This window comes from Oryza brachyantha, chromosome 8, assembly GCF_000231095.2.
Source record: "Oryza brachyantha chromosome 8, ObraRS2, whole genome shotgun sequence".
Taxonomy (NCBI): domain Eukaryota; kingdom Viridiplantae; phylum Streptophyta; class Magnoliopsida; order Poales; family Poaceae; genus Oryza; species Oryza brachyantha.
The window spans coordinates 8,877,473-8,949,561 of NC_023170.2; the positions used below are offsets into that span (position 1 = coordinate 8,877,473).

General features: G+C 42.6%; 3 protein-coding genes across 3 annotated transcripts; all 3 read left to right on the top strand.

The window, feature by feature from the left end:
• Window positions 1-4,195: 4,195 nt before the first annotated feature.
• Window positions 4,196-7,700, top strand: LOC121055202. Its single transcript, XM_040527146.1, has 6 exons — window positions 4,196-4,306; window positions 4,391-4,784; window positions 4,929-5,197; window positions 5,291-5,929; window positions 6,430-6,573; window positions 7,290-7,700. Exons 1-6 carry the CDS (start codon window positions 4,196-4,198, stop codon window positions 7,698-7,700), a joined length of 1,968 nt encoding a protein of 655 aa, XP_040383080.1.
• Window positions 7,701-12,448: 4,748 nt separating this feature from the next.
• LOC102701847 (pre-mRNA-splicing factor ATP-dependent RNA helicase DEAH1-like) lies at window positions 12,449-24,193 on the top strand. Its single transcript, XM_006659249.3, has 27 exons — window positions 12,449-12,756; window positions 12,845-12,975; window positions 13,077-13,280; window positions 13,363-13,446; window positions 13,553-13,639; window positions 15,033-15,066; window positions 15,147-15,201; window positions 15,815-15,874; window positions 16,004-16,075; window positions 16,253-16,316; window positions 17,060-17,139; window positions 17,225-17,292; window positions 17,418-17,475; window positions 18,063-18,120; window positions 18,197-18,259; window positions 18,430-18,498; window positions 19,067-19,156; window positions 19,395-19,481; window positions 19,620-19,735; window positions 19,821-19,887; window positions 19,974-21,014; window positions 21,105-21,167; window positions 23,034-23,157; window positions 23,234-23,334; window positions 23,443-23,505; window positions 23,588-23,660; window positions 23,751-24,193. The coding sequence occupies exons 1-27, from the start codon at window positions 12,657-12,659 to the stop codon at window positions 23,795-23,797; spliced, it is 3,159 nt and encodes a 1,052-aa protein (XP_006659312.2). The 5' UTR covers window positions 12,449-12,656; the 3' UTR covers window positions 23,798-24,193.
• Window positions 24,194-35,495: 11,302 nt separating this feature from the next.
• On the top strand, window positions 35,496-36,418 carry LOC102702121 (cytochrome b561 and DOMON domain-containing protein At5g47530-like). The gene has a single exon (XM_006659250.2). It carries the CDS (start codon window positions 35,559-35,561, stop codon window positions 36,171-36,173), a length of 615 nt encoding a protein of 204 aa, XP_006659313.1. The 5' UTR covers window positions 35,496-35,558; the 3' UTR covers window positions 36,174-36,418.
• Window positions 36,419-72,089: the final 35,671 nt, after the last annotated feature.

Sequence of the window (72,089 nt, forward strand, 5' to 3'; positions counted from 1 at the left end):
AAAATTCGTCTCGTGGATTAGCTCTCATTTATGAAATTAGTTTTTTTATTAGTCTATATTTAATACTTCAAATTACTGTCTAAACATCCGATGTGACATAGGGCTAAGTTTAGCCCCATCTAAACAACACCTAATTCAGTCATAGCTACCAGTCATCAAAATACCTATATAATTTTTTATTTATAAATTATTTTTTATTATAAATATATCGATTAAAATTTTATATTAAAAAAATGACCCAAGAATGTGACGTGACAACGTTGGTACGCAATAGGACGACAGCATGGTTAGATCAGGTACACTAGCAAACTATAAGTCAGTTATGAATATATACTTGCAAATGTAAATAATACATGGGTGCATTGGACACGAGTTTAGGCATGGGACTTGGCGCATCGGGCACAGTCGTGGGCTCGCCAAGCCCCGTGCACCTCGCCACCGTGCCCAGTGAGCCTGTCGTCGAGCCCCCCAGCAATTGTTGTGGCTCGGGGGTGAGCACCATCGCTGATGCCTAAGGCCTACGGCAAGGAGAGAACGAGTAGATACCAGATGAGGGAGCATGAGGGTTTCAACTTTTGGTCTTCTATTCTATGATAGGCTATTTTACCGTAACTAGGGATAGTGTCACGCCCAGAAATTTCTCACACGAATTTCTGAACTTAATTGTGTATTAAAATCGTTGTCCAGGAACAGCCAGGGTACAAAAAAGACAATGTAGATTACATAACCATCGTTCTTAGAAACAACTGAAAATAACATTTATTCTAACAAAAATGCAGCGGAAAGATAACGTAGACTAGCTCCAGCGGGTACGGCTCCAGTCCACAGGCAAAGTTTCGACGACGGAACAGCTCTCTACTGAGAGTCATCTCCATTGGACTCAACTTCTAACTTTGAAGGGGGAAAATTGAGCAAGGCTGAGTACAGACCACCGTGTTCAACAAGCAGCACGAAAAAGAGGGTAATAAATGATGCATAGGATTATCAAGGACAGGCTAGGGTTAATTGCAATAAAGCAGTATCTAAATAAATAACAGAGATTTAACTAAATAAAGATAATTATATAAATTAAAGAATAAGGAAATAAATAACATTTGTAAAATACCAAAACACTATCCAACGTTACACCTTGTTACGACAGGCTCGACCACTACTCAACGTTACACCACGTTGCAGAAGTCCCAAGTGAAAGCCAGTTTACCCAGGTCATTAAAAGGTTTAACTAATCACAGTAAAGCTGGTAGCTTGCCCTTGACCATGGGCACGACTATTCGAATAGATTTACTCTTATCAGAGGTGTACTACTGTACCCACAAGACAAAGTCCTACTACACTTGAACGTTCGTCGACATACCACCATGGCATACTGGAAAGGGAACTATGATAGGACCCGTCGCATAACCCTCCCTATTCAATCGCACCACACTTTAGGTTTCGCCCCTCCTTTACACCATGTCGGGCAGCCCCCTCTTGTGCCTAGGTGAATCCGGAACCAGCATAGGCCATCGTTACACCATGACTCCCATCCATACTCCATCACGCTAATCCTTGCCTGGGTACGTTGAATAGTTCGTAATTACACTCCAAATCACACCGTTGCCCATTCTAGCTTGTGGTTAGCACGAAAATAACTTTCAGGGTTTCCTGCGAACCGGTCCTTAATTGTCATGGGTGCGACACTCAATATTAAGCACCCACAACCCACCATAAGCAATATTTTTGTTGGCATTAACCCGAACCAGGTAATGAATCATAATTAACAGCTATTCACAACTAATCATGATTAATGAGTGATCTCATGAGCTACTTGTTCTAAGCATGGTTAAGCATTAACCTAGGCCTAACTCTACTCAAGTTACCCCTGGTAATCATGAAATAAAGCTGGATAAACAACGGCATAATAATAGATTACCCGTAAAATAAATACAATAAATACTTTAAGTAAAACGATGCATGTTTGAATAAATAATGTAGATAATTTGCAATAATGGGTTCAATATGATCAAAGATGAGTGCCACATGCCTTGCTCTGGTCCCTGGGGTACTTCGGCGACGATCTCGAAATAAACCGGCGGTTCAGCGCGATTCGAATCTAAGCGACAAAGCATAAAAATAGATAAAACAGGCACAAACACTACTAAAACAGTAAAAGAAAGTATTTTTAATGGATTCTTGACAATTTTATGAATTTAATGAAATTTGAATGGACTTAAATGGAGACCGGATGAATTAGTTATGAATTTTAGAAGTTTAACTGTGTTTTTAGCCAAATAGAAAAATCCTAAATCAATTATTGCGCAATTACTGGGGCTGCTGACGTTAGCGGAGGAGAGAGGAGGGCACTGACGGGTGGGATCCGCCTGTCGGTGGGAGAGAGGGGAATGAGAGAGGTTGACCCGCGGGGGCCACGGGTAGAATAGAGGAGAGGGAACCGACGGGTGGGTCCCGCCGGTTAGAGAGGGGAAATAGGGGAGCGGAGGAGGGAGACGCTCGGCCAGTGGTGAAAATGCATCTAGCCCCTAAAGCGGGTTTTGGATGATTAATGACAATCCTAGTCAAAGCATGTGTGCGCTAACCGCTTGGGATTGCAGAGAAGTAAAGCGAAGCTTGACTTGCACTCTATTGCGCAAGGTTCAAGTTAAACTAGAAGTGACCCGTAAGACGAAGAGCGAACGGATTTGAAGCTTTAGAAAGAAGTTTTTCTTTTTCGCCTTGAGCCTTAGGACACTCCATACTATTAAGAGGGGTCACCTAGTCAACACATGCATCCGTGAGTGATCTAGTGAGTGCTAGAGGCTAGGAAAGAAAATTTCCAAAGAGCCTGAACCGGAAAGTCCGGTCAGGACCGGACAGTCCGGCCCAGGCAGCTACCAGAACCCAAGTGTGGGCTGGACGGTCTGGTCCCTAGACCCGGACAGTCCGGCGCATGCAACTTTATCCCACGGATATGTGACGTTTGACAGCCCTATATAATCCACCTCGGGATTCTAGCCGTTGGAGAGGCTTCCAGTTCAAATCATAGGGTTTCTAGGCTGGTTCTAGCCCTCTCCAAGCCTCCCCCACCAATCCCAACACCTCCTAGAGTGATTAAAGAAAGAATCTAGCCTAGGTTGTGTTGAAAGGGATTAGTGAGTGACATTGAGAGTTCTTGAGACTTCAAGAAAGTGTTCAAGTGATCTTGAGCGACCAAATGGATGCGTGTGGAGACGTGGAGGCCTATTACTCTTGGAGCTTAAGCTCCTAGACGGATAGGCGTCGCCTGCGAGCCTCCAAGCTTTGTGGATTGCCCGGAATCAAGTTTATGAAGGTTGGCGCCTAACCTCCGCAAGATAAAAAGGCAAGTTCTCTAGTGGATTCTTGTGCTTCTTCTTAGAAGGTTGCAGGGTAGAGCGAATTGCATCCAAGTACTAGGCTAGAGGTTGATCTTGACCTTGGTGGTCGATCAAGGACTTGCTAGTGCCTAGGAGTGAATTCGGAGACCCGTGTCAATCTTGTGTGAAGAAGCCAAGAGAGGAAAAGGATTGAGAGAGATCTCGCTCATTGGATTGCCTCAACGGAGAGTAGGATCGAAGGATCCAAACTTCGGGTAAAAATCTCTCGTGTTCTCATTTGTGTCTTCACTTCGTTTCTAGATGTTCCTGTGTTGTTTCTGAGTTCATTTTCAACACACATACACTACACGTTCGCAGGAACTTCACCAAGAAAAAAGGACTAAAAAGCCTTCTCTTTCACTGACTGGACGGTCCGTTGTTCATACCGGACAGTCCGGCCAGAGCTCTCGGTGCAACCCGAGAGCGCCGATGGGACGGCCCGGTCCTACTAACCGCTACATTTCGAAAGATTTTTAGGCCGCTTATTCACCCCCCCTCTAGGCTATCTCCCTGGGATTTCAATTGGTATCAGAGCTGATTCTTCTTAAAAGACTTAAATGCTTGAAGTGATCCAAGACGAAAGACAAGACTAGCAACGTTTCCAACAACCATAAAGATGAAGATGGTGGAGAAGGATCTACTAAAAAGAGAGCTTCTATTGAGTTTGACTACTCTAAACTCAATACTTCTAACATTTCTATCTCTTTCGGCCGTGCACCTTACTTTGATAGTACTCACTATGGGCATGGAAACACAAAATGAGACTTTATCTAATCTCCTTGCATCCAAGTGTTTGGAAAGTTGTGCGCATAGGTGTGAAGGATATGCCGGAAGATGAAGAAGATCTCACTCTGACACAAGAGCTTCTCATCCACCGCAATGCTCAAGAGGCAAGCGTGATTCTCAACTCTTTGAACCCGAAGGAATTCAACAAGGTTGATCAACTTGACGAAGCCAAGGAGATTTGGGACACACTCCGCATTGCTCATGAAGGATCATGAGGGGTTCGAGAATCCAAGATCGAACTTCTTGAAGGGAAGCTTGGGAGGTTCATGATGGAGGATGACGAAACACCTCAAGAGATGTATGACCAGATGATGGTTATTGTAAACAAGTTCCGTGGCCTTAGAAGTGAAGATATGACGGATCATGTGGTGGTGAAGCGCTTGCTCCGGGCCATCTCACCAAGGAACCCTATCTTGGTGACTTTGATCTGTGAGTCAAACGGTTTCAAGAGAATGACTCCAAGTGACGTGCTCTCAAGGATCATCTCGCATGAACTCTTGGAGGAAGAAGCCAAGGAAGTCAAAAAGTACGCCACAAATGCCGTCCAAGCCAAGGACAAGGAGGTTGCATTCAAGGCAAAGAAGACTAGCCTCAAGCTTCAAGAAAAGAGATCAAGTGGCTCGGACAGTGAGGACGAAGAACTCGCTCTATTGGTCCATGAATTCAAGAAATTACTCCGCAAGAAGAGCTATGGGAGAAAGGATGAGGATTGATACAAGAGACAATCCAAGAAAGCATGCTATGAGTGCAAGGAGATTGGGCACTTTATAGCGGATTGCCCCAAGCTCGCTAAGAACAAGGAGGGCAAGGGCAAGACCAAGTACTTCAAGAGAAGGCTCGGGAGAGCTCGCATTGGTGAAGAGTGGTTCTCAAGCGACAATGAGAGCGACAAAGAAGAGAAGCCCAAGTCAAGCGACTCCAAAAGCAAAGGCGTCGCTACCGTGGCTATATCTTCATCAAGCATGGAGCGACTCTTCTCCAACTTGAGCGACGACGACAACGATCATATACCGTTGTGCCTCATGGCGCAAGGGCGCAAGGTATATCTTGACCCTAAGCATCATGTTGACTCTAGTGATGATGATGATATAGACCATGATGATGATAATGCTATGCTTAGAAATTTTAGCAAGCCCGCTCTCATTCATATTGCTAAACTCATGAAAGTTCTAGAAGAGAAGGAATGCTCTCTTGAGAGGCAAGAGGATCTCCTTATTCAAGAGAGGATGGAAAATGACTCTCTTGAAAAGGTCCTTGCCGAAAAAGATGAGAAGTTGATTGAGTTGTCTAAGGAACTCATGCTAGCAAATCAAACCGTAACCAATCTTAAGGATGTCAATGAAATTCTTGAGAAAACCATTTTGTCCATGAATGTGAGGCAAAATGGTCTTGAAAATGAAATTGACAATCTTAAGCGCAACCTCTCCAACTCTAAAGACAACACAATAGTCAATACCATACTTGAATGTGAGAAATGCAAAACTATTGACTTAAGTGTTGTTGAGACTAACGATGCAGCTCTCGAGGAGTTGAAGAAGGAGAATGAGAGGTTGGAGACATTGGTAAAGTTCGGATGCATTCGAACTTATCAATCCAAAGAAGCCCTCTTCAAGACCATCACCACACATCACAATAAGGATAAGCGTGGTCTTGGATATTCCCCCAACATAAATACTAGCTCAAAAAGGGTCATGATCAATGGTAAATCATGCCTAGTGTTTGTGAAGGAAGGGGAGTCCAAGGTTGAAGAGGAAGGTAAAATGAGCACTGAGGTTAGGCAGGCCGGACAGGGCCGGACAGTCCTGCCTTGGCTCTGTCTAGCAGAAAGGCCAGGCCAGACGGTCCGGTCCTAGGGGCCGGACGGTCCGGTCCCAGGGGCCGGACGGTCCGGCTCAAGCCATGACCGCTAGAGAGGCCAGGCCAGACAGTCCGACTAGGGCCGGCCAGTGCGACCAGACCCCTCTGTCTGGCAGAGAGGTCCGGCCGGACGATTCGGGCCCCAAGGCCGGACAGTCCAACCCCAGCAGGGCAGGAGAGATAAGCAAAAGCCGACTTCAATACATGAGGATCCGGCCAAGCTTAGACTCTTGTATGGCTCATGTGAGATCATGAAGGACAACCGTGGAAATGTGGTTGCTCTCTTCATTGGATCAAGACATGAGAAGCAAAGGGCAAACTTATGGATTCCAAAAGAATTGATTGACATTGTGAAGGGACCCAAACTTAAAAAGGTTTGGGTACCTAAATTGCATGTTTAACCTGACTCTTGTAGGCATACTCCTCCGGTGGTTCAAGTTGGGTGATCGATAGCGGATGCACTAATCATATGACTGGAGAAAGGAATATGTTTACTTTACTCGACAAGGACAGCAGAGATTGCGACGACATAATCTTCGGAGATGATAGCAAAGGAAAGGTAATGGGCTTAGGTAAAATTGCCATCTCCAAGGACCAATCCCTATCCAATGTTCTACTTGTCGAGTCGCTTATCTATAATCTACTTTCGGTTTCTCAATTGTGTAAACTTGGATTCAATTGCCTTTTCACGTATATAGATGTCACTGTCTTTAGGAGAGATGACAAATCGGAGGTGTTCAAGGGTAGATTAAAGAGAGATCTCTATCTTGTTGACTTCGACAACGATAGAGTGAATCCCGAATCTTGCTTAATCGCCAAATCGACTCTTGGATGGCTTTGGCATCGTCCCCTTGGTCATTCCGGAATACGAAATTTGTCAACTCTTCTAAAGGGAGAGCACATTCTTGGCATACCTAATGTTTCCTTTGAGAAAGATCAAGTTTGTAGTGCTTGCCAAGCGAGGAAACAAGTCGGGATTCATCCTTCAAAGAACATCATGATAACTACAAGACCGTTGGAACTATTGCACATGGACCTCTCGGGCCAATAGCTTATCTAAGCTTGGGAGGTAAGAAACACGGTCTAGTAATTGTTGATGATTTTTCTCGCTTCAATTGGGTTTTCTTTCTCTATGACAAGAGCGAAACTCAAGAAATCTTCAAGAAATTTGCCAAGAGGGCACAAAATGAATTTGAAGTTAAGATTAAAAGAGTTCGGAGTGATAATGGAGGAGAATTCAAGAACACCCAAATTGAAGACTTTCTTGAAGAATAGGGAATCAAGCACGAGTTCTCCGCTCCCTATGATCCCCCTCAAAATAGGATTGTGGAGAGGAAGAACCGAACACTCATTGAGATGGCCCGGACAATGCTTGATGAATACAAGACACCGGATGTCTTTTGGGCCAAAGCCGTCAACACCGCTTGCCACTCCCTCAACCGTTTATACCTCCACAAGCTTCTCAAGAAAACTGCATATGAACTTCTAATCAGTAAAAAGCCAAACGTATCCTACTTTCGTGTCTTTGGTTGCAAATGCTTCATTCTTAGCAAAAGACCTAGATCTTCTAAGTTTCCTTCCAAAGTAGATGAAGGGTTCTTATTAGGATACGAAGCAAACGCACGTGCCTACCGAGTCTTCAACAAAACCATCGATATTGTTGAGGTCTCAAGGGATGTGAAGTGAATGATGCAGGAATTGGAATTTAACGGGAGGATATAGACAACAAGGCCGTTGGAGATGTATGACCCCGGGAGGTTGAGGGGAAGCAAGAGCAAGAACATGACATTCAACAAGAACCCTCGACCCAAGATGATCCCGTACAAGTTGATGATGATGGTGGCAATAAAGACCTTGGGGATGAGATTGATGCCAAGGGCGCATGTGAGCAAGAATCGGCTCTGGCCCCCATAGTGCACTATCCTCGAATTCATCAAACCGTAGAAAGGGATCACCCGGTGGACAACATCCTTGGTGCTATGCGAAAAGGGGTAATGACTCGATCCCGAATAGCAAATTTCTGTGAAAATTACTCGTTTGTCTCATCTTTGGAACCAGTGGAAGACGCGTTTGGAGACCCGGATTGGGTAATGGCCATGCAAGAAGAGCTCAACAAATTCAAGAGAAATGAAGTGTGGTCTCTCGTGAAAGGCCCAAGCAAAATGTCATCGGGACCAAGTGGGTCTTTCGGAACAAGCAAGATGAGCATGGGGTCGTCACAAGAAATAAAGCACGGTTAGTGGCCCAAGGTTTCACTCAAGTCGAAGGACTTGACTTCGGTGAAACCTTTGCGCCGGTTGCCCGCCTTGAGTCCATTCGTATTCTATTAGCTTATGCCGCTAAGCATGATTTTAAGTTATACCAAATGGACTTCAAGAGCGCCTTTCTAAATGGACCAATCTCTAAATTGGTATACGTGGAGCAGCCGCCGGGTTTCGAGGATCCAAAGCATCCCTATCACGTCTACAAGCTACACAAGGCTATATATGGGCTCAAGCAAGCACCAAGGGCATGGTATGAGTGTCTTCGCGATTTCCTAACTAAGAACGGTTTCGAAATCGGGAAGGTTGACACTACTCTCTTCACCAAAAAATTTAAAAATGATTTGTTTGTATGCCAAATTTATGTCGACGACATAATATTTGGCTCAACTAATGTTTCATTTAGTGAATAGTTTAGTAGGATCATGACCAAGAGGTTTGAGATGTCCATGATGAGAGAATTGAAGTACTTCCTCGGCTTGCAAGTAAGGCAACTCAAGGATGGCACGTTCATTTCACAAACAAGGTACTTGAAAGATGTCCTTAAGAAGTTTGACATGGACGGCGCCAAACCCATCAAAACACCAATGCCGATAAACAGACACCTCTACCTCGATGTTAATGGTAAGAAGATAGACATCAAGGTATATCGCTCAATCATCGGCTCCGTCATTTACCTTTGCGCATCTAGGCCCGACATAATGCTTAGTGTATGCATGTGTGCTCGCTTTCAAGCTGCTCCTAAAAGTGGTGACAAATCAGCTTTCACTATTAGGCATGCTGCCTTACTCCTACGCATGCGCTCATCAGCTCAGCCTTTTAGCATCATGAAATACATTTGGAATGAGATACATGCTATTGTTCTTGATCCCTCCAAAGGAATGTCCTATGCTCTCTTTCTTCACTTGATGATTCAAAGAGCCACAGGTTTCTTCATTAAGGGGGAGTGCGAGCATTATCCATACCGTCCTTAGATCCCTCAAGCTCCCAAGGTTACTGGTTCAAAAGGACGCCCCGTTGGATCCTCCTCCCAGCCGCCTCGTGCCTCCTCTCCATCCTCACCCATCAAGAGGGCGCTTTCAGTGATATTCGACATTTGCAAGAAAAATGCCGTGAAGATCAAGTCAAATGAGCGTAAGCTCAATCAAATTCTGAGAGCCAGCGGGAATGAGATTCCACCGGAGTCTGAGGATGAAGAGTACACTGATCCTTTGTAGCGTATGCAGCAGAGCAAGCCGCTAGAGCAGCCGGTGCTTCTTCCTCTCGCGCTCCTCAAGATAGTGACGAAGAAACCGAGGAGGAAGAAAATGAGGAATCCGAAGGAGAAGATGAAGAAACTGATGAGGACAACAACGAGGATGATGATGATGAGGAGTGATCCCCTCATTCCACCCTACAATGCTTCCTTTTTGGTGCCTTGATGCCAAAGGGGGAGAAGTTGTGGGGAATTGATGACTGTATATTGTTGCTACAGTACAACTAATACATGTGAGAGAGCTAAAATATTGTATTTTCAATCTTTAGAGAGCAATATCTCATGTGTTTTATATTATTTTTCAAAACCGTTTTCACCACATTGGTTAAAAAATGTGATTTAAAAAACTAGATCCATCATGACTATATTTTGACGTTGTTACTGCATTTTATAAGTCATGTTACTGTATTTTTGCCGTCGTGTTACTGCACTTTTCAGATAGACGGGAGTTGACAAAAGGTGGGATGTGGAGGAATGTGAAATGACGGGTTTGACCAGGCTAGAAGGGGTTTTGGGTGGTGGGAGAGGGTTTGAACCTTATAAGGGGGGATGGGTACATAGAATAGCTTATTCTACGGGGGTGCACATATTAGTTTTGCACCCCTTTATTCTATGTCCCCCTCCTCTTATAAGGCTCAAACCCTCTCCCACCCCCTTCCAAGGGCCCAAAACCCTCATCCTAGCCTGGTCAACGCTCCTTCCCGCCGGTCAAACTCATTCTTTGACCTTCCCCTACACCCCACCTTCGTCCACTCTCGTCTAGCCGAAAAGTGTAGTAACACGAAGGTAAAAATACAGTAACACGACTTATAAAATACAGTAACAACATCAAAATATAGTCATGACGGATCTAGTTTTCTAAATCACATTTTTTTAACCATCGTGGTAAAAATGGTTTTTAAAAATAACTTAAGACACGCGAGATATTGCTCTTTAAAGATTGAGAATACAATCTTTTAACTCTCCTACATGTATTAGATGTACTATACCAACAGTATACAATCACATGTCGTGTTACTGCATTTTTATTATAATGTTACTGCAAGATTGTAACCCACATGTTACTGTAATTCTATTATGTTACTGTACTTCTATCATAACGTTACTGCAATTGTGCAGTAACGACACACATGTTATTACACTTGTATCACGATGTTACTGGAACGCACATGTTACTGCACTTGTATCACGATGTTACTGCACTCCTATCTCGATGTTACTGTAATTGTATAGTAACACTATAGATTTTATAGCAACATAGCATTATTACTACATAGGTGCAGCTTACTACCGCTATTGCGATAGCATTATTTACATCTAAAAAAGGGAAATCCTTTTAGGCTTTGGCAAAAGAAAAGGAAGTGATAGACAAATGAATTGAAAAAAGCTCAAAACCCTTCCGGCAGGGCGCGTGGTCGCTCGACAGCAACATGTTGCTTTTATCCTTGAAATTTAGAGTGTGATTGTTTGTGTTTTTCACAAATGATATATTTTAAAAAATAATTTATAAATAAGACTTTTATACATGTATTAGTAATCTAAAAGTTAAAATTAAAAAAGAAACTTCAATTAATAAATTTAAAATCAGCTCCAAACTTAGATTGAAAATTAAAAAATTAGTTTATAGGAAGCGAAACGGTAGAGAAGTTAACCAGCTTACTCTGTCTCCCATCAACCCACTGCATGCAATTGATCGTCCAGTGTACAGCTAGCTAACGCGTGTGCGTGACAGCATGCAATTGATCATCCATTGTACAGCTAGCTAACGCGTGGCGCACGCACGGCACATGCATGACCCACAGCGAGCTGCCACGCGGCTCCTTCCGCCCGGTTGATCGATCTCAACGGAGGCGCGCGCCGGCGCGCGTGAGGTCCATCATGCATCGCTACTTACCTGTGACGCGAGCGCCACGCGAGGCGGACAAGATAGAGGCGCCCGGTGACGTAGAAGGGAGAGGGTGTAGAATAGTTTATTTTAAGAGAGTATGCTTTAGACATACTATGTTATATATATATATCATCTATTATATATATATATAGATTAACAAATAGATAATAATAGTAACTTTTTTACGTGGTGATATTTATATATATTCCCTCCGATGAGAGATGGGTGTGAGGTGGCCATGGGCCGGTAGCCCATGAGACGGTGGAGAGGAATTGAGGATGATCTAGACCTTTGATTTGATATAATAGATGGGAAACCCTAGAAAATGGACTTCCGTATGGACGGTAGTTGACTTATGCACGTCGGCTCCTCACTCGTCAGCGCCACGCGTTGCTCACCGGTATCTTCTCCTCCACACTGCTCATGGGTGCCACCTCTCCGTGTCGCTTGCCGTTGTCACGTCCCCGCTACTCTATCTCCACGCTAAGTGCTGCTTTGGGCGTCAAAGTCGACTTCCGTTACCGATTGGTATCATCTAGTTCATAATTTATCCTGATTGGATTGAATCTATCCTCTAGTCAGATTGTAGCTATGTTCGGCAGTTGGTGGAGGGTGGGTTAGTTATCCCACCCTCTATTAATTAATTAGTACATGATTAATTAATTATGATTAAATAATTATAATTATTATTAATTATTAAAAAAATATAAAATAATTATTATGATTTTTTAAAACAACTTTTTCATAGAAAGTTTTTATAAATAGTTCGTAAAGCGTGTTTATGGAAAACAAGAGGTTTAAATAACTTAGCCCCGGGTGCCGAACGTGGCTGTAGATAGATACTAATGGTTGGATCTGAGTGGGCAAGACAGTAGAAATGAGTAGATAAAGGAAAATAGCAAAAGTCCAAGGTTCAAGGTCCAAGGCCGAAAGCCCAAAGCCCAAACCCTATTTCTGAATTTGGATTGTTCAGAAGTCTTTACAAACTTGGGCCAATAGAGACAAGGCAACACCACATTTTTCTTTCTTCTCCTGGAAAATTACTTCGCCGCCGCCGCCCCTCTCCGCTCCGGTGGTGCGCCCGCTGCGCCGCCAGTACATCCCTCATCGCCGGCGGATTTAGGACCCCCTCCTTTTTCCCTTCGCTCGTTGGCGGCTCGCGGAAGGCCGCATCCTCACGTCGCCGAACCCTAAGCCGAGCGCCCCCCCCCTTCCACGCGCTACCGCGAGCGCCAGGCATGGCGAGCGACGGGCAGCTCAGGGACTGGGTCTCCGACAAGCTCATGTCCCTCCTCGGCTACTCCAAGAGCGTCGTCGTGCAGTACGTCATCAGGCTGGGTAGGCGGCGGCTGGCTAGCTCTCTTCACCCCTTTTGTCGTGCCGGATTCGTATGCCCTAAGTTTGGGGTTTGATGCTGTGTGCGCAGCGAAGGAGTGCTCTTCCACCGGCGACCTCGTGGGGAAGCTCGTCGAATTTGGGTTCTCCTCTTCCGCGGAGACCCGGAGTTTCGCCGCGGACATCTACGGCAAGGTTCCCCGGAAGGCCAGCGGTATCAGCGTATGCTCAGATTGCTCCTCTTTTCTTGCTCGTTCTGGTGGATTAGCAACCACTGTTTCTTTGCTGATAGAATGCGTTGTGTTTTTTCCTCCCTCTCTCAGAATTACCAGAAACAGGAAAGAGAGGCAGCAAAGCTTGTGAAGAAACAGAGCACTTACAAACTGTTGGCCGATGAGGAGGACAACGATGCTGAAACCCTCACATCAACGAGCCGAAAGAGCTCCGCGAATACTTCCTCTAAGAGTAGAAAACATTTTAGGAGGAAAGCGGAAGACCAGGATGATGGGAATGATGATGATGCAAATGTAAGGCAGGCGCAGTAGCATGCTTTGGTTATTCTCCTTTCACATATTGTGATCCTGCGACTCAACTCTTGTTGTGTTTTAGGATACAACAACACAGGATGCGGGGAGGAATGTGAGAAGACGAACAGAAGAGGTGGATGATGAAGATGGTGATAATGACACTGATGTATGTTCTTCCAGGAACCACATTTTCCTTTTCATAAAAGATTCAGAGTATGGTTGTTCAATCAGCATTTGTTATTGAATCTGATTCAATGTTTGATGGTTTTCAGGAAGAGCAAGAAAGGATAAGAGATCAGCAGGAAAGGGCTCAGCTCGAAAAGAACATGAGAGAAAGAGATGCAGCCAACACTCGAAAGGTAGCTTTCCAGAAAGCGGATATTTCTTGTATTTTCCAACTGTCTAACAATGTGAAATTTTTCTCTCTCTTGAAATGGTGATGTTATGCCTTCCTTTTTGATGAAATAAGTATCCTAAAAGTTGTCCGAGTAAACCTGATAAATGGCCAATGCACTAGGCTTCATCTCTGTTCCAATTATTTTGCACAACAGTAATAGAAAAGATCTAGCTTATTAAACCAGTTGGTTCTGTGCATGTTACAACTTAAGTCCGGTTAATCATTTTGTGTTTGTAAGAGAGCACTCCGGGACTTCATCTAGATTAGAGGTATCTTTTTATTCCGCAAATGATTTGGTTTTTGTAATTCTACCATTCACCCCCTCTGGTAGGCTTGATTCTTGTGTTACGAATCAATCTTTTGTGGTAATTGCAAATTCTGCAATGCCTCTTAGCTCTGCTTTATTTTGTATTCACGTAGATTGGCATCCTTCCCATGTATGAGCAAGACTTTACTTCTAACCTGACTAGACAATCTAGTTAAGTGTATCAGCAAAAAACTAAGATGTGAGCAATGCCATCTTGGCACAGAGGTATAGCTCTGACTTCAGTAAGTAATGATATTTAGATTGGTAGTGATGTAAATGTTGAAGTAAAATTCCTGAATAATTTTTCTATTTGGATACAGAGATGTCCAATTAGGAACACCGATTGATACCTAATGGTCATGTCTCCTGGATGTTTCGGAAAACACGTATCCATCTGAACCTGTAGTTGATCTTATTTAAGCTAGCGCATATCAAATTGTTTTCTGAACTAATGGTCAATCAGATGTTTTCTTGTGTTACACTTCCTTAGTGTTGCAAAATGTATGTTCATCGATAATGAAACCCCAGGAGAAATTAACTAGAGCAATAACAAGGCTTACTTGATCAGAGAGCTGGCTTGTCACATGTGGAGTTTAATTTTTAAAGTGAGAACTGTCAGTTTGGTGTCAGTGACTTGCTAATATATTTGTTTTTGGATCATTATGGATGGCCCACTATCCTGCTACATCAATATTCTAAAGGTTCAACACAAAATTCTAAATGTCATATACATAGGAGGGAGCAAGGTGTAGCCTTGTTCCTTCAGTTGGTTTGGCCTGCATCGCCTAGGAAGCCGCATAGCTAAATTAACTTGCAACCAGCACCTCTTCAGGCATCTTTGTTATATCTTGGTTTTATTGAATTGTATTACCTTAGCTATCTGCTCAGGGAGATTATTATGTTCAATTGTTCATTAAACTCAATTCAACAATCTAAATGTGAGAGCACATAATTAGTAGTCAAATATAGATCTTCAGTAACAAAGGGACAACCTTGAGTTGATCTGGTTCCTTTAGCTAATACTTTTTTCATGCTTTATTTTCTATAGTTAATGGAGCGACAATTATCTAAGGAGGAACAAGGTATGGCTAGTTGGTCATGCAAAGATTAGCTGCTTCGTTGTTATCACTGTGAAATGTATTGATTTGGTATCTTTTGACAGAGGAGATCACCAGGAGATCTCAGGCAATGGACAACAATGACACTTCAGATTTGAGGTTTTATTCCCATTGCAATCTTTGTTGTCTTTTTCCTCGTATTTTTGTATGTTCTCACCATGTGTCACAAATCAGTTTGAAACTTGAATTCATAATAAGTCAGTTACACTAATGAAAACCCTGGCAATCCAAAATAGTTGATCCTATCAGTGATTCATGAGAAGATTTGTGCGCATTTCTGAAAGAGCTTCAGTTTTGGGTGAACATGCTGAATTTGTTGGTTCATGAAATTGAGCTGAGAAGGTTGTTGCTATTCCATTTTTTTAGTTTTTCCATGTGATAAATTATCGATCCTCACATGTAAATATCTAGAAAAGGTAGTATACAGATAAATCACAATTTTGATTCTTGACTACAGGAGTTTCATCTGTCATTATAGCCAGATCAGAGAGATCAAACAGCATTGAATTGTCCTCTAAATACATGTGGTTGTTTATTATAGATGGTCATATATTAATTACCGGAGACTGATTGTAATTGCCCGCTTCTCACCCCTGTGTTGATTTGAAGCACTTTCTAGAATCTACCTTCCTTATGCAATTGATAAAAAAGCCACATTATAATACTGAACAATTCTTTGACAATTGACTCTTCTTTTCAAACCAATTTGCAGAAAATTTTCAAGGCAAGCTTACTTACAGAAGAGAAGGGACAAAAAAATTGATGAAATCAGGTCAGTGTTCAGTACAAGATCATTGCAGGGATGAAATCCTGTTAGAGGTTCATTTTTGCTAACTTCATTCCTTCATGTTTTCGAACTGGTAGAGATATTAACTTATGATATCTTGGGTGTTCATTGCAGGGATGAAATTCTAGATCACGAGTACATTTTTCAGGATGTCAAACTAACTGAGGCCGAAGAAAAAGAGTTCAGGTGACAATTCTAAGTCCTATGCAAACTATTCTCTGCTACTATTTTTTTACCAACAATATTCCAATATGGTGGTTGACATATGTTCCTATGAACTTATTTATTTATTAGATGCATGCATATAGATTTTAGAATGTGCATGTCCAAATAACCTTGGCATCTGATGCTTCCTGTGTTTAGATACAAAAAGAAGATTTATGATCTTGTCAAGGAGCATGTTGAGAGTGCAGATGATGTTGCTGAGGTGCGTTTCTTTTTCTGTCTAGATTAAGTTAAGTACAACAATGGCTACATGGTAAGTAGACTGCTACTATCACTCCTTGCCAAGTATATTTGTTTCTTTTAAGGGTTCTATTAGGAATGTAGTAACTGGTAGCTTATCCGCTTTGCTACTTTTGCAGAATACTCCCTCTGCTTTTTTTATTTGATGTTGTTGACTTTTCGATGTACGTTTGACCGTTTGTCTTATTCAATTCTCTTTTGCAAATATGAAAAATTAAGTTATTCTTAAAGTTCCTTTAGTAATAGATCAAATCAGAACAAAATAATTAATAATTATAGAAATTGTTTGAATAATATGAATGATCAAACGTAGACCCAAGACTCAATAGCGTCAAATAAAAAAAGCGGAGGGAGAGAATCAAAAAAATGTATCCATCAAGGAATCTGGAATCTTTGGTTACTATTGAACATTAAGTGTTCATTGGTTGTACAAAAATTGTAATATGTTCCCGTTTCCTATAATTGATGAAATATTTATATGCAGCGTGAGTTGTTCTGACTGCAACGGCAATCAGATGCCATGCAATCATGCTCGTTTGTCAATCACAAACAACCTATATCCATATCATGTTTAGGAACAATTCCTGTACGGAACTCTTCCAACAATCTTTTTTATAATTCAGGCTAATAAGACTATAAAATTACTGCAATATTTTCTCAACATTATATATCTAATACCATGAAATCATAATCATATTATTTCAGTACAAAATGCCTGAAGCTTATGATATGGGTGATAGTGTCAATCAAGAAAAGAGATTCTCTGTAGCAATGCAGCGTTACAAGTAAGTTATAGTTTCTTGGGATTTATGGATGAAAGTGTAATCTGCACTGGCTTTGCACATCTTGATTTTCTTCCTGTACATGCAGAGATCCTGAGGCCCGGGATAAAATGAATCCTTTTGCTGAACAGGAAGCATGGGAAGAGCACCAAATAGGTATAATGTTTGGAAATAACATTGAACTTAAAGTATTTGTGCCTTCAGAGCATATTGCTAATTTGCTACAGCTCTGTGCTGTGTATTTAACAAAGTACTAACTTGAGTAATTATACTTGTTTCAGGAAAGTCTAAACTGCAATTTGGATCAAAAGATAGGAAGCGGTCTTCTGATGATTATCAGTAAGTTGGTTATTATGTTTTGGTGCCTTCTGAACTATTCATTCGAAAATATTATAAGAGAACATTAGGGTTATTCCCATGTCATAATTATCTCAAATTTGTTGGATTTTGGTGTTGTAGAAACTAGAAACTTACCTCCGTCCCAAAATATAACCACTTCCAGCATTCAAAATTTGTCCCAAAATATAACATCTACATCTACACTCTCTTTTCAACCAATTACAAACTTCCACCACTAAAGTTTCCTGCCTGCTTTGTTGTCTCAACCAAATCATGACCTTCCCCCAATTAACTCTACCAACTTCCTTAATACCCGTGCCCAGCTCTAGAACTCCTTATATTTGGGATGGGGGGAGTATTAGGAATTTTTTTGAAGTTTTGTTACTTAACTAGTTTGGTCTTAGCCATTAATACTTAATAAACTGCATGCCATTTTCTGGGAATTTAACTGGACTAGAACTCCATATTGAAGGCTTAATAAGTTGAAATTAACTTTTCTGGTTTCATGACATTGATGGATTCGATAGCCTTCACTGTACTGTTGTTTAACAGCTGATTGTTGACTGTACTCCTGTTCACTTTCTTAGGTATGTATTCGAAGATGGCATTGATTTTGTTAAATCATCAGTCATAGAAGGAACACAGGTAGTTGGTCACTTGTTTTTTGTTCTCTCCAGTTCAAATGAATTTAAGATGTTTGACTGACATAGCTTACTTATAGCATGAAGAAGACACAGACCAAGAGGATGCTGATGAAAAAGCTATGTTAAAAAGGGAGCTCCAGGTGTGTGTGACCAGATTTTGTGAATGGTTGAATGCAAAATATTAGATGTAACTTTTTTTACAAGTTCCAACACAACTATCTACTTCAGAATATAACAATAGCTTGGTATAGTCCCTTCAGTTGTTTACTTTGGTTTCTGTTCTAAGTTCCAACATGTTTCTTTGAACCAGGATGAGCGGAAAACTCTTCCAATCTATAAATTCAGGGATGAACTGCTCAAGGCTGTTGAAGAGTATCAGGTTTGCATTGGTTCAAACTTATGTGACAGGTTTCTTTTAATCAATATCTATACTCCTTTAAAAGAAGGTAGTGGTGGTGGTAATGAGTCTGCCACCCCACCTCCCATTGTAAACTTTGCAAATAACCCATTGAACTTTCTTAATATTAATAAACGATTAAATCCAAATGGATAGCTACGTATAAAATGAAATTAAGTTGAATATTCCCTATAGAACAAAGATGGGTAACACATTTCATGGAAACATATGTTTATTCATTTAAGGCAATATTATAATATGTTTTCTTTTATCCGTATAAAGCACTAACATTTAGCTAGTAACGAATAATATATTTGGCACTAAACTCCCACAAACTGTTTTAGAATAAATAACAATTTTAATGTCACTCCTTTGGCGTACAGAATCCATACTATTTAAATTGATGAAACTTCCACAATCCATCCCAGTTTTAACTTCATCAACGAAAAAAAGAAATCTGCCCTCTCTGGTGTAGTTATTTCTATTTGGTTATGGTTTGATATGCCTGCAATGTTGCCGTGTTGAAATCTTTAGGCATAATTCCTTGTAGGTTATTGTCATAGTGGGAGAAACTGGCTCTGGCAAAACAACACAAATACCTCAGTATCTTCATGAAGCTGGATATACAGCAAAAGGAAAGGTATTCTATTAATAATGGAGACATTTGGGTTCTATTTCATTATACCTAGGAAGTCACTAATGCACATATGATGTACTGGAAATAGTTTATTTGATATAATGTGCCCAAAAGTCTGCATGCACACAGCCTCGTCGAGTTGCTAATATTCAATATCTGGTTCAATGAAATTCTTGTAGGGTTAGTGACTTAATAGCCCCTATGTGGTGCAAGCTCAAAACACTAATTTTGTAAATTGCAGGTTGCATGCACACAGCCTCGTCGAGTTGCAGCAATGAGTGTTGCAGCGAGGGTGTCCCAAGAGATGGGTGTTAAACTGGGACATGAGGTTTGTTCTTTTCACAGTTGTCACATCACATTATAGAGTGCCATATATGTTTGTGACTTTGTGTCATTGATATTGTGTCATACCATCTTAATTTTCTACAAAAATCATTACATTTAATTATTTAATCCCACTGAACAGGTTGGCTACTCTATAAGGTTTGAGGATTGCACGTCGGAGAAAACATTGATTAAGTATATGACTGATGGCATGCTTCTGAGGGAGTTTCTTGGTGAACCAGATTTGGCAAGCTATAGGTATTCTTAGGATAGCCTCTTTTTTCCTGACCAAAATGATTTGCCATATTAGCCTTACCTCATATCTGTTTTATTTTTGGTGAAGTGTTGTTATGGTTGATGAGGCTCATGAGCGTACACTGTCTACTGATATCTTATTTGGTTTGGTGAAGGTTAGCTTTCCTGCTGTATGCTCTACATGTTCCCATAAGAACAGACACATGGTCAGTCACACTTGTGTGTAACGCTTTGTCTGCAGGATATTTCACGGTTTCGGCCAGATCTAAAGTTGCTCATTTCAAGTGCAACCCTTGACGCAGAAAAATTTAGTGACTATTTTGATTCAGCTCCTATTTTCAAGATACCTGGGAGACGATACCCTGTTGAAGTTCATTATACAAAAGCTCCAGAAGCAGATTATATAGATGCAGCCATTGTCACTGTTTTGCAGATACATGTGACACAATCCCCTGGTGATATCCTTGTCTTCCTTACAGGACAAGAAGAAATTGAAACAATTGATGAAATCCTTAAACATAGAACAAGAGGCTTAGGCACAAAGATTGCAGAACTAATTATCTGTCCTATATATGCAAATCTTCCTACTGAGCTTCAAGCTAAGATATTTGAGCCCACCCCAGAGGGTGCTCGGAAGGTTGTTCTGGCCACTAATATAGCAGAGACTTCATTGACCATTGATGGTATAAAGTATGTCGTTGATCCAGGCTTTTGTAAGATTAAGTCATACAACCCCCGAACAGGAATGGAATCTCTACTTATCAACCCTATCTCAAAGGCATCAGCAAACCAGAGGGCAGGAAGATCTGGACGAACTGGACCAGGAAAATGCTTCCGCCTGTACACAAGTTATAACTATATGCATGACCTTGAGGACAATACTGTTCCAGAAATTCAAAGAACCAACCTTGCAAATGTTGTTCTTACTCTTAAGAGTCTTGGTATTCATGACTTGGTTAATTTTGATTTTATGGACCCACCTCCATCAGAGGCTCTATTAAAGGCCCTGGAACAACTTTTTGCTCTCAGTGCACTCAACAGTCGTGGAGAATTGACCAAAACTGGAAGAAGAATGGCAGAGTTTCCATTGGATCCTATGCTGTCAAAGATGATCGTAGCTTCGGAGAAATACAAGTGCTCTGATGAGGTCATCTCCATTGCATCCATGTTGTCAGTTGGCAATTCTATATTCTATCGTCCAAAGGACAAACAAGTCCATGCAGACAATGCAAGGTTGAACTTCCACACAGGCAATGTTGGGGATCATATAGCGCTACTCAATGTATTCTTATCGTTCCTTGTACTGTTTTCAGCATGTGCAGCCCATAGGATTTAAGCAATCAAGGGCTAATTTCTTTGTTGTTCCTTCTAGGTTTACAACTCATGGAAAGAAACAGACTATTCAACACAGTGGTGCTATGAAAACTATATACAGGTCAGTTTTAATTCCTTGTAAACCAGATTTCTAGTAGTTACCTATTTTTTATTTAGACATAGTAGTTATAAGCAATGTATTTTTTTTTTCATATATACCTTGTCCCAGTATTTTTCTGTTCCATTCATTCATTGTAATTAGCTGTGTTTTAATATTTCCTGTGTTGAATGGATGATGGAGGCTGTATTGGCCTCTATCATAGGCCATAGTGTACTTTGGTTGAAGGTGGAATGACCATTGTGATTTTAATGTTTCTATGTTTTGTACTCCAATACCTTAACCATTAGTGCAGTTAGCAAATGGTAAACATCAGTTGTTTAAGGGGTGTCAATTGCAGAACATTGTTTTTTTTATATATATACTAGCTGAATGCTTGTGCTTTGTAAAGGATAAAAACATATTATATTATTCCTAGAATAAATAGAAAAATATTTTTCATGAAATATGTGACCATCTTTTTTACAGGGGAAATATCCATGTCAATTTGATTTTATGTGAATATCCATCTAGCTTTGATTGATTTTTAATATCACGAAGTTAAAGGGGTAAATTGTAAAAATGCAATAGGAGTAGGTGGTGGTGACAGATTCACTGCCACCACCACTAGAGGCTTTTATAGTAGTAAAGATAAATAAGGTTGATTGTGCAAGACCATTTTTTTTTCTCAAATACACAGGAGAGATGGATAACATTTCATTAAAGAAAAAAGAAAACTAAGTCTACGAACACAAAAACCTCAAAAGAAACAAATGTTGTAAGCCTAAACATGCCTAGAGACAAGTTCCAGATAATGCTTGGCTCCAGCAGCACATCACATGACACCCTCTATAATTGCTCTCAAAACCCCCATTCACCCAATAGTTATACTCTGTTTCATATTGTAAGGGTTTCTAACAATGTCTCATTGATCGATGTATTTGGTTTATGTATGTGTCTAGAACTCTAGATTCATTAACATCCATATGAATCTAAGCAAAACTAGAAATTCTTACATTTCTAAACGGAGAGAGTACCATACGATTAACTCTTGCTACTTGCCTAATAGTATAAGTTTTGGTCTCTAGTGCAAGGGAAATGCATTTGATGATGTTTCTGTATTTTTCAAGCTTTTATCCATGCCTGGTGTTAGAATATTCCTCTTTACCTGGAGTTAACTTCAACTTTTGAGCGAGGGATTTCATAGGTGGGCTTGTCCTAGTGAACTCTGGATTTATTTAGAAGGATTTATTACATCCATCACTTGCAAACATGACCTTGATAAAAAAAATGAAATGATGCCAGAACAAACGGTAGTAAATACTAGATGCACCATAAGAAGGGACAGGAAACTTTTTTCACCTCACTTGATGTTGAGACCTACACCTAAGGAATCATTGGATGGTTGAAGTTAAAAATCCCTACTGGGTTGATAATCCTCCTGGACAGCTGGTGTCTGAAATGGGAAAGGGGAGGGAGGGTGGGGGGTGGGATGCAGATGTAAGGAAGGAAACTTTTCTTGGGAACCGAAGGGGATGTGGGAACTCGTGATGAGCAGGGCTGGTTTGCTATAACATTCTCTCCACATTTATAAATATACCTACAATTTGTAAACATTATGATTGGATTTTCTACTGGCCATCATATCCGATATTATCTCTGGTTGGAATTATTTGAAGTTTTGGACAGTTAAAATGACTTGCAACTGCACCCTTCGACTATCGGAAGCGACAAATAATAGTGACCGGAGGGAGTATAATGCATATAAACATCTTAGTTAACTTTCTTGCTGGTCACATCATAAAGATCTATGCATCGTGTCAATATTATGCTGTCATCATCGGTTCTGCAATCTTGCATGACACCTTTTCTTTTCCTTGAATAAACCAGGTCCGCAGCATGAAAAGGGCAAGAGATATTCGTGATCAACTGGAAGGACTTCTAGAAAGAGTTGAGATTGAGGTTTCATCAAATGCTAGTGACTTGGATGCTATTAAAAAGGCTATAACATCAGGTGTGTGGCTTGAGCATCCTGTTTGCAATTTGTTTAGTGTATCTTCTCTTTTAACACAAGTACTCGTGTAATGTAGGTTTCTTCCATCATTCTGCACGGTTGCAGAAGAATGGTTCATATAGAACTGTGAAGAATCCTCAAACTGTATTTATCCATCCTAGTTCTGGATTAGCACAGGCAAGTTCTTTTGTTTACTGCCTTTCTTTTGTTTTTATCCTCGATATGACAGTCCTGTGTTTGCAAGTTATTGTTCTAAAATCTTGTTGTATTGTTTATTGAATGCAGGTACTTCCTCGGTGGGTAATATACCATGAATTAGTCCTTACAACAAAAGAGTATATGCGTCAGGTTTGTTCAACTAAATCAGAATTTCAGAAATAACAAACGTGTAGTTCATTTGAATGATTGTGGTATGATATGAACACTGCAGGTAACAGAATTGAAGCCCGACTGGCTGGTAGAAATAGCACCACACTATTATCAACTAAAAGACGTTGATGACTGTAAGTGTGGATTTGATGTTATTATTTCATGCATGTTGGTTCAGGTTGTATCTCCTATGGTTACTAAAGCCATTTCCCCCTCTTGCACAGCTGGGACCAAGAAGCTGCCCAAGGGCCAAGGACGAGCTGCATTATAGCCACCTTACTGCGATTGAAGATATATATATTTTTGTGTGTAACCTGATTCAGAGCCCAGAATTAGATGTCATAGAGTGAAGATGTATATAACTCCACTTTTAGTTCTTAGATTTTGACCCCTGTCATCGTCTCAATTAGCGGCCAAATAACAATTACTCAGGCATATTTCGACGTGCTAGCATGTACACAGCTGCAATTGTTTTATAAGCTTTGTGTTGATGTAGAGATGTAGATACTGCACTACCTGAGTCATACGAGGACTAACCTTGTGCATATAACGATGAGGATGCTGCACCACAACCTGTTTCTGCCATTCTGTTGTGTGCCATATCTACGCATATAAATTTGAAGGGGAAATGGGCTAGTTTTTTTTAATGGAAGTGCAAGCTAGGTTTTTTTTTCATGCCCTCCAGCTTTTTTCTTATACTTATGTTTATAAGATAATTTGAATTTTAAAAATTAAAAAACCAGATTACTGTAATCTGGTAAGCTTTTCAATGATGTTTTTTCATACTATTGAGTGGCTAAAGATCCACTGCCCTTAGATACTTATTAACTATTAATCAAGGTTACAATAACTAAGTGAAAATAAGGCCTTAATCTAGTGTAGGTACTGGTCTTGTTTGTTTCGTATCGTCAAATTGCTCGCGGTGTCCCTGCGAGCCTAAGCAACGTAGGGTGACGGATCGAGAAACACCTAAAAACGTAGGGTGACGTTATCTTCGTGGACCGTGCCCTACTTCTTGGCGAGGGAAGATGGCTTTGTCAGAGAGAGAGAGGTGAGAGACAACCAAGAAAGGAGGGGAGAGAGGATGCCACCAGCGCTCGTCAGGTCGGGCACGCCGAGGCTGGCCATCGCCGCCGATGCCACCCTCAACCTGTCCTCGTCGACGCCCCCAATGCACCGCCGACGACGCAGAGGCCGTCCACCATCCCGATGCGCTGTCGGGCCCTAGATCCGCACACGGACGCGGGCGCTGCCGAGCTCCTCGTCCTCGACACACCGCCGCACCCTAGATCCGTCGGTGACCACTGCTGTGAAGCTCCGTCGCCATCGAGATCTACCGCAAGCCTGACACGCCGCCACTCCCCAGATCCGCCGCGTCGCCACGGGGACGCGGCCACCGCCGGGGTCCACCGCCCGCCCGACGTGCCGCCGAGCTCCTCCGTCGGCCACCGTCGCCGCTAGCTCCGCTGAGCACGCCGGCCGCCAAGAGAGAGAGGAGAGAGCACTGGAGAGGGAAGGGAGAGAGAGTATGGAAAAAATAAAAAATAAATGGTAGGATCCACTTGAAGCTCCGTGCATTATGGGATATATGGCTCCATCCTACGTGTACCAATCTTTCTTTAGGGAGTGGCTTGCACAGTGCCTTAACAACTGATGGCATGGCATCGATCCCACAAAAAAAATAAGCTGATACCGTTGTCTGAAACAGACACGTTCTTGAATCACACTTTAGACCAGCCCTGTAAAATAGGTAGTTCTATTCGTTTAAGGTCTAAATTGATTACAAAGAAGGCTTTTTTTTAAGACAGATTAGAAAGAAAGCTACAGAGGCCAAGGGACTGACATCTATTAATATTATGAGGATGATATTTTATCGGGAGATATGTCATATTGGTTTTTGATCGAGATTTCTAATTAATAGTGTGAAGAGTTCTTTAGACAATCAGGTGCTATACTTTTTCTTCTTAGCTACTGTTCTTACCACAAATAATTTGGAACGAATGTTCCGTTCGTTCCCGCCCTTCACTTCAGGCCGTAGGGCTTCTTAATCATTTCTTTACCCCTTGGATGATGCACCCTCTGACTTTTATGGATAAACCTTTACTCCCCATCTCTAAATGTTTAAAATCATTGATTTTTTTCAACGTTTAACTATTCGTCTTATTCAAAAAAATTACATAATTATTAATTCTTTTTTATATCATTTTATTTGTTGTTAAATATACTTTTATGCATATATATAGCTTTACATATTTAAAAAAAAATGAATCATCTTGCTAATTAGAATTAACATAACATCAACATATAGCTAATTAGAATTATCTTGCTCAAGACTTCAAATTCAACTCAATGACTTCATAGCTAGATTAATTTAATTGGTGCTTGCATCCATCGTAACCGAAAGGGCAGCATCTTCACTATGGTCCAATGCACCCGTATCTTCTACTACCTCTCTGTATCCAACAACGTTTGACCATTCATCTTATTTGAAAAATTTGTTAAAAAACTTTAAAAAATTAGTTACGTATAAAGTACTATATTCATATTTTATCATCTAGTAATAATAAAAAAATTAATCATAAAAAAATTTAAATAAGATGAATGATCAAATGTTAGACATGGAGAAACGAAAAATGAGATTATTATGGAACGAAGGTAGTAGAAATCTATCAAGGTCAAGTTCATCCGGTGACTAGTTAGCTTGACGAAGAAAATCGACACCACCATCAAACATGTCCAAGGTATCTCGTCTGATATCCCACATGCTTGATGGGCCACTGTGGTACTCTTCAAATTTCCTTTAAAAAGGACGTAAATTATGGTGCACAGAACACGTCCAGGATTTAGCTTACAATTATACAACTCTTGGCTTATTTGACTTATTTAGTTTCAAAAATTTTTTGAAGGTGTGTCACGTTAGACGTTTCACCGGATATCCGAAATGGTTTTTGGATACAAATAAAAAAATAAATTTTATAGCTCGCATGGAAACCGCTAGACGAATTTTTAAGCCTAATTAATCCGTCATTAGCACATGTGCTTTACTGTAGTACTTATGACTAATCATGGACTAATTAAACTCGAAAGATTTGTCTCCCGATTTCCTCCTTAACTGTATAATTAGTTTTTATTTTCATCAATATTTAATGCTTCATTTGATAAATTTTTAGGCACCCTTTCTTGTTTTCTCGTAGCAGGCAAGCTTCTGCTACATCCGCTCTATTTTTCTTCTCTCCAATTCACGTGGGTCATCCTCAGATAATATTTTTATCAACAGCAATAATAATTTCTTTATCAATCGCTGCACTGTCAACGTCTTCTTCAGCCATACTGCAACACAGCACTAGACCTGTCCTGATTTGATCAATCGATGCACAATTAAATTTTTTCCAAAAACATCACGTCGAATCTTTTGACATTTAAATAAAATGTTAAATATATGTGAACATTAAAACTAATTACATAGTTATGCAAGAAATCGTTTTACGTATCTTTGAGCCTAATTAGTACATGATTAGCCAAAATTGCTTCAGTAACCAACATTCGCTAATGATGGATTAATTAGAATCAAAAGATACATCTCGCGGTTTCAAGGCAGAATCTGAAATTTGTATTTCTATTTGTGTACGGAAACCCCTTCCGACATCTGGTTAAGACCTTTTTGTCAAAAATTTTTTGCAACTAAGTAAGTCCTGAATACAACTATTCGGAAGAAAAGACGGCAAAGATAGAAAGCTAAATCAAATAAAAGATAATTTGTTTGACCCTCATCGTTTGGATTTATTTAGAAAAAATAATTTGTGAACAAAAAATTTTATACACGTGTTTTTAGCTATCTAAAAGTAAAAGACTAAAAAAACTTTGATGAAAAGAACTCTAAATCTATTCTAAATCTAGAGTTAAAAATTTAAATTTTAGCTTATAATTCTAAACAAAAGTAAAAGAACGAAGGTGCATGTGAGATGTGAGCATCGACAAGAAAATTAACTATATGTCATCCCATAAGCCATAAGGATTGCTTCTATCAAATTGCACCCTCTAGTCCTCTACTACTCCGTCAAAAAAAAATTTCTGGGCTTTCTAGTTCGAGCTTTTGATCATCTGTTTTATTTAAAAATTTATTAAAAAATTAAAAAAATTAGTCACACGTAAAATAATATTCATGTTTTATTACGTATAATCATAAAAAAATTTTAAATAAGACGAATAGTCAAAAATTCTAACTAAAAACTCAGAAATTTGTTTATTTTGGGACGGGGTAGTACTTGAAACCCCTAAAAATGTCATTCATAATCTGAAATTCTTAATAGAATGTCATTCTATAATGGTGTTTTGGAGTTGTTTTTGCAATCAAAATGAAATGTCAAAGGGCTAAAATACCCCTGCTTTGTTTCTTTTTGAACGAAAAAGGCAGCTTCTTCCCGTCGGCAATGAACTACTCGGTGGGTGGGTGGAGCAGCGGCTGGGGGAGGCGGTGACGGCAGGGGGAGGCTGTGGTGGCCAGGGAAGGCGTGCTGGCTGCGGAGGTGTCGCCGGCGACCAGGGGAAGTGAGGTGGCGACGGCCGTAGGAGGAGAGCTCGACCAATCTATCGGCTCAGGATCTATCCAGATTAGTCAAAGGGCATAATGGACATTTCGTGTATATGTTGGCTCAAAAAGATTAAAAACCAACTAGAAATAACCCAAAGTGGCATTATATTAAGAGTTTTGGACTGAGTGACATTCATAGAGGTGTCATATAGAGGGTGACATTTTATGAAAGCCATCCCTATAGCGGTATGTGGCTGTTGATGTCAAAATATGAACATTCACACATGAAAGATTGGGAGTCAATCTTGGACAGCTTTAGCGTATGACTTAAATTCTTAGAAGCGAACGTGTCAGTCAGTTTGATCCTGTAACTAATAAGATGAAGAATAAAACAAGCTAATCGGCTATCGAGCCAACAGGTGACTAAATACCCAGTCGATCGGATGTTGGTGTAGCAGCGTTTAGCCGATAGGAGGAACGATCGGCGGTAAAAAGCTTGGATCGGCTAGAAACTTGATAAAAATAGACTTGAATTAAATATTAGACCAACGTAATCCGTCAAGTTACTAATTAATCTTAGTCGATCGGATGAACCTATAACCATAGCGACCAAATATATCTAGATCGGATTTAACTTTACGTCGTTGACATAATTAGGGGATTGCACCCATGCAGGAGTGTCGTGAGAGAGAAATAGGGCTGTACTCCATGGGAGGAGGCGGAGGCGAGCTCGTTCGTGGCAAGCAGATCGATCCGCAGGCGGCGGCCGCGGCGAGCTCGTTCGTGGGCGGTGGCGGCGGCAGAGGCGAGGTACTCCGTGGGAGGCGTGGCGTCGACGCGAGCTCGTTCGTGGGCGGCGGCGAGGTGCTCCATGGGAGGTGCGGCGTCGAGGCGCTCCTTGTGAGGCGAGGCGGCGGCTGCGGCGGTATCTGAAGTGCTCCGTGGAGGCGGGTGGTGGCGGCAGCACCTGATCTGTTAGAGGCGGAGGCGGCGGAGGCGTCCTCAGATGCAGCGGTGGCGGCGTGTGAGAGGCTGTGGCGGGCGCAGTGGTGGCGGGCGCGGAGGATGGGCAGCCTTGGTGGCGGCGGGAGCGATGGTGCCGACCGCGGTGACGAGGTGGTCGCCGGAGCCGGTGTTGTGGCGGCAGCGGGTTTGGGGTTTGGGCTGCTGCAGCGGCGAGGTCGTCGTGGAGTTGTCTTCGCAGGCGATGTGGCAGTGTATGCATCGATTTCTTTTCATCTGATCTAAATCATTAGCTTCTGTTGGTTGCAGCAGTATATACTTCCATTTTCTGCGCTGCATATGGTCGTTTTTCTCTTTGGTTATAGGATTTGTATTGTACGATTTATTGGATGTTTTGATGAGCTCAATGGTTGCTTGTTCTCTGTGAATGTTGAAATGTCCAAATCGAGTGACTTGAAAATAAATCATGGATAGTTACAATTACTTACTGCAAAATGATAATAGGATAGAAGAAATAAATTGTTGATAGCATAACGAGTGGTATAGTGATGAGTTGCTTGTTATAATCATGGATAGTTACAATGATATCTATCTGAATCTTAGCCTAGAGGTAGTTGTCTTCATTTGCCTCGGTCAGTAATTCAATGTGTGCAAGCCACATGACCAGCTATTGCAAGCATGTCCTTTGTTAGTGGTAATTCCTTATAGATAATTTGCGACAAAAATAATAGTTTGTTTGACCTGTCACTTTGCTGAGGGACTTTCATTGGTAATTCCTTATAGATAATTCCGATGTCAAGGTTTGATTCACTCCTCTTTTTGATAGTACCATTGTGCAGTTTGGTTTAATCCTTTCCTTTCCGGCATAGCAGGACATGCACAAGAAGAAAGAATGAAGCTAGAGCTAAAAATGGCTGACTGGCTTTCAAACATGGAATTTTCATTCAAGAAGAAGTTGTCCAAGCAGAAAAAAGAGACCGATGACAATAGAAATTGGTTCAATTCATAGGAACAGTAGTTGTAGTTGTGTTCCTTCTCATGAAGTTATTTGATATTATGTACTATGCTTGCCGTTGTTAATTTTCTACATGTCAGTTAGCTATGTTTAGGTAACAGACTTTTTAGTTTGTCATCTCATTTGTAAAAAAAGAATCTCAGGCCCTTGATTGCCCTCTAAATTTTTCAGCTGTGCATTGTTCACTTTTGGTTGATGAGTACTGGATGGATGGTTGTTGGAAAACTGGAATGAGATACTGAAAGAAGTGTACTAGAGAACACTTAAAACTTTGGTGTACTAAACCATTTTCTACATTTTTAATGTGTAGTGGACCATTTTGTTCATTTTTAAGGTGTTCTATTTTGGAAGGTTTACTGGAAAACTGGAATAAGTGCTCTCCTTTGGGAGGCTCCCTGGAAAACATGTTGTCCAAGTAGGCTGTGCCGAAGCTGCCTATGTTGATCTCATCAAGCTGAAACAAATGAGGAGCAAACAACCAAAATAAGAGAAGAGCCTTGTTGTGCTGCTTAAATGACATGTATTACTGGAAAACTGGAATCAATGCTCTCTTTTGATCACTCCACAGAATACATGTATTTCATGGGAGTTCCAAGTAAAAACAGCACAATGGTGCTAGCAGACAAACAATATATGCTCTGTTTACAGCTGACAATAATTAAGACAAAAGCTCCATTAAACGATATATGGATGGGCACTAGAAGAGATAAGAAATCGGCAACGATATATGTTGGTTCCGCCGCGGCGGACCGCAGATGCGGCGCGAGCGAGCGAGCGCACATGCGGGGGGCGTGGATGCGGGGCGAGCGTGCAGGCGGCTCATGCAGGCTTCGCACGGGCGGGGTTGCGCTCGAAGCGAGGAAAAAAAGAGATTAGATGAGAAAGCAGCGTCGCCCGGAGGGAGGAAACACAGAAAGAGCGAAAAGGAGAAAGCGGGGGCGCGACTCCTTTCTTTATTTCTCGATCGTACCCTTGTAACATGGACGGATGGATCTACCTCTGTACCTGTCGGTACTAGTTGCTGGATGGGAGCAACCTAATATAATTATAGGGAACATAAATATCGATAAGATAATAAATAAACCGATAAATTATTTAAAATAATTAAATAAACAATAAATGTTTTACTGTGATAGGCTAAAACCAATTTGCGTGTAATTCTCATAAGCCGATGCAACACAAAATAAATGTCAATCTACGTAAATCAAGTCGATTGGTGTAAAAATAATGCAGTAAGGCCATCAATTACTTTATTGATATGAATATGGTGAACATATAGATCAGCAATTATCATCAGCTATAAATGACTGACAAACAACCAAGATCTATAAAATATCTAGCTCAGATTGCTAAGAACAATCATAGAAGATCGGACCCAACTGTTAGCGACCAGGGGGACGACGACATTGTCGGTGATGAGCTACAGGACCAGGACTAGAGTCCGGAAGACCGCGCAGGACTGCCAAGCCAAACGCACGCGTTGTTGGACCCAATTGGGCTAGGTAGGAGCTGGCATGCGTGCCGTTGGTCTGTCGGCCTGTGTGCCAACTGTTTGGGAGCTGTCCTGTTGCATGTACTGTGCTGAGCTGGCGTATGTATATGTTCAGGAGGGCGACACGATGGGGGTGGCTTTTGGCTCGGCGGCGGCGGCTCGCCCTGTTGGGTTGAGAAGTTGTACTAGCCACAAACCTATCTACTACTAAGCCAGTTCATCTCGCCGAATTCCTTGCTGTTTGTTTCTTGTTGATTGATCTGTGGTGATCTAACAAACTGGTATCAGAGCCATTCCGATCAGCCACTTAAATCCTCTTGATCGAACTGTAGAATTACCAGAAAAGGGTGGGATTCAGTTGCGCAAGCAATTGTGATCCGCAAAAGCTTCGGCTCCCCGGACTGGGTTGGTTCGATTCGGAGTAGTGGAGTTTGCGAATCGGCAATCGGGAGAAACAAACAGCAAGGAATTCGGCGAGATAAACTGGCTTAGTAGTAGATAGGTTTGTGGCTAGTACAACTTCTCAACCCAACAGGGCGAGCCGCCGCCGCCGATCGCCGCCGAGCCAAAAGCCACCCCCATCGTCTTGCCCTCCTGAACATATACATACGCCAGCTCAGCACAGTACATGCAACATGACAGCTCCCAAACAGTTGGCACACAGGCCGACAGACCAACGGCACGCAGGCCGGCTCCTACCTAGCCCAATTGGGTCCAACAACGCGTCCGTTTGGCTTGGTAGTCCTGCTCGGTCTTCCGGACTCTAGCTCCTGGTCCTGTAGCTCGTCACCGACAATGTCGTCGTCCCCCTAGTCGCTAACACCAACCGAGACAATTGAAGATTACGTCTAGCAATGTCAGGATAGATACTAAACAGACCTAGATTGCTATCAAACCGATGAGCCAATGACTGATAACTTATCGGCTGGTACTCCGATAAAACGATGAACAAAATACATTAATCTAATATAAACTATCTGATAAATGCAATCTACTAAATCGGACCGAACCAAGATAGTACTAGATTGAATATGTCAAACAGCAAATATCAAATCGATGTAAATTACCAAAGTGGTCGACCAGATCAACTCAAGATACAGAAGTAACTCAAGCTAAAACTAATACTGTGGGATACCTATAACCGGGGTATCCGTAGACTACATGAATACGTACGGTCAATAAGGTACCGAATAGGAAGGATAATATATCTGTACGGTATCGGCTAGGAGTTTTGTACGTAACGGACTGCATGCCGTGTACTCCGGACCCGAGCTGTAACCGAATTATGATAGATCTTAGTTTTGTTAGATTAGGACTCTATCATATCTATAACCCTTCCCTCACTATATAAAGGGTTACGGGGCGACCCCTTGAGGGCAACGAAGAATCATCTACGCAATACGATAGCTAAGCAGGAGTAAGGTATTATCTCGCCACGTCGAGAGCCTGAACCTGGGTAAACCGTCTCTCTCTTCATCTTAACCATCGAATTCCGAGCTCGATAACCACCCTATAAGTTTATTTCCGACATCAATCGTCGACAAATACGATAACTAGCAATTGCACAACCAGATTAGAAGATCGGACCAAATCAAGATAGTTCTAATCTAGCCGATGAAATTACCGTGGCCCAACGGAACGTAGGACTTACCCCCCACCGGAGATCGAAGAGATGCCGCCCCACGTCAGGTGCCAAGTTCCGTCGGAGATGAAACCTCGGGAAAGAGGATGGCGATGCACCGAGAGTAATTGATCTATTGATTAAGAAGTAGATGTTTTATAATGACCCCGTGCATACATTTTTATACCCTCGGGTGGATATTAGTTCGTGTTGGACACGACATACGACTCCTAATAGATAAAAAGAAATAACAAACTCCTACGAAAATTCTATCTCTAACATAAGTCCCGATCGGACTCTAACTCTCTCTTAGAGATAAAGAAAAAATCTAAACTAATTCTAATTAACAGATAAAATTAAGTTACACGGACTCTGATTATTCCTGAATCTATCTGTAACATTCTAGGCCCAATCGAACTCTATTTCTTATACGATCCATACTCCATTAGCTGAATCCGAGTTGTATTCCGCCTGGTCTTCTATCCGATTGCCCTGTTTCCTGTCTGATTCACACTTTAATCATAGTTTAATCTCCAACGACAATTATCCAAATTCTGGAGTTAACAACGGCATATTGTTAATTTTCTCTTTGACCCAAGCACCATCTAGGAACATGATACAAGTCAGAACAAGTAAAAAAACCAACACTAATATTATCAAGGTCGGTCTATGCAATGAACCAGGTAGTGTCTAGTTATCAGCGTTGGGTTTATAGAAGAACCCATACAGATAAATCAAGCAAGCCGAGCCGAGCCGATTGATCGATCAATGGGAAACTGTTTTAAGTCCATCCGTGTGCTTGCATATCATCTAAATAGATATAAAAAATATAAAAAAATTGATATGATAGATTAATATGAGTTATATCACTCCATAAACATACAAGTTATATTTAACTTTTACAAGTTGTAGCAAAAAAAAAAATAAATTGAACTAGTATACAAACATTCATAATTATTTTTGTCTTTTGTTACCAAATGTAGAAGTTGAATTTAACTTTTATATTTATATAGTGATATAACTTATATTAATCTATCTTATCAATTTTTTTATATTTTTATGACTATTTAGATGACATGCAAGTAATATGTGGATATGCACATGTGTGCTAAAAATTGCATCCATCGATCAATGCCTTTTTTTGGAAAAAGAAGCCACCAGTGCTGATCCTCTAGTAAGTGGCTAGTTCAATGGTACTTCATCCGTTCTAAAATATAAACATTTTTATATTATTTAGTAGGGATTAAATAATGATAGAGTGGAAGGGTTGGTGAGAATAAAATATAAAGAATTTGAATAGAAAGAGATTAATGGGACAAGTAAAACTATAAATAGCACCTAAAATATTTATATTATGTTATAAAATTTAAATTATATAAATAATTACATTTTACCATGATGGGCATTACCCTTGCAGCCAGGTGGACGAGATTCACATATCGGTCTAGAAGCTAGACAGTAAAACATGAATATGTTGTTTATAAGGAATATGATGAATAGTTCCGTTGTGTGTTGGATATTGTCATCGGTGTACATCCATTGAGAGCTGGTCATGGAAACATAACCTAACTAAATTGGATTAGTCGTCCTTACCTTAACGGTGTATGGACCTACCTAGCTAGGGAAGCACACACGTATCTTTCTCTTGTTCTCTTAACCACACCAACCTCAAGTAGCTAGGAGATATTTCATCTTATAATGATGTTTTACTCTGATAGAATAAATAAAATGGTATTAAATTCTCTCACATGTCGTCCTATAAGTTGAGCTTTATGATTTTCAAAAGAAAAAAAATAATCTTTATATGGGCCTTAGCTCCATGTTAATTTCATGTGGTCCATATGTCATGCGTTCTGAGAATCTCAATCCATAGCCCTGAACACAGCCCATTAGCTGAACCGCTCTGTTCATATTTCATTTTTACCCTGGGGTGTCACAACACCGCATCAGCTGAGGTTCGCGCGACCTGCCGGCCGGTGAAATCTACAAGTTTTTAGGTGATCTGCCGATTGGAATCAGCATCAGGTGTGACTTGCAGAGACCAGTGGGGCCGGAACAAACCCAACTTAATTCGCGTCTGTCGCAACCAAAATTAATTTATGCACACTCACACGGATCGAGTCGGTTGCCAACATCTATAACCCCCGGAATATTGGCCAGCTGCACACATATCCAACCTGCCAATACTACTTGTAATTAATCAATTAATCCATAATCATATCATTGGACACACATTTCCAAGCAAGAGTCTCCTGCTCATCACCAAACCTTAATCCCTTTTAGAAACCCTACTTAAAAACAGGTAGCTCGCCCCTTCAGTGTCACCACACACACACACACACAACCAAGGCAACAAACACTATTTAGGACACTATCAGCTAGGTTAGCTCTAAATTCTGAGTACCAAAAGATGGCTGCTTCTGGCCGCCTCGTGGTCTCCCTGCTCCTGGTCGCGGCCATGGCCAGCTCCTTCTCTTTCTCTCCAAGCACCGCGCAGTCGTCGTCGTCGTCATGCGCCAGCTACACCTTCTCCGGCAACCAGCTGTACGGCTCGTGCGCCACCCTCCCGCGGCTGGGCGCCACGCTGCACTACAACTACACGGCGGCGACCAACACCGTGGCCGTCGCGTTCCGGGCGCCGCAGGCAGGCGGCGGCAAAGGGTGGGTGGCGTGGGGGCTCAACCCGAGCGGGTCCGGGATGGTGGGCACCCAGGCCGTCGTGGCGTTCCGCCACTCCAACGGCAGCCTCGTCGCCTACCCGACGGTGCTCGGCAGCTACGCGCCGTCCATGGCGCCCGCCGCCGCCAAGGACCTGCCCCTCCCCGTCTCCGCCGTGTCGGCCGAGGAGAGCGCCAAGGACAAGGAGGTGGTGGTGTATGCGACGGTGGCGCTGCCGGCGGGGAAGGGGAGCAAGTTCAACCACGTGTGGCAGCAGGGCAGCTCGGTGGCCGGCGACGTGCCGGCGGCGCACCCCACCAGCGGCGACAACGTCCTCTCCGTCGGCAGCATCGACTTCAGCAAGTGATATGATATGATCGATCATCGTACGTATTATATGCTACTGGTATACTCTTCTTCGATCGGCTGCTTCTACTATTCATATATCGCTCCCATTATTTATGTGGAGTATATTTGTATATGTATTATTATATATGTTTGTACGTACTATGTATGTATATCTATGCAGCCGGAGAGTTTGGAGTGTATTCTCTTGTTTGTGGTTAAACGTATGTGTATAGACCTATTTATATGCATTTATATCTTTTCACTTCTGAATCAAAATTTAAAATTTTAATCTTAAATTTGTAGTTGATTTTAAGATTTTTCACTGAAGTTTATTTTTTAGTCTTGGTTTTTATATTGTTAAGAGCCCCTTTGAATCACGGGAATAAAAAAAATGGAAGAATAAAAAACATAAGATTCTGATAGAAATGTAAGTGTAAAACAGAGGATTGCAAAATACAAGAAAAACGTAGGAATGCCCGTTTGATTGGACCACAGGAAAAACATAGGAATTTGAGGAGAGTAAAGACACAAAGGATTTTTTTTATGAGGTTCTGCCTCTTGCTAAATTTTCTCCAAAACTTGAATGGGAAGAGGTATTTTATAGGAATTTCATAGGGTTCATACCTTTAATTTAAAGGGCTTTGTAGGAAAAATTTCTATAGGAATGAAATCCTCTAAAGTTACTATAAATTTCTTTGAATCAAAAGGGGCCTAAGAGTACACATATAAAAGTTTTTTACTCACAAATTATTTCTTGTTTACAAATATGCCATCGAACAATCACCGCCCTACCATCTAGAACTCCTCTGTTTAATAAACATGCCTCTTACTTACTGGACAAAGATTTCCTTTTTTTCACTGCTTAGAATATATGAGTGTATATCCACAAAGCAATTGAATTGAATATAGCCTTGAGAGAAAGTAAATCTTCTAGCGTTTGAATTGAATATATCCACAAAGCAATTGAATTGAATGTAACCTGGGCAGAATTGGACCTATGGCAACTTAAGCCTCAACCCCACTCACAACAAAAAGTTTAGTGGACTAGTACATATACATTTTCCAAAAAATACGAAATCTCAATAGTCTGGCGCCACACATGGCCTTTCGAAGCCCAGGTTCCTAACCCTAATTACATTCTAATAGCCTATCATAGAATAGAAGATCAAAAGTCCAAACCGTCGGTGCTTACTCATCTGGCATCTACTCGTTTTCTCTCCTTACCTCCGCCCTCAGACATCGGCAATGGTGCTCACCTGCGGGCCGCGGAGCAAGCAGGGGGGCTTTGGGCACGGGCGCAGGCGCAGGCGCGGTGGCGAGGTACACGGGACTTGGTGGGCTCGCCCCTCCGCGCCCGATGCGCCCATGCCCACGCCCGCGCCGATGCGCAATGTCCGTGCATTATTTACCTTTGCAATTGGATTATGTCTATTAGTCCAATTCAATTGGATTTTATCTCCTTTCTGCTGCATTATAAGACTTGTTAAATTTTATTTGTTTACACAAGACGATGGTTACTGTTATTGGTTTGTCTATTATATATCTGGGCTGGTACTGGACCAGGGTTAGGATTTAATACATACTAAAGTTTCAAAATTGGTTAAATTTTAGGAAGTGATACTCATCCAGCTAGATTATATCGGCAATATTGATCCTTTTGTTCGAGCAAGTTGCCACTGCAATCAATTATAATATTCGAGTTTAGTTTAGAATTCTGTCCATCCAAGTATGTGCATAAAATTGTAATTAATAAACTACGATGAAAAAACTTCAAGTTTAAGGTTAAAAATTTAAATTTTGGTTTATAAGGATAAGCAGAAGCGAAAAGATGGAGGTATCAGTATGCAAAACCATTTTTATGAAAAACTGGAGAGGTGGTTTTTCGCAAAAAAAATTAAAGTAATTTTATGGTACATGAGAAAATAACTAGATGTATCAATTTTAATATAAAATTTTAATAACTCTGTGTAGCAAAGTACTTGAGGTACCCTCTATATTTCAAAATACAAGATTTATTTTATTTTGCCAAGATAAGGATTTGACTAAAGATTACTCTATTAATATATCACTTAAAGTGCAATACTACAATATACATTTTAATGAATCTAATAATATCAATTTTATGTCATACAAATTATATCTCAATAGAGTAATGTTTGGGTAGACTATGGTCCTAACGAAACAAAATATGTTCTATATTCTGAAATACAAAGCTAGAAAAAGAATATAGTACCTCCATGTGCCTAACATGTCTTAGAATAACCTATCCCTAATAATGTTTTAGAATAACCGGTTAAAAGGGTACAGACCGTCTCATATAAGTAAATATAATGACATGAAAGAGGAGGAAAGAGAAACAATGTTGCTATGTATAATAATGGCTTAAGGTATATCCAAATGTAGAATCGGGTATGACGTCTTACTCGTTATGCATAGTCTAGAGATAATGTATAAATGTAAAGTGAGGTATTATCTTTTAATAGATATAAATATGAGTGAGAATTCGATTGTTTCGATTTGGTTAGTTTGAGGAAAATTTAGTTATCGGTAAGTAAAGCCCAAAATTAGTTTGCGAGAAGTCTTTCAGTTTCAGTCATGGACGAAATTTGACATACTGAGGTTGCAACAAAAAAAAATGAACAAAAAATTGACAACACCTCCTTTTATGTCTTTTTTTTTATAGTCCAAGAACCAAAGATGACATCGCATCACAAATATATCTTCAACCAAAGCATTATAGTTGCACAATTTGATAAGCTTTCTGGGCTACTGGGCTTTGATATGCTGTTGTTTATATTAGTTAATTTTTTCTTATTAACTGATAGCTATTACTGAATTAACCGAATTAATTTCGGTTTAGTCTCAACCAGTGACCAAAAAATTCGGTTTCGATTCCGGTTACTTCGTTTCAGTTTTTCTGCCCACGCTAGATACAAAAACTAAAATTTTACTATCCTTCTTTTCTTTTTATCCACCATCATAAAACATTTTGGCGTGTATAGTTCGCGAAAAGAAAATCTTTGGGTGTCATATTGAATGTTTCATAAGATATTAGAAGAGGTTTTCGGACACAAATAACAAAACTAATTTCATAAATCGCCTAGAAATCGCGAGACGAATCTTTTAAGCCTAATTAATCCGGCCGTCACCAAGAATTGGAGGCCCCTGAGCGAAATGCTAATGGGGACCCTAAAATGCAAATGAAGGTGAGATACATAGCGACGCGATGGCACAAACGGCGTTAGAGCAATCGTGTTTCAGTTATCGTCCACCGGCAGAGGCTAAATCTTAAAATTTTGTGTCCTTATCATTTGGCAACATAGTTGTAAATAAAATATAATTTATGAATAAAAGTTTTATACACATGTTCTTAACGATTTAACGATTTAAAAATAAAGACTAAGAAATAAACTAGATAAAAAAGTCCAAACTTTTATATACATGTTATTAAGGTTAAAAATTTAAATTTTGGTTTATAAGCATAAATAAAGGTGAAAAATGAGACTAACTGAACTCTTGTCGTAGATTTTGAGGGCCCTTCAATTTAGGAGGCACTTAGCGGTAGCTCCGTCCGCTCATGGCCATAGCCAGGCATGTCCGTTATTAGTACATTTAGATTACCGTAGTACTTATGGCTAATCATGGACTAATTATGCTTAAAAGATTTATCTCATGATTTCTCTCCTAACTGTCCAATTAGTTTTTTGTTTATGTGGTTCATACATGTATCTAAAGATTCGATGTGACTTTTTGAGAAAAAAAATTAGAAACTAAACAAGGCCAAAGTTTCATTGGAGTCAACTCTAGGGGTAACCATGAATAAACTAGCATGACCAAAAAAACCAAAATTAACTCTAAATACGAGTGAAAATATAAGCAATTATGTTTCGTATGGAGCCAAGTTATATTCTTTTGTTATCAAATAATAAAAAATATTTATTTTTAAAATTAATTAATAACATAAACGTTAGAATCAACTATTATAAAATTAAAAATATAGTTTTAGAAGATAAAATAATAAACTTCTTTAGAGACTTTCAGAAATAGTAGCGGACGTGCAGAATGCGAGCGAAAAGTTGACCCGCCCCCGGTATAGGCTGCTCCACTATACCATAGTCAAGTGTAGACCGTAGTGGCCGCAGTCAATTCCGTTAATACAGTGGCTGTTTGGATCCAGGGACTTTTTGTCCTTTTGCCACATTAGATATTTAGACGTTAATTAAAAGTATTAAATATATACGGATAACAAAACTAATTGCATAAATAAAGACTATTTCATTAGACAAATTTTTAAGCTTAATTAATCCACGATTAGCAAATATTTACTGTAGCATCTTATTCGCTAATTATAGACTAATTAAGCTCAATAGATTTATCTCGCGAAATAGTTCTAAGTATGAGACGTGCTTTATTAATAATATATATTTAATACTGTTTAAACATTAAATGTGATATACGCTAATGCCGAGTCTCGTCGTCACCGTCGCTCCATCACGTCCGTGCCTTGCGCCCTGTGCCCACGTAACCACATTGTTGTCGCGCATCATGCCTCGCGTCGCCCCCCTCGTCGTCATGTCGTGTCCTGGGCCTTTCTTTTAATAGAAAAATTATCGATATATTTATAAATAAAAATAATTTATAAATATTTTTATATACGTGTTTTGGTGATAAATAATGTGTTAACAAAGTCTGATTGGTACATGGGTGAGATGAGTCGGACAGCGAACAGAAATATTTCTAGTAAAAATGGAGGCACCGATCCAACCCACCTGGACGGCGTCATCTCCCTCGTCTCTCCTTCCCCCTCTGCTCCCTCCACTCTATCTCTCAGAGGCGACGGCGAGGCTAGTAGTGGCAGCGGCGGCTGGCACATATCCAGTGGCGGTGGCGCGGGTGCACATCCGGCGACAGCACGACGAGATCTGGCTACGACAAGGTGGGCAAATCTGGCGGCCGCGCGGGTGCGCATGCGTCGTCGGCAGTAGCTCCAGCGGTGGCTGGTGCACGTCCGACGCTGGCGTTGCAAGCAATGGCGGCGGCGCGACGAGATCCGGCGACGGCGAGGCGAGCAGATACGGTGGCCGCACTGGTGCGCATGCGTCGTCGGCAGTAGCTCCGGCGGTGGCTGGTGCACGTCCGACGCTGGCGTTGCAAGCAATGGCGGCGGCGCGACGAGATCCGGCGACGGCGAGACGAGCAGATACGGTGGCCGCACTGGTGCGTGTCCATCGGCAAGGCCGGCAGTGGCTCCGGCGGCGCTGGCGCACGTATAGCGGCAGCGCGGTGAGACCCGGCGACGGCGAGGCGAGATCTGGCGACGGCGAGACGGGCAGATCCGACGGCGGCAATGCATGTCAGGCGGCAACGCATCCGGCGGTGACGCGTTCGACGGCAGTCCATCGGCGAGGCGGGCAGTGGCGGCGCTGGCGCACGGCCGGCGGCGTGTTCGGCTGGCGACGCACATGGACTAACGGATGGTTAACGTTGTTCATCCCGTTCCATGCCAACCCTTCCATCAAACGGAAAACAGTTCTATTTCGTCTCTCCAACCAAATAGATAACTAGAGTCATCCCAATCCCATTATAGAAAAACAGGGTTGCCTCTCTTTTAGATGGAATAACGAACGGTGTTAACTCAAATGCTAAAGCGGTATTTTATCCTTTTTTGAGAATTTCTTTTTTATCCCTGTTTTTTTATGATTTGTGTTATTACCCTCTGTTTTAAATCATAGCAATATATATACAACAATAAAAGCAATTTTATTGTTAATTCAACAACAAAAGCAATTTTCTTGTAAATTCATCATCATTTCAACCCAAAATATCATAGCAAACACCTAAACCCCAAATGATCTCCGCAACACTGACCAAAACTCAAGGCCAATTACATCATCGACGGGCAGACAGAGTTGTGTCGTATGGCGCCGACGTGGTGCTTAGCCTCGAACTCCGTCGCGCCGAATGCCTTCTCGAACAACTCCACCGAGAGGCCACGATTCTCCACTGCAAATTCTGCACAACACAACGAATCGATCGACACATCTCTAGTTAATCACTTGCGCTCATGAAAATGAAAAATCCTTCGCCGTCTCATCAGGATGGGAAGTGACCTTGGATGAGGGTGAAGAGGCGCCTGTTGATGAACCGTGCCGCCTCGTTCGCCTGCGCCACGGCGACGGAGTAGTCCCCGGACGCGTGCGCCTTCAGGAGAACGTCCCACACCAGCCCGTTTGTATCAAATTTTGCGAGTGGACGAGGGCGGGCGTGGACCTGAAGATGGTGCGGAGGAGGCTCTGGGAGTTGTGCGTCCAGAGGTCGGCGTCGTCGCTGCCGGAGGAGGATGTTGATGTTAAAAATGGATAGCCGATGATTTTAATTCGGTTATTTGATTTAGATAAAGCCTAACTACATATTTTTGTCCTGTATTTAATTAAATTCAGTTCGTGGGTGGCTAACCATGGTATTTATGAGTTTATCTAACATTAATATTTATGCAAAAGGATATATGGTCACATATACCAAATGAGGTGCAGAGTTCGGAGTTTAAAAGGTAAATCTCCCCCGATGTTTTTATAAAGAAGAAGCTCAAAAACAAGTGCCACATGGTGATGTTGGAGCGGAAAGAGACCCTCGCATGCCACGTTTTATTTTTTCTATTTAATTTTTTTTGCGTAGATAATAATATATAATTCTTAATATAATAAATATGGGACCAAGCCAAAGACCAGGCATCCTGGTTGAGGCCGATTGGAAAAAGAACAGTCACAAATCAATCGATGCATAATTTTATCATGTTTCCTTTTATTGTTGTATTTTCCTTCTCTTCGTTTTTCTCATTCTGATCTGCTACCGGCGGTGGCGTCGCCACCATTGTTCCGGCTGGCTAGTGCAGCGCTGCAGAGCAAGCTGCAGCGTGAGCGTGTGACTGCATCGCAAGCGCGTGGCCTCATGAGACAGGCAAGCAGCAGTTGTGCCTGGCGTCATCAGGAACACAAAAAACATTTGTTGGTTTGCTGTCCCTGGTTGCTGTGCTTTGCGATCACAAAGAAAGGATCCGTGTTCCTAGGATAAATTTTGTCACGCCCAAATAGATCAACCAGCTAACTAATCAGACAGTGTCACGCCTAGAAATTTACATAAATTTCTGAACAATAGCATGAATTTAACCTTGGTCCAGGAATCAGCCCGAGTACACACTATAACAAATTAATACACAGTTCCACAACTTAAACACAAATAAAAACAATTATCTATCGAAATGCAGTGAAAAAAGATAAACAAGACTAGCAATCTAATCTTCAGCTTCAACTGACAACGATGGCTCCACTCCACAGGCATTGTTGACGGCGGACTGAACCTCACTTTAACTTTCGGAACTACCTCCTTCTGACACAGGCTTTGGCTCTTGCTCTGGTGGGAAAAAATTAAGCAAGGCTGAGTACAAACCAGGATACTCAACAAGTAACACCCAAGAGAGAAAGAATAATGAATGCAATAGGGTATCAAGGATAGACTAAGGTTAATTTGTACAAAGCAGCAGTAATTAGCAAGACAATAAATAGATTGAATAAGAAGTGAATGAAAAGTAAAGTAAAGTACTTGAAAATAACCATTCATTATTCAACATTACACCATGTTGCAACAAACCCAAACCGCTGTCAAACGTTATACCACGTGGCGACAGGGTCAACCCTTTGCCCAACGTTACACCACGTTGCGATAGATCCAAACCTCTGCCCAATGCTACACCACATTGCGCAGGGTCAAACCAGTTTTAAGTTCATCAATTTATTAAAGGTTTGGCTAATCCCAGTGAATTTGTAAGTTCGCCCCATAACCGCGAGCATGGCTATTCGAATAGTTTTACTCTGCAAAAGTGTACAACTTTACCCACAAGACACAGTTCCACTACACTTGAACGTGCGCCGGTGTATCACCACTATACCACAAAAAGGAAACTGTATAGGACCCGTCACATAACCCTCCCTATTCAATCGCACCGCACTTCAGGTTTCACGCACTCCTTTACACCAAGTCGGGCAGTCCCCTCTTATACCTTAGTGAATCCAGAAACAACATAGGTCATCGTTACACCACGACTCCCATGCATACTCCATCGCGCCGACCCTTACCATGGTATGTCAAATAGTTTGAAACCATGCTTCAAATCCCACCTTACCCATTTCGACAGGTGGTTAGTACGTGTAAGACTCCCAGGGTTTCTCGAAAACCGGTCCTTAATTTTCATGGGCGCGATAATCAAAACCATGCACCCACATCCCACCATAAGCAATATTTTAGTTATTATTAACCCACAACCCACCATCACAACCATTAAAGGTCTATTAAAGTCTAACCATAATTAAATGATAACAGGTGAGCTAGTTGAACTAAGCATGGCTAAGCATTGCCTAAGCCTATTTCTAGTCAAATTAACCCTGGGATGACAACAATAATAAATAGGGAAATCAACGGATATAAAGTAAAGTAATGCATGTTTGAATGTAAAGCGGGGGAATTTTACAAACATAAGTTCAATATGATTCAAGACGGGTGTCACTTGCCTTGCTCTGACCCACGAGGAACTTTAGCGATGACTTCGGGGACGATCGGCGCTGCAACGGATCAAAACCTACGGCCAACAAAGCAAAACAAGGAAAAACAGGCTATAAAACTACTAAAACAGAGAAAGAAACTATTTTTAGTGGATTCTTGACATTTTTCTAGATTTAATGAAATTTAAATGGACTAAAACGGAGACTAGATGAATTAGTTATGGATTTTAGAAGTTTAACTGTGTTTTTAAACTAAACAGAAAACCTTAATTGGATTATTGCGCAATTAATTGGAGTTGCTGACGTCATCCTTGGGAGAGTGAGTCTGACAATGAGGGCCCACTGGACCGTGACTCAAGGGGAGGGGAGAGAGTGGGCTGACAAAGGGGACCCACTCGTCGGTGACAGAGAGGAGAAAGGAGGAGATGACACGTGGGGCCCACAGGAGAGAGGGGTTCGGCTGACGGGGCGGGCCCACAAGACAAAGAGGAGAGGGGAACAGACAGGTGGGGCCCACTGCCCCAAGGAGGGCGGTGACCGGCGGGTGGGGTCCACAACCAAGTGGGAAGAGGGAGACTGACGGTTGGGGTCCACAACCCGTCAGAGGAGAGATAGGGGAGGGGAGGACTGACGGGCCAGGCCCACCCGTCAGTTAGAGCAAAATAGAGAGAGGGAGGAAGGAGAGGCGCCGGCCGAGCGGCAGAGGAAGGGAGCGGCACGTCGGCTAGGGCAATCGGCTCGACTGATGGCGGCCAACGGCGATCGGCGGTAGATGGCGGAGTGGCGGTCAGCGGATGCCCGGCGACAAACGGCGGCGAGCAGCGGCACCGGATACCAGCGGAGTCAAGCGGTGGCGGCGGCTAGCGTGGCTAAGCGGGCGACGCAGCGAGGTGACGACGCCGTCGGCAGTAGGCGGCGGCCTGGCGCGGCGGCAAATGGCGGCAACGCTAGCGGCGACGGCAAGCGGCGGTGACGGCGAGGCCAAGCGACGCGACAACGCAGCGAGGAGGGGAAGGGGAGATGCGGCGGCACGGTGCAGCGGAGAGGAGGCGACGACGACGGCCGAGGAGAGAGGTAGTGGCTGAGTGACGCGGGGACGACGCGGTGGAGAGGAGAGGAGGGGAGGGGATCGGGAAAAGGAGGCGGCGCATTCCGTTGGCGGCGGCAACGGCTTGCGCGCGCGGAGGCAACGGGAGAGAGGAGGGAAGAGCAAGGGAACGGGAGATCGAGGCGGCGGCGAGCACAGCCGGGAAAGAGCAGCGGCAGCGGCGCGGCGCTGGTGCGCTCGGAGACGACACACGGGAGCGGCGGTGCGTGTGGCAGCGAGCGGCGGTGACAACCGATGGAGAGAGAGGCGGCGGCCTCGGCTGATCGGTGGCTGAGCGGCGCGGGCGAGGTGAGAGGACGGCATGGAGGAGATGACGATGTTGGCCGAGCGGCTCGCGCAACGGCATGGGCTCGGCGACAACCGTCGGTGAGACAACGGCATGGGCTCGCGCAACGGCATTCCGTTGGCGGCGGCGACGGCTTGCGCGCGCGGAGGCAATGGGAGAGAGGAGGGAAGAGGAAGGGAACGGGAGACCGAGGCGGCGGCGAGCACGGCCGGGAAAGAGCAGCGGCAGCGGCGCGGCGCTGGTGCGCTCGGAGACGACGCACGGGAGCGGCGGCACGTGTGGCAGCGAGCGGCGGTGACAACCGAAGGAGAGAGAGGCGGCGGCCTCGGCTGACCAGTGGCTGAGCGGCGCCGGGGGGGCGCGACGCGGTGGCATTGCCGGGCGGTGCGGGCGAGGTGCGAGGACGACATGAAGGAGGAGATGACGATGTCGGCCGAGCGGCTCGCGCAACGGCATGGGCTCGGCGACAACCGTCGGTGAGACTGACAGTGGCGGCGGCGCGCGTGCACGACGGCGGCGATGTGGCATCGAGAAGAGGAAGGGGATGGCGCGAGGGCAGAGGCGGCGTGACCTCGGCAAGCGGTGGTCGATGGTGTGCGCACGGAGGCGCCGATGGAACAATGACGACACGCACACGCCTGCGGCGGCCTGCAGCGGCGGGCGAGAGAGAGGAGGAAAAGGAGGGGGAAAAGGGGAGGGGGAGCGGGGCTCACTGGGCGGATGATGATGACGGTGACAGCGCGAGGACGACGACGCGCGGGTGGCGATCGGTGTCCGGCGACGAGAGCTTGGCGCCCGCTGTTCAGCGACGAAGGCGACGGCGCCAACGAGGCGGTAGTGGCGATCGGCTGAAGAGGGCGGCTATGGGAACAGCGGCAACGGCGGCGAGGGGATGGGGTTAAATAGGATGGGGCATCACCGGATTTGGAAAGCATGGGAAACAAGGAAAGCGATGATTTGGGGGAGTGATTGGTGGCGGGGATCGTGGCGGGAATTGTGGCGTGCGCATACGGCGCGGCCAAACACGGCGAGGCGCAGCGCGGATGCGATGAGGGCGGGGCGGTGTGGTGTGGCGCGGGTGCAACGACAAGCGTGAGGCATGGCCGGCGCGGGAATGCGGCGGCGCATGCGATGCATGGCTGTAACGTGCGGGCGAGGCGCGGCTATCGTGACGTGGAGGCGCGACGCGAGGGTGCCGGGCGCGGGCTAGAGGATGCGGACGGAGGTTGGGGACGATTCCGACAGGTGGGGTCCACCTGTCGGCGTCCCAAGGAGAGAGAGGGAGGGAGGCTGGACACGTGCACGAGGTGGGCTTCGGCTTGGCGATCGGCCCAGCGGGAAGGGAGGGATGGAAAGGAGGAAGAGGTAAGGGGAGCAGGCCGGTGGAAGGGAGAAGGAGGAGTGGGCTGGGCCGAAGGGGAGCTGGGCTGGCGGCCTGCTCAGCTGGGAGGAAGAGGAATGGAAAAGAGAAAAAGAAAAGGGAAGAAGGGAGAAAGAAATAGAGGGAAAAAACAGAAAGGAAAGGAAGGGAAAAGAAAAGGAAAAAGGAAGAGGGAAAAGGAAAAACAAGAAATTACCTCCAACTTTGCCGATTTCTATTAAGTTGATTTAAGCAAATTTTATTTACTGGAATTCAAATTTAAATCATGTTAATCATTTTAAATGCTTTTGGGACATTTTAAAATATTCTAAAAGCTTCAAATTAATTTAATTAATTTATACACTGAGTTTTCTCTTAAAGTTTAATTAACAAATTATTTTTAATGTATTATTTAATTCATTTTGGGCTAGGGTAAAACTCTGGTCGTGACAGACAGTCTTAAGATTAACCAGCCGATCGGACCACTCCGGTGTTTACCGTACGCACAATTGATAGCCGATACAAGACTTAATGTGGAATTAAATATAAACTAGAATGCTACTAACTACCAGCATAAAACAATAATAACCAACAACATGCATACTCATACCAGATCTAGAAGATCGAACCTAATCGAGACAGTACAGATCTAATCATAACTACCCACGAGATCAGTTAATTATTACAACATGCGAATAATAGGTTAGCAAACCAGCGTAGTCTGTCAATCAACTCGTTAAACCCGACCGATCGGACCAATCTCTATAAGCAAATCATACTTACTACACATAGATCAGACCTAACTGAGACAGTATGCAACCTAGCGTGATATAATCATAGAAATATGAAGATCGATGAGCTTAACGAACCAATCGATAGATTACTTAGGATAATACTGGCTAGAACTCCAACAGTAAGCCCTCACGAGCCCCCGATCCAATCTGATGATGTGAACCTAGCAAACTAGATTGATCGGACCGAACCGAGACAGAATCAGGCCAACCAGAATTATGTTAACGGATCGAACAGAAGAACCCAGGAGGACTTGATCGAGAACTAATACCACTTCAAGCTGAAACAGATTAAAGCAATAATAGAACTTAGCCCGCCGATCAACTAGGCTGGAGATCGGACTTAACTGAGACAGTCCTTTTCTAGTTGATCGATGGGTTTTGACAAGTAGGAACTTACATTGCGAAGCTGACAAACCCCGCGCCGAGAGCTCAAGCAAGTCGAAGGTTTTGAGGCGATGCGCCAAGTTTAATTGATCTAGAGTTATCTTACAAGGACCCCGAGCACACATATTTATAGTTCCAGGTATTAACTAACCTAACTGGATAATAATCCATTGCTAACTAGCAAGATTCGGACTTTAATTAAATACAAGAATCCTAACCGAAATCTATGATAAAGCCTGCTTAATCTACACGGACACACAATTAAAACCGAATCTATCTCTAAACCTTAGGCCAAATCGGACTCCACTTCCTATGTGATTCGGACTCCATCGGCTGCAACCACACCGCGTCCAACTTCTACCTCCAGCCGATTCTCATCTCCTTGTCCGATTCATTCTTTAACTATGTTTCACTCCATAACGATGATTTGCTAAAATCTTGCGTTAACACATGCCCCCCAATTTCGGAATAATTCATTTTTCTGAAATTTCCTTTCATATAACCGATTTCCGCCATCGCTATCACTGTAGCATCGGTACAGTTTCAACGGATCCCCTATTTTGGCAAACTGTGCTAACGGTCATTTCCGCTGGCTTGCGTTATAAGCTTCCATCCCCTTTCCAGTCTTAGCCACTTCTTGCAATCCCTGAAGCACACACCCTTCTGCGCCTCATTCGTCCTTGAACTGCAACAACCTCTAGAGGCTGCTTCCGGTGAGCCCCTCACCGAGGAATCACCCCGTCGGTCACCGCCACCATGCAATGGCCTCTTCGATCAACTCCCCGTCGGTGGACACCATCCCCTTCGAAATCCCCGATGTAATCCCTTCATCCTCCTTCTCTCTCCACTGCACTATGGCTTCCGCTCATGTACCTCTGTTTTAGCCATTTTTGATTACCTAGGGTTTTTCTATTTATCTCTTACCTTCTCTCTTATTAGCCGATTATCGTCAAAATCGGACCCTTTAACTCTTTAATGTACTCACAGAAACCGTTCTGTTTTTCCTTTTCGTATCCCAGAGCCAGAAATCACAGATCCTCATCTCCTGCCCCAATGCCCCTTTTTACTTTCTTGGACCACATGGAAATCCTGACTCGGCCAATATTATTTGCTCAGAAGCCCTTAGAATCCCTTTCAAGAACGCTTGTCTTAACACCTCAGACTGGGCCCACTCTTTTAGGTCATTTCCAACCCCTTTGCCCGGCTGGAGAAACTGGCACAATAGAGTTTGTAAATCCAATGGGACTCAATGGGAGGAAATGGACATAAGGCAATGTATCGGCCTATCCTTGTCAGAGATGGAAAAAGATGAAGCTCTACTGGCCGGAGCCTGTTACTTTTGGCCCGACGCACTGAACGCGTTCCTCTTTGGGCATGGGCCGATGACCCCAACGCTGATGGACGTGGTCATGCTCACTGGCCTTAACATTGCGGCCACCGTCAACCCCTACAACTTGAGAAAGAACTTCCAACACCGATTGCAGACGAAGGGAGCTAGAGGATGGGGAAGATATATAGACAACCACCGGAAACCCACCGGCCTAGTCGACCATCGAGAGCATAGCGCTTTCCTCAACCTGTGGCTCGAGAGATTTGTGTTCTGTGGGCAAACTCTTGGTCCCACAACCAATATGGAGTGTCTAGCAGAATCTCTGGCCAATGGTAGCATCCTCCCCTTAGGCCGGTTCTTGTTGGGTGCAGTATTTCAGATGCTGCATCAAGTAGCATCAAAGTTATCGGCTGGCCAACCCATCGGGCACATAGCTAGTCCCTGGTGGTTCTTGCAGCTTTGGTTGAATTGTACTTCTCCAAGGTTTTAGAACTATCGGCTCTTACCAAATGCAGCTTCCCTTCAAACTACAAAGAATCTGAACCACCTATCACCCGAAGATGCATGTCATTCGGAGAAGCACTCTCTTCTTTCCCAGGCCACCGAATGTCTGCCGTCAGACTAGCTCATATCTTTAGCATCTGCTACCTAGGTCCGGACCGAAACGCCTGTACATGGTTTGCCTATAACAGCTCCAGTGAATTTGAAGTGCCGAGTACTCTGGTTCTTGGAGAAGTTTTCTCAGACAAGTGTTCCTGGGAGACTTTCATGACTGCTGCCACACCCTGTCTACTTCCAGTGAGTTTTCACATGGCCTGATTGGTAAAGCCGTCATATGAGTTCTATCACTCGGCATTAGCTGCACGACAATTTTGGTGTGGGCAAGGAGTAGTTGATTTGTTCTTTGCCAGGAAAATAGAAACGAGGGGATCGGCCAGCTCAACCTTGGAGTATGACAGGATTAACAAGCTAGCCGATGCTATCCCATTCGGATTGGCCTCCCAATTTCGATACGGCGTCAGCACCCTCTAGGAATTTGATGATTGGTGGGGCGAGATCTGCCAACATCTATTTGTCGTACCCGTCGGCTTCTACTACAACAGGATTGATTCCGACTACACTTTCTCTAACTCCGAGGTACTCCTCTAACTGTTTATACACATGCATCTCATTGCATGTCTTTTATTTGCCTAACGCTTGTACCTTTTTTTGCAGGCTTCCTTGGCTGCCCGTACCACTAGTCCTAGCGGTAAGCCGATCGAGTACTCCACTTTGGCCATCCTGGTTCTTGGTCCTGGTGCCCCCTCCCCCTCGGAGTTCATCAAGAATTTCACCGGACCACCGAGTCCCCCCAGGAAATTGAAGAGAAAGAAGCGCACCAACGATCGCACTACCAAGAAAGCCAAGATAACCGTGGAGGTCGAACCCCTGGCAGCCTCATTTGTTGACATGGATGCTGCCATTGATGCCGCTGCCGACGAGCAATCTGACGACAACACCGATCAAACAGATGATCCTCAACCTCCCCCTACCGGCACCACGACAGGCACCAAGTACAAGGTGATAACCCATCGGCCATTCCTCCGAAGGGCTAAGGTAGGCTTCCACGCCGTTTTTCCGTTCCATCCATCTTCTGACACCAGTCTCTATTTGTGGCAGCCCTCTGTAGCATCGACATCTACCAGCACTTTGACACCTCCGGTCGATACTGCTTCAGAACCAACGGCTGCTGCTGAAGAGACAACCACACCAACGCCCCCTCCTGTCCAACCAGCCGATGCCATCATTGGGGTGCAGGTAAGTTCTAGCGCCACTTACTACTTCATTCCCTCACTGTATTTGCCTCACTCGTCACTTTTATCCTAGGATCTGGACGATTTCTTCTCATTTGACATCGGCCAATACCTAGACCATTCTGAGGCCGATACCGACGCTCCCACCTCCTTACCCACCGATATCAAAGAACGGCTTACGAACATCCTAGCGAGATTAGATTACCCTATTGAAACTCTTATCAATGACGCCGGGCCGATCAGATCTAGAAGTGAAGAAATCCAAGATCGGTTGGCTGCCTGACAACTTGATAGATGCGATAGCCCCTATAGGTTATATCGAGTCCCATAGGCTTCCTGTGCTTCAGGCGCGTCGAAGGATAGAAGACCTTGCTTCCCATGCCCTGGCTCAAGCGAGGATTCAAGTTGACCAAGAACAGGCCGTGGCTAGAAAGACCAAGTTGGACGAACTCCAATCGGCTGCGCGGGGGATATCAGCCCATACTGTAGAATTGAAGATAGAAAAAGCTGAGCTGGAGGCACGGATGACCAGGGTCACGGAGAGCCTATTGGCCGAGGAACAAAAGCTAGCAGACCTTCCATCGGCCGTGACCGCTCAAGAGCATTTGAAGTCTGCCATCCAAACCGCCATCCGTAGTCATCGCTCCCTGAAGGCGGTCCCTGGCACCGATGCCGATGACTTGAAAATTATTCAAGGCGGTCCCCGGTAGCCTTTAGGAAACATCTGGGCTTGTAATTGTTCACCTTTACTTCTGTGATCGGCTTGTTAGTATGACTTAATACTTTTCTGCCATGACTATTGCCTTCGTCTTGATTTGTAATGAAATTTTGGTCTAAGGGCGATGTATCAGCATCGGCCATCTTGAGGCGATACTAAGTTGTATCGGCTTCGTCGTTAATCGGCTTAGCCGATCACGTATTTAACCACACGCTCGAGTAGCTGATCAGGTATTTTCCATTCAATGCTATTCCGAACACTTCTCCATCCAGTCCCTCTAGCATATATGCATTTCGAGGTGCGCACTCGTGAGTCCGAAAGGGTCCTTCCCAATTAGGTGACCACTTACCGAAGATATTGTCTCTGGACCCGATCGACAAAACCAGCTTCCATACCAATTCACCTTCTTTATATGTTCTTGACTTAACTTTCCTGTTGTAGTGCCTTGGTACTCGAGCCTTGTTTTCTTTTATCTTCTCTAGCGCCCTCAACCGGGATTGGGCAACCTCTTCTGACTCATCCATCATGAGGTTGTAGTATTCATCGACTGTCAGTTAATCCTTCAAGGTGAATCTCCTAGAGCCGATGTTGTTTTCCCATGGGAGTACTACTTCATGCCCATATACTAGTTGATAAGGTGGGACCTGGATAGACCCGTGACATGCCATCCGATAAGAGCAGAGCGAATTGGCCAGCGAGGTGTGCCATCTCCTGGGTTGCTCGGCTATCTTCCTTTTTATCAGTTTGATTAAACTTTTATTTGATGCCTCCGCCTGTTCATTAGCCTGAGCGTAGTAGGGAGATGAATTGAGAAGTTTGATTCCCATACTGGCAATGAACTGTTGGAACTCCTCCGAGATGAACACTAATCCTTGGTCGGTATTTATTGTCTGAGGAATTCCGAACCTGTATATGATATGTTCTTTTATAAAGTTAATCACATCGATTGACGTTACCCTTTTCAGCGGTATAGCTTCGACCTACTTGGCGAAGTAATTTGTAGCTGCCAATATGAATTTGTGCCTTTGCTTGATGGAGGGTATATCTGCCCAATCATATCAATACCCCAACCTCTGAACGACGAAGGCTTAATGATCAGGTTCATAGCCGATGCTGGCGATCTCTACACGTTTCCAAACTTTTGATAGTCTTGGCAGCTTTTGTAATACGCAAAGTAATCTTCCAGCATGGTCGGCCAAAAGTACCCTACTCGCCGCAGCAACCACTTCATCTTATAGGCCGATTGATGGGTGTCACATATGCCATCGTGCACCTCGCACATCACTACTTTAGCCTCTTCTTTGTCCAGGCATCTCAACAGCACACCATCAATCGTCCTATAGTACAACAAACCTTCGAGTAGCACATATTTGAGTGCTTTATACCTGACTTTTCTGTTGGCCGATGATGACGGGTTTTCCAGGTACTCGATGATCTCCTGGCGTCAGTCATCAGCTCCCACGCAGGCTATGCTTGCTTCTTCTATCTGCTCCAGTTGTGCTTTTTCTGCTTTTGTTTCCGAATTCATCACTCGGTAACCCGATGCTCCTTGGGCAAGCGAGTTTGCTTCGGCATTCTGTTCCCAGGGGATGTGGGTCAATGTGACCTGCTTGAAGTCCTCCAGCAATTCTTTGGTCGTTTCATGGTAGGTCTTGAGGACATCGTCTTTGCATTCGTATTCCCCAGACAGTTGCTTGATTACCAACTGGGAATCCCCCAGGACCTCAATTTCTTTGGCTCCTATTTCTTTTAACAGTTCCAATCCTTTGATGAGTGCTTCGTACTCGGCCTGATTGTGGTCCGATACGGTTTGATCGTGTATGCGGACTCGAAGCATGCCCTCCGAGGCGAGATTATCATTAGGCCGATGCCGCACCCATGCCTGTAGACGGATCCATCGAAGAAGACAATCTAAGGCACGACTTCGACGTTATCGGCTGTCTTGTGGTGTTCAACTATGAAATCGGCCATTACTTGTCCCTTTACTGCTTTGGCCAACTCGTATTTTAGGTCATATTCTGTTAGCGCCAGAATCCATTTACCCATCTTTCCCTTCAAGACTGGAGCCGATAGCATGTACTTGATTACATCAGCTTAACATACCACTGTACACTCGGCTTCCATCATGTAATGCCTCAATTTGGTGCATGAGAAATATAAGCACAGGCATAACCTTTCAACTTCTGGGTATCTGGTTTCGGCATCCAACAACTTTCTGCATAAGTAATATACCACCCTTTCTTTGCCTTCCACTGCTTGTATCAACACTACGCCAATAGTTTATGATCGGCTAACAAATAAAGTTTGAAGGGTACCCCTTTTTTGGGTGGCATGATGACTGGAGGCTTCTTTATGTATTCTTTGATCTTGTTGAAGGCTCTCTGGTGACTCCCTCCCCATGAGAATTCTTGATCGGCTTTTAATTTCAGCAGAGGAGAGAAGGGTTCGATTCTCCCGGACAAATTTGATATGAATATCCGTATGAAATTAATCTTGCCGATCAAGGATTGTAATTTCGTCTTGTCTTCTGGAGGTTGAGTATCATTTATCCCTTGGAGGCATCCTTGAGTTATCTCAATCCCTTTCTCGTGTACCATGAACCCCAAGAACTCTCCGGCTGACACAGCAAAGGCACATTTGGTTGGGTTCATCTTCAGTCCATATTGCCTCGTCCTCTCTAGCACGCGCCGAAGGTTGCCCACATGCTCTTCTACTGTTCCTGACTTGACCACCACGTCATCTATGTAGATTTCCACCAAAGAGCCGATCAGGTCGTGAAAGATGTAATTCATGGCCCTCTGATAGGTGGCTTCGGCGCTCTTAAGTCCGAATGTCATTACGACCCATTCGAATAAGCCGATTGCCCCCGGGCATCTGAAAGTTGTCTTATGGATATCTTCCTTTGCCATGAATATTCGATTGTAGCAAGCGTTGCCATCCATGAAGCTTATCATCTTGTGTCCTGAGGCTGCATCTACTAATTAGTCAGCCACCGGCATTAGGTATTCATCTTTCGGAGTTGCTTTCTTTAGATCCCTAAAATCTACGCACACCCGAAGCTTGCCATTTTTCTTGAGCACCGGGACGATATTGTAGACCCACTCTGCGTACCGACAAGGCCGGATGAACTTAGCATCGTATAACTTGGTGATCTCTGCCTTGATCAGTTCGTACATATCGGGTTTGAATCTCCGTGGTGGTTGCCTGAAGGGCCGATATTCTAGCTTAATCGGCAACCGATGTTCAACGATCGATCGGCTTAGTCCTGGCATCTCATGGTACTCCCATGCAAAACAGTCGACGTACTCTTCTAACAACTTTATTAGTTCTTCCCGAAACTCCGGGGTTAGGTTTGCATTGATGTATGTCGGCCTCGGCCTATCTCCGGGTCCTATGTCCTAGCTTATCGGCCGACATAAACTCTTGACCTAGTTTTTCGTCTAAGTTGTCGACTGCCCTGGTCAGGGTGTTTACTAGGACTCCTGATCACATATCGACTGAATCCTAGTGTCCAATACAATCAGGAATTCCCCCGACCAGGGTTTTCTAGAGATACACTTGTAGCCTTCTGATTCCCACGTGGGGAGGTCAGTTGTGGCTACGTTAACGGACCTGTCGGCTACGACCACTCCCACCTGGTGTCCATGCCATTGTATCAGACTTTGATGCATGGTGGACGGGATGCAGCAGTTGGCGTGGATCCAATCCCGCCCGAGGAGCAGACTACAGGACTCCTTGCCGTTGATGACGAAGAACGTGGTCGGTGGCGTTTTGCTTCCGACTGTGAGTTCAACGTTGAGGCACCCCTTGGCTTCTGATGAATTGCCTCTGAACTTTAAGCATCATGTTGGTCTTGATGAGATCTTCGGGGGTTTTACCCAGCTTCCTATAGGTGGAGTATGGTATCAGGTTTACCGCTGCACCACCGTCGACTAGCATCTTGGCCATCGGCTTCCCATCGACGTGCCCCTGGATGTATAGCGGTCGAAGGTGTCGATGGCCCTTTTCTATCAGCTTCTCAAAGATGGCTGGTTATGCTGGTAGCACTAGCTAGGCAGTTGCCTCATGTGTTTCATCATCGGACCAGTCGGCCCTATACTCAACTGGAAGTATGACGACCATGTCCACGTTGGCTGATGGCTTGTGGACTTCTGATTTTATGCGCCATTCTTTACGCGTCCTTTTGGGTGCTGGTGGTTGTTCTTCGGCCTGTTGTTACTGTAGTTCGCGTTGGCGGAGCCTTTGCAGCAATCTCTTCTGATTTTTAGTGAACGGACTACTGGGACACCACTGGTTGGGCTTCATCGGCGGTTGCTGCTCTTGGTCATCGCAGTACTGCCCGATTTCTTCTTCATGTAGCATTGCTCCCGAGGTCCTAACCTGTCATGTGCCGGCACGTGGCACCTTGTCCTTCTTGGTGGTGCTCTTGACTTCCTGGGGCGTGGCTGCCGGCTGGTGTAGTCTCGCTCTTCGGGGTTGTACTCGGGACAGTCCTCCATGGACGGCAGTCGTATCCTTTCTTACCAGCAGTATTGGAAAAACAGACAGTCCCAATGATCGTCGTATCGGGTCTGCTCGTCGTGCCTTTGGTTCCTCTCGTAGCGCCGATGGTACCTGTTCATCATTGAAGTGGATGTGATACTGTTTGTACCTGGACGCCTCCTTGAACGGTTGCTTGACCCGTAGCCGATGTCACTGTAGACCATATTGACGAGGAAGGGGTGTCCGTCTATTTTCATCGGCTTCTTGGTCTCCTCAAACTTGATGCGGCCTTGTTCCACCACCGCTTGGATTTGACGACGAAAGATCTGGCAGTTGTTGGTATGATGGGAGACAGAGTTGTGCCATTTGCAGTATTTTTTTTTCTTTTTCAATTCCTCAGCCGATGGTATGATGTGTCCTGTAGACACTTTGAGCGCGTCTTCAGCCGATGCTTCGCCGCACTAGGCTAGGAATTGGCTTACGTGTTCGATGGTCGATGTACCATCTTGTCCGGAGAACTTGGAGAAATCCGATACCCTTTACCGGTGTGGGAGCGGCACCCTTTCAAACCATTCTGGGTATGGGCGCCGATACATGGTGGTTTGTTCCCTCGGCCTTTGGCCGAAGCGTTCCTGCATGACTTCCGATATCCGCTCTGTCCAATCCTCGTCCCTGAATTGGCCCCGGGTGCTGGGTCGGGCTGACGGGACTGGTTCTCATACATCGGCTCCTGCCGATGTGGCCACGCTGGAGGTGGTTGGTGCTGCTGGTTATCCTGATGGTATGGGTCGGCATACTGAGCATACCTGGGCGGAGTCCTCTCTTGATAAGGTTTTCTTGGTCTTTCCAAGGGCTCCTCCAAGTGCACACGAGGATGTTGCGGTATCAGCTCCTCATCCCTTGGATCTCTTTCATCCATATATTGCCGATACCTGGGCCTTTCCCCGGCTGGGAAGTATCTAGGCCCCTTTTAATGTGACTCTCCATCAGGAGCACTATCGGCTACCTGCCGAATCAACCCCGACAGGGTGTTCACCAGTACTCCCGACTGGTTGATGAGTGCGTGATGCACCGCCGAATCCACCATGTCTTGCATGTTCGGCTGGTTCTCCAAAGGAGGGTCTTTATTTTTCCCTGGCTCCGAGTCAGGCGTCAGAAGCCAAGACTTTTGCACTGGGCCGCCCCGAGTCATGCTGAAAGACTCGAGGCACAGCTTTTGGAATTTATCCATGTGTCGCTGCACCACGGCCCGCTGTTCGTCGGTGAGGTTCTCCCAAGTGACAGGGAGTATGTTGTCCGTGCTAACGTCCTTCACGGCCATCGCTCTTGTCTTGACTTGATGAACGCTTGACTGGCTCGTGGATGAATCGGGTCCTTGACACGGTCCCACCGGGAGTGCCAAAAATGTGTTGATGCTGAAAATGACAATCAACGATCATACACGTAGGCCTAGCAATCAATCTTGACCATTCCAGTGTAGGACCTAATTCTTAGAAATACTGAGCGTACCAGTCAGTTTGATCTTGTAACTGACAACATACAACATAGAAAAACAGTTAACCCTGAAACCGCTATCGGCCAGATAGCCGATACCATCCCAGGACCCTAGCCGATGGACTAGACGATCGGCTTTACAGGAATTTCATGATAGTAAACGTAGATATGCCCAATCGGCCGAGTCAAGAGCAGGATAAATACCAAATAGATCAACCAGCTAACTAATCTTAAAAGATCGGACCCAACTGAGACAGTCTAAAGATTAACCAGCCGATCGGACCACTCCAGTGTTTATCGCACACACAATTGACAGCCGATACGAGACTAAATGTGGAATTAAATATAAATTGGAATGTTGTACTAATTACCAGCGTAGAACAATAATAACCAACAACATGCATACGCATACCAGATCTAGAAGATCGAACCTAATCGAGACAGTATAGATCTAAGCATAACTACCCACGAGATCAGTTAATTATTACAACATGCGAATAATAAGATAGCAAACCAATGTAATCTGTCAATCAACTCGTTAAACTCGACCAATCGGACAGATCTCTATAAGCAGATCATACTAAATACACATAGATCAAACCTAACCAAGACAATATGCAACGTAGCACGATATAATCATAGAAATATGAAGATCAATGAGCTTAATGAACTAATCGACAGATTACTTAGGATAATACTGGCTAGAACTCCAGCAGTAAGCCCTCATGAGCCCCCGATCCAATCTGATGACGTGAACCCAGCAAACCAGATTGATCAGACCGAACCGAGACAGAATCAGGCCAACCAGAATTACGTTAACAAATTGAACAGAAGAACCCATGAGGACTTGATCGAGAACTAATACCACTTCAAGCTGAAACAGATTAAAGCAATAATAGAACTCAGCCCGCCAATCAACTAGCAAGGAGATCGGACTTAACTAAGACAATCCTTTTCTAGTTAAGCGATGAGTTTTGACAAGTAGGAACTTACATTGTGAAGCTGACAAACCCCGCGCCGAGAGATCAAGCAAGTCGAAGGTTTTGAGGCGATGCGCCAAGTTCAATTAATCTAGAGATATCTTACAAGGAATCCGGGCACACATATTTATAACCCCCGGGTATTAACCTAACCGGATAATAATCTGTTGCTAACTAACTTGCAGGGTTCGGACTTTAATTAAATACAAGAATCCTAACCGAAATCTATGATAAAGCATACTTAATCTACACGGACACACAATTAAAACCGAATCTATCTCTAAACCTTAGGCCTAATCGGACTCCACTTCCTGTCTGATTCGGACTCCATCGGCTGCAACCACACCGTGTCCAGCTTCTACCTCCAGCCGATTCGCGTCTCCTTGTCCGATTCATTCTTTAACTGTGTTTCACTCCCTAACGACGATTTGCCAAAATCTGGCGTTAACAGCACGTCACCGCCTCAAGCCCTATGGCGTCAGCCTTGCATGTTGTGAACTCGTCACCGTCAACGTATTGTGGCGAGGGCTGCTCGCCTATAAAGGGCGGGACTTCCCACCCAATCCAAGCGAATACCCACCTTCGCAACCCTAACCGGCATGCCGCCGTTATGGCTGTCCTTTCTCTCTTTCTCCTCCCTCAGTCGTTCATCATGCTCCCTCTCCGCCGCCATCATTGCCGCTGGCACGCACCGCAGCCACTCAATGACCTTTTTCCCTGTGCTAGGCAGCGCCCTTGTTGTGCGAATTCCTATAAGGACACACACATCTATAATATTATAAATAGGAATAACGATTCTACTAGGATTTGGTCCGCTGTGGGCCCACACTGCGTTGTGGCCCCACGCAGAAACCTATTATGAAAATGTAGCGGGCCTCCGTATAGTTATGCCTTCCTTTGTATTTTATCTGTCCCACGCAGAACTAGACCAAATCGAGTCCTTGGTCCAACGGATAAGATGATCTCTTTTAAGGCCGGAGGTCTCCAGTTTGATCCCGCCACCGCGTTATTTCCCTTTTTTTAGCTGCAACCGTTCGATCCCGCCAGGTGCTGCACTCGTTTCATTGTTTTTTTTTCGTGCGAGCCAGCCCAGGTCGATGACATAGCAATGCAGCACATGTATTTGATTTTTCTTTCAGCATCCTGATTAGAGGTAGAGCCCAACTAATTAATTATTAAAATTTAAATTTAGATTTAGTCCTAAATTTGTAACATTGTTTGTTATTTTTGTACCACAATACACTTAATTTATGTAGGACCTAAAAAAAAGGTGTCTAGGCAGAATTTTTATTTCTTTAACCATTCTCATTCTCATTCTTTTTTATTTTTTTACCATTTCTTTTTTTCTATACAATCTCAAATTTCCGTGTGTATGTTTTCTCAACACAAAATGATTTGTCTAGAATATTTTTTATTTTTTCTACACATTCTCATTTTTTATGTGTTTTTCTACACATTCCGAAACTTATTTATTTTTTCCTTTCTAGCCAATCTCAAATTTATTTGTCTTTTTCTCTACACAAAATGTTTAGATTTAATTTTATTACATTAATTAAAAAATAAAGGCACTTGGGCTTAGAAAAATTGGTTGACAATGACATAACGGGGTTTAGTGTACGCTTCTCAAATCAATTGTACATTAACCATGATTTACTATTTACTATTCCCGGCAAGACACATAATTTATTTTTAAAATTTTTTAAATTTGGATAATTAAAATTAGCTTGCCCCGGTGCAACGCACAGGTATTTTTGTAGTAAGTATATATATATATATACACACACACCATTTCCACCCTTTGTTTATAAACCTTTCAATTACCATGTCTTTCATACCAAAATTCCCTTTAGTTGATTCTTGAAGTATTGTTCTTATAAAATCAATGTTTTCCCAGTGTAGATAACTTGCAAATAAATTATGATTAAATGATAGATTAACTTCCTATATGTTGATACTTGATAAATGAGTCATTCATAACACCAGACATACAGCTAATATATCTAATATGGTTTAGTAGAATACTGAATCAAACTAATTCAGCAATGGAAATAATGTGAACCATTGTTAGCTTATTCATGTTTTATCATCTAATAAAAACAAAAATATTTTTCATGTTTTATCATGTAATAAAAACAAAAATCTTATTCATGTTTTATCATCTAATAAAAACAAAAATCTTATTCATGTTTTATCATCTAATAAAAACAAAAATCTTATTCATGTTTTATCATCTAATAAAAACAAAAATATTAATCGTAATTTTTTTGAGTAAGTGAAGAGTCAAACATTGTATCTAAAAAGTGAAAAATTGATTTGTTTTGGAACAGAGGGAGTATTAACTTACGACAATTATTAACAAACAATTTGTTTCATAATCCAAATAAATTACAGTACCTTCTACCTAATTTAACACACAACTAATTAATACCCTCTACTAACTAACAACTAATTTAACCTTGTGATAACTTAAATAAATCTACAACCATTCAGCAATAACAAATGCTAACAAACCATATGGACTAACACTGAAAAATGGGAAACAATAAAGTTTCTAATGTCGTGCCAATAAATTAATTGGTAATTACCATACTACAACTTATGCTACATTGCCATGTACTAGCTTACAACTATTATTAACAAACAACTGGTTTCATAATTCAACTAAAATATAGTACCTTCTACCTAATTTAACACATAACTAATTAATAACATGTACAAACTAACAACTATTTTAACTTTTACATAAATACATCAACTATCATTTAGCAATAACAAATGCTAACCAACCATACCTACTAACACTGAAAATGTGAAACAATTAACAAATCACAAACCATTTTTTATTAAACTTTCATATGCTTCATACTTAGGGATTAGTAATGTATACCTTAACTTTACTCGTGGAGACCGTCGCAAACTATTTCCTCCTAGTCAGTGCCTCCTCGGCCTCCTCTCCAGCGTGCCAGTCCCTCCGCTCACTCCCTCCGGCGCCTACGGCGACTATCGCGGCGGCCGTCGACTCTTACGGCTGCGGTAGGCGATGTGGTCCAGAAAAAACCATGCAAGCTACGGGCTGAGGAATTAAAGGGAGGTTGTCAAACACCCCCTTGTCGACAGGGGTCACGGGCAGCAGGCCTATCGAACAGCCAGCAAACGACAGGGTGGTGGAGGTGGCCTATCGACGTTCTGAAGCTCGACAGGGGCGGTGGAGGTGGCCTATCGGCCTTCTGCAGTTCAACAAGCCTCCCCCGGTCAGGTGGTGAGCCCAGTCGAACGTTGAGAGTTCGACTGGGTGCCCTGTCGCGCTTCTCCTGCTCGACAACCCCATATCGTCTACTAGAAGTTCGACTGCATGCTATTATGGCGATTTCGCTGGGACAGCCTACAGTTTTGTGATTTTCCATAAGGCATTCTGATCAAATTCATGAGGCATGCAGTATTTGACACTGTACAACTGAGAGCAAGTTCAATAGTATAGCTAACGGTTGACTCTAACTTGTCTATAGCTAACTTAATAGTCAATTCATACAATAGCATAGACTACACAACTAATATTCGGTCCTACATATCATACACACATATGTCTTGGAGTCCGTGCTGCAGCTGGCTACAAATTAGTAGCCCACTGTCCTTCTCTCATTTTTTATCTTCTTAAAATATGTTTATAGCTAGTTTACAGCCTGCTATTGTATACCTGATCACACCAAATCTTTTCTGCAGGTCAGAAATCTATTGATAACATCAACACGAATGCATGGCACCAGTAGTGGCGTCTAGCTCTGTCAACTGCAAGAATTGAGACACAGTGACATGCACAGCGTCGTCTCAGGTTTGCCAAAACTGTTTCTTTCACCTCCATTGTTTTCTGTCAGGCCTTCGGTACAAGACGAACATCATCATGATCAGCATCGATCATCATGGACTCAACTGTTTTCCTTTTCTGAATCCAGATGACGAAATGCCACTGCAGGTCGTTGTATTTTTGTCTCTGTCAGAATACCATACATGCTGATTTAGGTTGTGTTTAGTTTGCAAAAAAATTTTACGAAAACATCACATCAAGTTTTCGAATATATATTTGAAGTATTACACGTGGTCTAATTACAAAACAAATTTCAGATTCCTGGAAACCGCAAGACGAATTTTTTGAGCCTAATTAATCCGTCATTAGCACATGTTGGCTTCTGTAGCACTTATGGCTAATCACTTTCTAATTAGGCTCAAAAGATTCGTCTTAAGATTTCTTCCGTAACCGTGTAATTAGTTTTTTGGTTTAACTATGTTTAATGCTTTATTTAGGTGTCCAAAGATTTGATGTGATGTTTTTGGAAAACAATTTTGGGAACTAAACAAGACCTAGTGCTTGTTTGGTCCAACCAACTTTTTTTAAGTTCCTGTCATATCGAATATTAGGACACTAATTAAATATAGACTATTAATAAAGCACACCCCATACTCTGGACTATTTCACGAGACGAATATAATGAGCCTAATTAGTCCATGATTAGCGAATGTGATGCTACGGTAAACATTTGCTAATCGTGAATTAATTAAGCTTAAAAAATTTATCAAATGAAATAACCTTTATTTATACAATTAGTTTTGTTATCAGTCTATATTTAATACTTCTAATTAACGTCCAAACATCCGATGTGATAAGAGCCTAAAAAATCCCTGGATCCAAACAGCCCCTCAGTTACTGGCAATAGCTTTGTGGTCAAAACGTACAAATCTAGGCTAAGGCTGTGAGAGGATCATCGTATCTGGCATGGCATCTGGATTATGATCAATTCGGGGCCGGGGCCCTATCTCGAGGGTTGGATGCGTGTACTTAAACAGTAAGGGTGCGTTTACATAGTAAAAAATTTTGGGAGAGATGTCACATCAACGCGTACGATCAAATATTTTTACTAAACGTAGTCTAATTACAAAACAAATTTCAAATTCCGCCTAGAAACCACGAGACGAATCTTTTAAGTCTAATTAATCCGTCATTAGCGTATGTTGGTTACTGTAGCACTTATGGCTAGTCATGTACTAATTAGGCTCAAAAGATTCGTCTCACGATTTTCTCTATAACTGTGTAATTAGTTTTATTGTTTATATATATTTAATGTTTTATTTAGGTGTTTAAAAATTCAATAGGATGTTTTTGAAAAAAAATTAGGAAGGCCAAAGTTTAAGAACTAGGATGGTCCTTAAAGAGCAACGAGGACTGAGGACATGGCTTACATGACTTCAGTGAACAGAAGTCGGTGCCGGATTGCCGGTCGTCTGCATGCAGATGCAGCATCTGGACTGGATCAGTCTCCCAGTGTAATCCAAAGGGCCGACAAGACAAAAATTTTTCCTCGAAAACATCACGTCGAATTTTTGGACATATAAATAAAATATTAAATATACATAGAAATCGAGATACGAATCTTTTGAGTCTAATTAGGATATGATTAGCCATAAGTGCTACAGTAACCACCATGTGCTAATGATGGATTAATTAGACTCAAAAGATTTGTCTCACGGTTTCTAAGCGGAATCTGAAATTTGTTTTTTTCATTCGTATCCAAAAATCCTTTTCGACATCTAATCAAATGTTCAACGTGATCCTTTTTGTAAAAATTTTGGCAACTAAACAAGGCGTAAAGTCGTTCAGTCAGTCCTGCAGTTCGATGCTGAAAAGTTTCAGCAATATCGCGCAATAGCCAGCCAAAAAAATCATAGTTTTAAGCATCCAGGTTTAACCATATCATTTCATTACACTGACCAAAAAGTTTTAACACTATCGTGCAACATCCTACAGAATATTAGACAAAAAAAATCAACAAAATAACGTACAATGCAGTGAAGAGAAAAATTCCAATGCCCTAAAATTATTCTGTAAATAAGTAGCCAATCATGGAATTTTTTTTCTGCTCTACATCATCTGCAGCCACTTAGACTACCAAATCCAATGAATCAAGAAGATAAAGCACTGATCAAACTCACCATAAAAAGGGGGAGGAGCCCCTTTTGGCCACAGTGTCGCCACCATCCTTCTGGTCTCAGCGTCGCGGCTCCAGTTCGATGGAACGCCCTCGCTGAGGCTCTCGCCGGCGCCCTTGATGTCGCCGCTTCGGTTGCCGCCCGCATGGATGCGGTGGACAGAGAAACGAACAGTCGTGAGCGAAGCCGAAGGGGTACGAGGTGTCCATGAAAAGATTGATACCATGGATTCCTAAAGACTTACTTGAGCAATTATATTAACTTGGAGGGTGATTTATAATAAGACATCATCAACTACTGGGCTTATGGATTTAAATGACACAAAAACTGAGATTACGGATCTATATAGTCGTTTCGAGAGTTTATGGACTGAGGTGACACACCACATAAATTTTAAAACCGGATGTGCACTTTACTCAGATTAAAATATACGATAAAAGGTGTTTGAATCTCAAGGTGAAAAAATCAAAAAAGTTTGGCTTCGCCCAGAGACCTTCAGTGTGTTAGACCGACGTGATAACCAACTACACCACGAAACCATCTTGCAATAATTCTGATATATTAGGCAAATCTCTGCAAAGCCTGCAAGTCAGCGTAGTTTGCAACGTTCTTCAACTCCTGACAGTAGAACAGAATCTCACTTTCAAACGTTGCTGCAGAGGAAAAGAAAAACGAACAGATTCTTACAGCTTCAGAGTTCATGATTCATCAGGCCGGCAATCCGGCATTCTTCCAGAAAACCCAAACCTGAGCACTCACTCTCAAGTCTCAACCGTATCTACTGATTATCCCTTAGATGATCTCTTTCCATTTTTTGTAAGACATGAACAATGCCTGAATTAGGCCAGGACTTTTTTTAAGTCCCTGTCACATCAAATGTTTGGACACTAATTAGAAATATTAAATATAGACTATTAATAAAATCCACCTCATACTCTGGACTATTTCGCGAGACGAATGTATTGAGCCTAATTAGTCCATGATTAATGAATGTGATGCTACAGTAAACATTTGCTAATCGTGACTTAATTAGGCTTCAAAAATTAGTCTAATAAAATAACCTTTATTTATACCATTAGTTCTGTTATCATTCTATATTTAATACTCCTATTAACGTCCAAACACCCGATGTGACTGTAAGATCAAGTATTGATCAACATGTTTTTGTCATTAACAAATTAGTGGTTTGCAAGTTAAATGTTTTTGTGAAAATTGACCGAGCGGTCAGACCGTTTAGACAACTGCAATCTGACCGCAGGTATATGGGCAGTCAGACCGACAGGTCAGCCCCGATAGTTTCAAATTTCAGTGTTCTTTTCGATTTTGGAATTGTTCTTCGTGAATTTGACTTCTAGTTGGTTTCTATACGTATGGGTACTATTGTTTTGCTAATCATGAGTCAAGTTGGCGATACCTTGGTCTCGGAATATGGTTTCTTTGTTTGATTCACGTGTAGGTGACTTGATCCCTCGAGAGAGTATACAGGTGATGGATCGGAAGTCAACTTAGAGATAAGGTGACGTCCGGCGGTCAAGATATCATGTGGGATACTTAGGCTAGAGTTCAATTCACGTGGTTGGTGAAGATCACATATGGCATACGATGGAGATATTGTGTGCATATGGGATATGGAGTTGAATTCGGATAGAATTCGAGGTTGATAAGATTTGCTGTATTAGAGATAGAGATATGATTAGTTACGGATAAGGATTGGTTTCCCACGAGTTTAGGAGTCCTAATTCGTGCTAGATACATGGACTTTGCATAGCCACGTTGAGGTTATAAATAGGTACCAAGGGGTATGCCCCCGGAGAGCTTTTTAGTGCCGTTTGAGAGAGAAATTTAGGGTTTCGACTCTATTTCGATATTAGATAGAAAGTTTTTGTTATGAGTGCTTTCTATGCACTTTGTAAGCACTAGTTGATCAATAAAAGTTGAGAGATTCCATCTACATCTTGAAGTGTTATCGCTCGGGTTTTTCTAGGATCCCTATGGTTTAAACGCAGATAGGCTGGCGGTCTGACTGGCCACTCAACGGCGGTCTGACCGAGGGTATGCAGGTGGTCTGACCAGTGGTACAAGCGCAATGCGATCGGAGGCTTCCGTAAGACTTTTGTGAAGGTAATCTTTTATTTCTGCGAAAATATTTGTGTTTTTGATCTACCTACCATTCACCCCGCCCCCTCTGGTAGGTGTTTTACTCTATTGCGATCCTACAAGTGGTATCAGCGATTTTCGTTGGATTTCAACCGATCTAGAGTTTTTAGCCATAGCTAACAAATTTACAACGAAGCCTCATGTTTTTGATGGATTGGATTTTCCTTATTGTTGTGATAAGATGCAATCTTACATTATGGCTAAAGATTATGATGTTTGGCAAAAAGTTGCAGAGCCATATGAGATTCTTGAACAGATTAATACTCCTGCTTTGAAAACTGAGTTTAGCAACAATTGCAAAGCTCGAAATATTTTATTGAGTGTGATTTCTCGTTCGCATTTTGATCACGTTTCACATCTTAAAATTGCCAATGAGATTTGGAATGCTTTGAAAAATTTTCATCAAGAAACAACTAACATAAAAGAACTTCGTCGAGATCTTTTCAAAAGGGATTATATTAAATTTGAGATGAAACTTGGAGAAGCTTTGGATGATTATCTTGCTAGGTTTAATAAAATTTTGAGTAATCTCAAATCTGTTGATTCTGCTTATGATGTTAATTACTCTTAATCTGAGATCTCTCGCCCCTTTTTGAATGGTCTTGATATGTCTGTTTGAGAGATGAAAGTTACAACTATTCAAGAATCTGTTGATATGTCTTCTTTGACTTTGGATTCTCTCTATACTAAACTCGAAACACACGAGATGAATATTCTTTCTCGTAAAGTTGGTTCTAAATTTAGTGCTTTGGTTTCTCCCTTGACTTCTTTTGATGTTATTGCTTCACCATCGAATTCTACCGCTCTTGCTTTGATTAATATCATGTCCGATGAGCAACTCGAACAATTTGAGGAGAAGGATTTGACTTTGGCTGCTAACAAAATTTCTCGAGCTATGAACAATGTCAGGTACAGGAAAAGAGGAGGTCCAACTCGTTGCTTCGAGTGTGGAGCGCTTGATCACATTCGTTCTCATTGTCCTAAGCTTGGGAGAGGCAAGAAGGAAGATAATGGTGGAGACAAGATTAAGGACGATAAGCCCAAGTTCAAGAGCACATTCCAGGGAAGGAGGACCAAAGAGAACCTCAAAAAGATGTTGAATCAAGTCTATGCCGCTTTTGAACCTCTAAGCGATATAGATGGAGAGAGTGAAGAAGATAAAGATAAAGCAAAGAACATCTCCGGTGTCTGCCTCATGTCGCGTGGACAATCGGATTCAGAGTATGACGACAATGAGGTGAGTTCGTTTGAAGAAGCTATTCATGTCTTCAGTGCTAAAAATAAGAAGTGTGAGAAGACGTATAAAAAACAAGAATTTATAATTGAATCTCTTAATACTGAAATTGCTAGATTAAAATCTCTTGTTTCTAATGATGATGATTGCAAAAATTGTGAGGATTTGATGCATGAAATTTCAAAAATTAGAGATGTCAATGTTTCACGTGATTTGAAAACTAGATCTTCTCTTGCTCTTGGTTTTGCATTGCTAACACGCACTTGTGATGAGTTGTTTTTAACTAGAAAGATGTTGAAGAAATATCAAACTGCTTTTTATGCTAGTTCGATGTTTAACATGCTTTGTGCTAAAAAGTTAAAACAACACCGTGATGTTTTGGATTGCTCAACATGCACATCAAACAAGATGAAGCTAAAATTTGCTTTAGCTTGTGTTGAGTACATGGAAGAAATTGTGAAAACTAATAAAGTGCTCTCTTGCCCCAAGTGTCGTAACAGCAAAAGTGTCAAGATTGATTGCAAAAATTGTGCTAATCTTGAAAAAGAGATTTCTTATTTGAAAAAGTTCTTTTAAAAGATTTTCTGATGGTAAGAAACAACTTAACATGATTTTGGATCAATCTAAATTGACTAGTTACAATAGGGGTGTTGGTTTCAAAAGTTTGACAAAACCAAGTAATGAAAAAACAGTTTTTAATTAGTCCGCTGGATTTATACACTCTCCTTCTACAACACTAAAAGAAACAAAAACAAATATTTCAAAACCATCTATTTCTAAATAAAAGTATAACTGCTCTTTTTGTGGTAAAGATGGACATCTTATTGGTTTTTTGTTTCAGATTAGCTCGTAAATAGAAAAAGGAGAGAGAAATTGCTTTTGCAAACTCTAAGTTGCATAAATCTACTTTTTCTTCGAGAAAACCGGTCAGACCGCAGTGGGTTGCATGGTCAGACCGAGGACCAGTCAAACCTACTACTATACAGAGCCACGGTCAGACCGGAGGTACAGAAGCGGTCAAACTGGCCCCTGGTCACACCGGCTACTGCACTTCGGTCAGACAGGCCTCACAGAGATTTTCTGAAAAATTCTCAAACTGTTTTTGTACGTCGATATATGCCTATTGGATCTACTGGTCGTGTGTCTCAGTACTGGATTCCTAAATTTCTTTTATCTAACCCCAGTACTGAGGCTTCGACATTCTCTGTTGTGTAGGCTTTGGTGGCGAGGAAGTAGAACGTGTGGATCGTGCATTCCGGTTGCTCGCGGCATATGACCGGTGATAAAAATTGGTTCTCCTCCATTAAACAGGCATCCAAGACTGAATCGATTATGTTTGGTGATGCTTCTACTAGTGTCGTTCTTGCTACAGGTATGGTCAAGGTAAATGACAAGTTTGAATTGAAAAATGTAGCTTTGGTTGAGGACTTAAAGTATAATTTGCTTTCAGTTTCACAAATTGTTGATGAAAGTTTTGAGGTTCACTTTAAGAAAACTAGAAGTAAAGTATTTGATTCTTGTGGTGATTCTGTGCTGAATATTTCTCGCTATGAAAAGGTATTTAAATTTGACTTTGATAATCCCGTTTCACCTGTGATAACATGTTTGGTTGCTAAGTTTAGTAAAGATGTGATGTTTTGGCATCGTAGACTTGGACATTTTGGTTTTGATCATCTCACGAGGATAACTGGTTTGGATCTTGTTCATGGTTTGCCTAAACTTAAGAAAGATCCTGATTTGGTTTGTACACCGTGTCATCATGCTAAGATGGTTGCTTCTTCACATGCCCCCAATTATTTCTGTGATGACTGATGCACCAGGACAGCTATTACACATGGACACTGTTGGTCTAGCTAGAGTGCATCGATTGGAGGAAAGTGGTATGTGTTAGTTATTGTTGACGATTTTTCTCGATATTCTTGGGTTTTCTTTATGGTATCTAAGGATGAGGCCTTTCAACACTTTCGTAGTTTGTATCTTCGTTTGAATTTTTAACTTCCTGATTCTTTGAACAGAATTCGAAGTGATAATGGTGGTGAATTTAAAAATACTTCTTTTGAACAATTTTGTAATGAAAAAGGTCTTGAACATGAATTTTCTTCTCCTCGTGTTCCCCAACAAAATGGTGTTGTTGAAAGAAAAAATCGCTCTTTGGTTGAGATGGCTAGAACAATGCTTGATGAGTATCACACTCCAAGAAAATTTTGGGTTGAAGCAGTGAATACTGCATGTTATATTTCAAATCGAGTTTTCTTGAGATCTAAACTTGGAAAAACTCCTTATGAACTTCGATTTGGTCGTCAACCAAAAGTTTCTCATTTGCGTGTTTTTGGTTGCAAATGTTTCGTCTTGAAATCTGGAAATTAGGATAAATTTGAAGCACGCTCTACCGATGGAATGTTTCTTGGGTACCCCACACATTCACCTGGCTATCATGTACTTATTTAGGAAACTAACAAAATTATTGAAACATGTGAAGTTACTTTTGATGAGGCTAGTCTACGTACTAGACTAGAGATTGCAGGTACACTGTCACAAATTCAGGGGGAGGATGGTCCTATTTTTGAAGACAAGAGCGACGACGACGACGTGGTCGGCTCGGCCGGTCAAACCGGGCGCCAAGCCGGTTAGACCGCCGGCACACCTCCGGTCAGACCTACATAGGAGGCGCGGTCAGGCTAGCCAGGATCGTCGGGTTTTGGTTCTGTTGGCGCTAATCGCAATGGTTCTCCAGAGGCTTCAACCTTGACCAGTGAGAGTACAGAACGTGAAATAACTTCAGAAGTCGTGGCTCCTTTGCACATACAACGACGACATCCGGCGGAACAAATCATTGGTAATTTAGGTGAGCGAACTACAAGGTCTAAGGTAACAACTCATGATGTTTGTGCAAATTCTGCTTTTGTTGCTTCTTTTGAACCCAAAGATGTTACTCATACATTAACTGATGAATCGTGGATTAATGTCATGCATGAAGAATTTGAAAATTTTAAAAGGAACAAAGTTTGGATTTTGGTTGAACCACCTTCTGGACATAATATTATTGGAACCAAATGGGTTTTTAAAATAAACAAAATGAGGGTGGTTTGATTGTGAGAAACAAAGCTAGACTTGTTCAAGGTTTTACCCAGGTGGATGGTTTGGATTTTGATGAAACAAAGCAATTAGACTTTTGTTAGCTTTTGCTGCTTCAAAAGGTTTTAAAGTTTACCAAATGGATGTGAAAAGTGCTTTTCTAAATGGTTTTATACAGGAGTAAGTTTATGTCAAACAACCACCAG

What these genes read in the sequence shown, in the direction of transcription:
- LOC121055202 (XM_040527146.1), top strand. Translation starts at nt 4,196, where the DNA reads ATGCCGGAAGATGAAGAAGATCTCACTCTGACACAAGAGCTTCTCATC. An exon ending in ACCCGAAGGAATTCAACAAG is followed by an intron (nt 4,307 to 4,390) that starts GTTGATCAACTT and finishes CGAGAATCCAAG; the next exon opens with ATCGAACTTCTTGAAGGGAA. An exon ending in AAGGTAAAATGAGCACTGAG is followed by an intron (nt 5,930 to 6,429) that starts GTTAGGCAGGCC and finishes TGACTCTTGTAG; the next exon opens with GCATACTCCTCCGGTGGTTC.
- LOC102701847 (XM_006659249.3), top strand. Translation starts at nt 12,657, where the DNA reads ATGGCGAGCGACGGGCAGCTCAGGGACTGGGTCTCCGACAAGCTCATG. An exon ending in ATTATCTAAGGAGGAACAAG is followed by an intron (nt 15,067 to 15,146) that starts GTATGGCTAGTT and finishes ATCTTTTGACAG; the next exon opens with AGGAGATCACCAGGAGATCT. An exon ending in ACTAAAAGACGTTGATGACT is followed by an intron (nt 23,661 to 23,750) that starts GTAAGTGTGGAT and finishes CCTCTTGCACAG; the next exon opens with CTGGGACCAAGAAGCTGCCC.
- LOC102702121 (XM_006659250.2), top strand. Translation starts at nt 35,559, where the DNA reads ATGGCTGCTTCTGGCCGCCTCGTGGTCTCCCTGCTCCTGGTCGCGGCC.